This window comes from Archocentrus centrarchus, chromosome 11 (genome assembly GCF_007364275.1).
Source record: "Archocentrus centrarchus isolate MPI-CPG fArcCen1 chromosome 11, fArcCen1, whole genome shotgun sequence".
NCBI classification, from domain to species: domain Eukaryota; kingdom Metazoa; phylum Chordata; class Actinopteri; order Cichliformes; family Cichlidae; genus Archocentrus; species Archocentrus centrarchus.
In genome coordinates this window covers 31,128,763-31,200,851 of record NC_044356.1, presented here as the reverse complement: position 1 = coordinate 31,200,851, position 72,089 = coordinate 31,128,763, and the positions used below count along the sequence as shown (strand labels likewise).

The 72,089-nt window shown below is 41.7% G+C and overlaps 1 protein-coding gene across 1 annotated transcript; it reads left to right on the top strand.

The window, feature by feature from the left end:
• Positions 1–16,057: 16,057 nt before the first annotated feature.
• Positions 16,058–56,032, top strand: foxo6b (forkhead box O6 b). Its single transcript, XM_030740454.1, has 2 exons — positions 16,058–16,616; positions 51,900–56,032. Exons 1-2 carry the CDS (start codon positions 16,119–16,121, stop codon positions 53,604–53,606), a joined length of 2,205 nt encoding a protein of 734 aa, XP_030596314.1. The 5' UTR covers positions 16,058–16,118; the 3' UTR covers positions 53,607–56,032.
• Positions 56,033–72,089: the final 16,057 nt, after the last annotated feature.

Below are 72,089 nucleotides of genomic sequence, written 5' to 3'. Positions count from 1 at the left end.
AGTTCTTTGTGGTGTTGTCATCAGTTCCCCGTGCTGTGTTCTTCGGTGTTCTTCCTGTTGAGTCTGAGTTCCCAGTGTATTTAGATCCTGGCCTGCTCTGTATTGGTGTATTCAGTGTGCTACCAGCAATAAAGCTGGGACTTTTTGAGTTTAATCCTTGTCTCCAGAGTCCTGCATTAGGGACCTGCCTACCACACAGCATCACATGACACAGAAACAACTTTTAGGAAATGGTCCTTTGTAACTTGGAGTCTTCAGCTTAACATGGATGCAATGTCAACGATTTTGATCATGTTTTTGTTCTTGGATTTTTTTTTTTGCCCTTTTTTTGTCTCTATGGGCAAAAGGAACTAATCATTAAAAAGTTTTACACTGATGGTGTCTGTCTAACTCTTGACATTGTTTAGAAAAAGAGGGAAAACCATGGTTCATCGAGCTTGGAGACTGCTGTATATAGGATTCAATTCAATTCAATTTTAGTTATTTAGCTCCAAATCACAACAAACCTCAAGGTGCTGTATATTGTAAGGTAAAGTACAATAATTACAGAGAAAACCCAACAGTCAAAACGACCCCCTATGAGCAAGCATTTGGCGACAGTGGGAAGGAAAACTACCTGCCATGCAAAGCATGCCTGTCAGTGGAGGTCTGCATGAGGGCCTTCCTCCCACCAGCCATGAGGAAGCCACCCATCCATCACCGTGGCCCAGATAGCTACAACTGTCCTGGGGGGTGTGCTGCTCCCTAACCTTGCCCCTGATGTGGACCACAGAAGACCCTCTCCTCACCCCCAGCTCCAGGGCCTTACACTGTAGAGCCATTGAATGAGTCACGGAAACAATGTAGCATTCCAAAGAAGCCTGGCCTGGGAAGAAGCCTACCCCATCACTGCTCATATAGAAGACTCTCAGATGATGCACAGAGATTTTTGCAGCCATATTTTAAGTCCACACTGAGCCACACTCACAGTGTAAAATGATTTCAGTGATTTCAAATATATATTTAATTCCTAAAATGTTCCTAATGTTAGCTTGATGGCTCACTTTGCTCTCTACACTGTCTTATCAGCTTAAATATTTATATTTAATTTATAATTTGCTTTTGTACACTTGCATTATGATGCACTGAGCTGAGGTTTCAGCACTTTAAGGCTTTCTCAGAGCATTATGAAGGCTTGAGTTGTAACATATTGTGTAACCCACTAAATCATAGGAAACTTTAAAAAATATTCCTCTGTTCTGTTGACATTTAAAACCTAGAAGAAAACAAGTCTATTAACTCAGGTTGTACCATAATGGACCTGATTAATGGTTCATACCCACCTCAACCTTTTCTTCTAATTCTTGTAATTGCTTAATCTGGTGAGTGTGGTTTTGTACCAAGTCACACTGAATCAGTCAGTGCCAAATTTTAGTACCGGAGCACATTGGGGATAGAGGAAGACAGAGAGCAAGACCGGAGAGGTCACGACTCGTTGAAGACCAACAAACACACCCGGCGATGGCCGACAGCGGTGTCAGGTGTTGCAAATGCAAAGCTGTCCATGTTTGCTCTAATCTGAGCAAACAGTGGTCAAACATCAAAATACATCAAAAAGCTGAAAAGTGTGGCAGTTCACCAAAGGACCTGCAGCTAACTTGAGCATGTCTGCAGCCAGTGCAGTCGAGTAATGGATGATAAACTTTTAACGTGCTGTTTATGGAAAACCGACACGTTAAAATCAGGTAGTATGTTGGAAACCTTAGTATGTAACCATACTAAGTCTAACATTACTTTATTAACATTACATAACATTTAATATTGTATTATGAAAAAAACTAAATGAAACATTGATTATAAATATTAATGATTATTGGAGCTTTAATATTGACTTTCAACATTTACATTATACACAAATGGACCTGCATTTACACTACAGCACTTGTTGTTTTGTTATGTGTCCAGTAATAAATCTAAACATTACACGATGAACTTTAGAATGAGATTCATTATGAACTCTCCCAGACAGTGGAAATCATATTTGCAGCTGAGAATTTGATATTTTGGCATATTGAGCAAAGGACAATCAATTTCCATGTTCTCCTTCATTTTTCCCCCCTTTCTGGGCTTTTTAACCCAACTTTTGATGCCTTTATCTGCATTCTTATTCAAGCTGCGTACAGATTAACTTTGCTGCAGTTTTTTGTTTTTTTTTTGTTTAATCTGATCTTAAAAGTTATTGCATCCTTTTTTTGTTCTTTGTGTGTCTTTTTCTTGTGTGAACGTGTCACATTTGGTGTGAAATATTTGGTCAGTAGCTGATTTTTCTCATAAAAATAGGAAGAAAATGTCATGAGCCAGAAAGAAACAGCAGACACACCTGTAATAGACTGTGACAAGGCTGTGAACCGCAGGTGAAGACTGACTTCAAAGCAGCTCGATAAAGAAACTGGTATTCATGACAGTAAAATCAATGTTCTATTCCATTCTCCTTTTCTATTTTTATACCAGAATGTGGCTTTCTTAGCAAGTGCTATTGTCAGATATTTATGAAACGCTTTCGGAGCGAGAGGGCTATAATTGATATGACTGTTATTAGAATTCATCTGCGCTTGATATTTGTATTAATAAACTATAATCCATACCTCTCACTTGGCTGTGTGTGAAATGATGTGGAGGAGGATTAGCGTGTCCCTGGAGAAATCTCCCACTGAGCTTACTTTACTTTCATGTATTCACTTTTGTCTGCGTGCTGCCAGTTGTGCCATCTATAGCAAAAAAAAAAAAACCCTTGAGAGTGCTAATTAAGTTTTTTTTATTATTATTATTACATTTTTTAGCTAACTGACTTGATAGCATGTCTCCTGCCCATGCTAAATGTGTCATTTTTCCTCCCATGTTGATGAAAGTATTCTCTGAAGGTTCTGAACACCTATCTGTTCTTCCTCTCTGAATCACGTTGACTGGTGACAGCTGATGCTTTTGAAAATGGCTCAGCTCATCGTTTTGGAGCAGTATGTGTTTTATTGCTTTTTTTTTTTTTTTTTTTTTAACTTGCTGCTGCACTCAGTTATCTTAACAGCCATTAATAATTGTCCCCGCTGCATAATGAAGCGTCTCTATGCCAGACGATATCCTTCAGACAGCATTCATGGCATAAATAAATGCTCTCATGTTCCACTAGAGGGCAACATGTGTACTAGAAATCCAACACACCCCCCCTCCCTCCCTCCCTCCACCACACCGATGTGCAAAACACATCTTTCTTTACACTTTTTCCTCCCCCAATACCATGTGTCATCGACAGTGTCTTATGGGTGTGGAAATATCATTCATTTTAATGGGAAACCCTCCCTGCTGTCACTTGCTTGAGACAATAAGAGCAAATAAAGAACTAATGGCTGAAGTATAGGATTACAATGAGGCTGTGAACAAAGCACGTTACATCTTCCACCTATAGGGGTCTCTCAAGTTCTGTGCAGGTCCTGCTGTCTAGCCAGTACAGATAAATGGCACCTCGTTAATCAAATCTGCATGAGTGCACGCAGGTTGCCATGGCAATAATTATCAGAGCTGCCTAATTAACTTTCTCAATTGCTTAATGATATACGACCCTCTGAACTCCCTCTTTTTTTTCTTTTTTTTTCTCTCTCTAGTCCAAGTTGTTGTATTTTTAATCCTCTATTTTCGCTCCCCAGACTAAACCAGTAACTGCCAAAATAATGGGAATTTTAGAGAAATTAAATTGAGCACCACATCAGCCCACGCCTGCTCCCAGTTCCAGGGCTGAAAGTGACTGCTGCTGTCGAACTTCACATGCAGCATGAGCGTGCATTACCGAGCATGTAACCAGGTGTGTCTGACCTGTACAGTGTGTGACTCGCATGCTTTGTCTTCTTCTGTGACCTCTTGTGACAGCTGACTGAAGGGTTGGAGCAGCATTCCTGTTGTCCCTGATCAGCCAGGCGAAACTCTTGAGATACATCGAGACAGGGGGAATCGTACCTGGTGACACCCACCCTCCCATCCCCTGTCACAGCCGGCCTCCCTTACTGTCTGCTCCCTTCCTTTACAGCCTCCTTGTCAGCCTCTGACCTCCTCATTGAATGGAGTCAACACCAAGTTGTTCTCTGTTTGAAGTTGTTCTCTGTTCATTTTTCATTTGTGGTTTTTTTTTTTTTTTTGGTTTAAAAGTTTTGAAAGTTCTTCACTTGTACTTTTTAAAAAAATTAAGATCTGTTTAGGCGCTTTTCAGCTGTCCAATTTTTACAGTAACACATTACAAAGTAATGTATTAAATTAGCTTGTAATGCAGTTCTTCAACCTTAAAGGGGAACTCTGTCAACTTAGAATCTGGACTTTTATGAATCTCAAGAAGTGAAAGGTCAAAATCAAAGCATTAAGGCTGAGATGTCCTGCTTTTTTTTGATCTTTTATATGGGTCAAGTTCCAATAATGCTGGATCCTACATTTACTACAATGCACCTCCAAACAATCTATAATTAGACTCCTTTGCCTGACAATTATAAATGATACGCAGCTTGTAAGAATGTTAGAAAATGAATGTTTAAAAGCTTAGCCAAGATGAAGGAGGACTTGGATAGCTAGAACATCAGTAATCACCAAACGAAAATTACACTTGCATGGTACTAATAAAATCTTGTATGTGATCAAAAAGCCGCAGAAAAGAATTTTCTAGCCTATCATTTGCCAGTTTGGATGAGCTCTAACCCTCAGCCTGTGTGTGTCGTTTGGGGCCTGGCTTGTTTTGTTGTCCTCTGCCCCTGAACCCTCAGTCCATGACATTGTGCTCAAAGAGTCCCGTCCAGACTTGTGCCTCGGTTCTGGGATCAGTTGGGTCAGCAGACGCAGCGCCTGGAAGAGTTCATATGATCAACTTTCTGCAGCCACAGGAAACTTTGGCTAAATAAAGCTTTGGTTTTTTAAAAAAAAACAACAAAAACTCCAAGTCTGCCGGCGTCTGTACTGCCTGCTGTCACAGTAGATCCTTCTCCCTTTTATTTTTGCTACTAACCTAATTTCACAAAAGCCCCCCTCCATTTTTTTTCACTCAAAACCTAACCCATGGTTTAATTGTACCTGCTTTGTTCCTTTAAAGCCAGTGGAGAAAAGTGGCAGGGGAAAGATTATCTTTGTAAACACCTCTGCACTGCATCGCTGCGTATTTTTACCTCTGTGAGTGGATTTCATGGTTGAGAGTTGCATTTGAAAGGATTAACAGTAGGTGTTCAGGTAGTGTTAGCTAAAACCTCTTATGTCCGATACAGCAGAGAGAAGTCTGTCATTTGCATCTGCATGAAACCCTTTTAACCACTAAACATTGTTGAGGGGAGATTCTTTAAATATTAACTAAAAAACCGTATTTGTATTCATCAAAGGATTGTGAGCCAGGCACACCACAATGCGTGGTTTCTACGCCATTAAAAGCAGAAGAAGAAAAGAATGAGCTGTGTGCAGTATTAGACAACCGCAACGTGTACTCCCAACTAAGGAGCAAAAGCAGCTTTTTGTTTTTCAAAAATAAAGAAAAAATACTCAAAGTCCTTTTTTTTTTCTGTCTCTGTGCCTTAATGACATTGGGAGGCCACATGGTTGGCTGTGGTCCAGACCCACTGTGAGGATGCATTTTTGGATGGCTGCTGGCAGTGTATGGGCTGCGATGCCCAACCCTCTGCACCCACAGTTTCCACACACAGCAGTGAGTCCTGCTGGGAAACAACAGTTTCAGCAGCTTTATGTAACTGGGGTTAGTCGTACAGAAAAGGGGGGCTGCAGGGAGGGATTGTGAACTGATGGTGAGAAAGGGAAAAAAAAAGAAGAGGTAGCTGAACATTGAAACAAAGTTACTCAGTTTATAGCCGAACCCAGAGATTCCCAACTAGGTGCCATGGAGGCTCAACAGTATGCACTCTGCCCCCCCCCTACCTCCCTCCCTCGGGTGATTTCAGTCATTAGTCCCTTTTACTTGGCTGAACATGTGCTAATTGATGCTTGAGCTGCTATGGTCTTTTAAAATAAAAAAGCAACATGTCTTTACTGTATTTGCCTTATCAGGTCTCAGTAGACACATAGCCAAAATCAGTCTTTCAATATAAGGCTACACAAATTATTTTAGATTAGTAATGATCATATGACTAATTGCCATATTATAGTGAGAGTGCTGATCTCACAGCATTGTTGCCCAATTGTTTTTATCTTTTAGCTTTAGTTTTGGTTTTAAACCCCTCAGTTTTATCTTTTGGCTATTACATTTCAATCTGGCTGTTTTCTAGTCAGTTTTCAGGCAGATATTTTAATTATATTCACACCCCCAACCGGTCGTGGCCAATGACTGCCCCTCCCTAAGCCCGGTTCTGCCGGAGGTTTCTCTGTTAAAAAGGAGTTTTTCCTTCCCACTGCTCATGGGGGAGTTGTTTGATTGTTGGTATTTTCTCAGTTATTGTAGAGTCTTACCTTAATATAAAGTGCCTTGAGGCTTTGAACTTCTTCTTGCTTATTGAAGCTAATTCTCCATTAACAACTTTACGTTTGGCACCTGATAGTCACCGTTTTTTTTTTTCTTTGTCACTACTGATAGAAGATAAGATGAGTTCAGAATCAAATAGGTCAGAAAATGAAGAATATTGTATGAATTTTAAATCCTATGGCTTTGTTTCATTAGCATGGCTTGGAGATTGACAGTATGAAGGACTGCAGTACAATCTCTTTGGATCTGTTCTGTTTATAATAATATAACAATAATTAGAATTATTATGAATTGTTTTTGAGAGGCTAAGCATGGTTGGGATGAAACATAAAATTTTGCAGGTGTTGGCACTAGTGAAAATAGATGAGTCTGGTACCCTGGTGGTGCAGGTGGGCTCCAACACCCCCGTAAAAAAGTCCAACAGGGAGCCCACTTATGTGGTTCAGGTGGGGCAATTAGTGGGTTTACCCTACAATTTAAAGCACCTTGAGGTGACTGTTGTGATTTGGTGCTATATAAATAAAATTGAATTGCTGAATAGAGCTGCACTTTGAATCATGGAAGGTCTTGACATATTTATCTTCTTTGTGAGGTTGGCTTGAAGACATCTGTGGAACATGGCTGAGGACTCAGCTTTATGTTAAAGGAAAAACAGGTGAGCCCAAAAAAAAAAAAAAAAAAAACTCAGGTGGCAACCATCTCTGGTGTGTCCTCATTATGAGCACAGAGGAAAACATCCCAGCTTTCCTGATTGGAGCATCAGTGGCAGCTGCCAGTGTTACTCAACAGTTGAAAGCCTCAGGGTTTTCCAAGGCAGGGAGTGCCCCCCCCCCCCCCCCCCCCCCCCCCCCCCCCCCCCCCCCCCCCCCCCCCCACTGGTAAAAACATCAATAATCCTGCAGGTTGACTGGTTGGCTAAGTCATGAAAATAAAGGCGGAAGACCTGTGGAGAAGAGGCAATTAGTGTTTACTCTAAGGTGTATGGGGTCTGGAATATTTAGTGATGTAGTGCTTAAAAGGCAGGTAAATCATGTGCCCCAGTTGGCGATCAGCTTAATGCAAGTTAATGTTAACAGAAAAAGTTTTTTTTTAAAGCTTTTTATCTTTATGAACCCATTTTCTCTATTATCAGTGGTGTGTTCTATGCAGCATGGAAAAGGAAAAGGTAGACATTTAAAAAAAGAGCCATCCATCCATCCATCCATCCATCCATCCATCCATCCAATCCATCCATCCATCCATCCGTCCATCCAGCCATCCATTTCTTACACTTATCTGGGGCGGGGTCATGGGGGTAGCAGCTTAAGCAGAGAAATCTAGACCTCCCTCTCCCCAGCCACCTCCTCCAGCTTATCCAGCTGAACACCGAGGGGTTCCCAGGCTAGCTGAGAGATGTAATCTCTCCAGTGTATTCTAGGTCTGCCCCGGGGCCTCTTCCTGGTGGGGCATGCCCAGAACACTTCAGCTAACTAAACTAAGAAGGCCTGAGATACAAAACTGAAAACTCACAGGGAACCAAGAATCATATAGTCATAAACAGAACTTGAAAAGACCAAATCAGAAAACGCTGGGTCCATTACCCACAACCATGACACACCTGCTCCATACACTGTGTGAGTACTACACTGCTTTTCCCTCCTGAGTCGCCTGACAGTTTGCCAGAATAATTTTGAGGCAGTCTGAAAGTTTTTCCATGGCCTCACAGAACTCTTCCCACACCCGAGTTTTTACTTAGGCCAGAACACCACTCCGGTCCAGATCAGTCAGGCTGCAATTACACCCCTACAAGTCTCACTGTCACTGCCCACATGAGCATTGAAGTCTTCCAGTAGGATGAGTCACCAGGTGGAGCACCCTAGAGCACCCCACTCAGCGACTCCAAGAAGGGTGGGTACTCTGAATTGTCATAAGCGAAAACAACAGTGTAGGGAGCACCCTCCCCAGGTCTGGCTTTAAGGCAGGGCCCCTGTAACCTTATCCTGGCACAGACAACATGCCCCCTGGGATCACTGGGACACACCCACGATAATGGTGGCGATTCGTGGAAGGGTCTTGAAGTTCAGTAGATGCAATTCCTGTATGTCCTTCACCAGCAAGATTAGAATGAATTTAGGCTAACATGTGCACAAACACTGCAAAGGCTAACGTACCTGTGACTAAAGTTTGAAATATGCCTTGCAACAACTCCAAAGCTTTACTTGTCATGCAATGTGGAGACACAATCTAAAAACAAGGCAAGTGTGGTTTCTGTGTTTCACAACAAGTTTAAATACCTATATGACAATGTAGGTCATGTCAGTGGCTCTCAAAATAACCTGTGAGCAGGCACATGCACAGATAGACCCCAGGTGGTCTCAAGCACCTGTGTTTGTGCCTTTTATTTGATAAGCGCCTATTTTTGTTTTTTATAATTTTATATTTTAATTTTGAATTTGGTGCCCTGGTACCTCCTTTGACTTTCCTTGTTCTCACAGTCTTCGCACGCCCTTAGGAACAGCATCTGCCTCTGGTTTTATTGGTGACACTCAGGTAATGATAGCGTTTGGCCTAGCCTGCATAAGCAATGTGTGGAGTTGTAGGTGCTCCATAAAGAAGAGCTTTCTCTCTGAGTGGATTGTTGAGCGGTACAAGAAAGATGAAAGAATGTCAAAGTTTGTGCACAGGTCTGTGAGACATGAGCAGCAGCATGTTGTGTTTGTGTGTGTGTGTATGTGAGTCTGACCTGCTGAGACAGCCATAGATGGACTCAGTTTGTGCGTGATGTCTGGACTTGTTTGGATAATTTGTGCACCAGATGCTTGAAATATTACCAGCAATCATAGAGACAGTACAAGTGTAAAAATGCAAGGCAGCCTCAAGTGTCAATAACTTGGTTATCTAAATAATATTGATTTTGAATTTGCCTGTTGCAGCATAATGCCGAGAAAAGACAGGTTGTTGCCTGTTCTTGTAATGCAGAAATACTGAATGCAAAAGACCTTAATCTCCGTGGAAATGGATCATTTTGTAGAAATCTTTAGATTATTAATCTGCTGATTTTTGGTCTGATAGACATCTGCATGGGTGTATAGGTGTTGAAATCAATAAGTATTTCAGTAAGTGAAAAGTGTTCTACTGTGTGCAACTTAATTGTTTTTTACATCCTTATATGCCTGTTTTTCTTGTGGCTCAAGCACCCACCTCCTAAAGTATCTGTGCATCGTTGTGTATGTTCTTTTGAAATGAACAAATGAACAGAGTTCCTTCTGTGCAACAGAGGGAACTCTCGGTCTTCCTCTTGGTCTTCCTTTCCTGGGACGGTCCTGATGAGAGCCAGTTTCATCATAATGTTTGATGGTTTTTGCGACCGCACCTGGGGATACTTTCAACGTTCTTGAAATGTTTCATATCAAATGACCTTCATTTCTTAAAGTAATGATGGACTGTCATTTTTCTTTACTTTAGATGAGTAGTTTCTTGCCACAATATGAGCTAGAATATTACTCAAATAGGGCTATGTTTCACTGTATACCAACTCTACCTCTTCACAACACAACTAATGGTCTCAAACACATTAAGAGGGCAAGAAATTCAAGAAATAACTCTTGATGAGGTATAGCTGTTAACTGAAAGCCATTCCAGGTAACTGCCTCATAAAGCTGACTGAGAAAAAGACAAGATGTGCAAATCTGTCATGTAAGAAAGAGGTGCCTACTATGAGGAATCTAAAATGTAAAACATATTCTGGTTTGTTTAATACTTTCTTGTTTACTACGTAAATAATTCCATACTCATCCTCATTATGTTTCATAGTTTGGATGGCTTTAGTATTAATCTACAATGCATACTATTTTTAAATAATGAAAAGCCACTGAATGAGACAGTGTGTCCAGTCTTTGGACTGGTACTGTATATAAGAATCCCAGAAATGTAGCAGTATAAGGATTCGTTTGGAATTACATTTTTAGCCACCAGATTCCAACTAGTCACAAGCTTTGTCTGCTTGCCCTTTAGCAGGTCATGTGCTGCTGACAAAAGCTACAAGACTAGCGCAAAATAAGAACGTCCAAGAACAAAAACAATGAGCTGAAAGATGATGAAAAAACTGCAACACTGGGTTCTCTGTGGTTTTATCACAAGATCTCCAACACAGTGCGATCAGTCACATGTTCATCAAATCTAAAATGACTTGTAGGAATTCCCTGAATGAAGTTCAGGAGTGTTTCTGCTTCAAAAGAACAAAAGGGTCCAACGTTAAAAGCCGGGGTGAGAGTGACACAGACACACCCAAGCTTAGAATTGATTAGAGTTTTGTGGCGTTTTGAATTTAGTGTGAAACATTTTTACATTTGGTTTCACTCACTGGCACAAAACTACAGGTTAGCAATTAGCATTAGGACACAGTTGGGTTAACATGTACCCTTTTTACACACATAACAGACAGATCTTTTTCTAGGTTACCAGTGTAGTAAACATAAAGGGAGCAATACCATTTTACACTCAGAGTTGCTGTAGGTTTGCTTAACTTTAAAGTTAGAACTCTTGCACAAAATGACCAACACGCATTTTACAGCATATGCACTTTCCCCCAAACATCGGTTTTCTGTTCTAGACAAAACTAACACGGACCTACTGTTCAGTCTAACTGGGCTCAACACACATATGGACACTTGGTCCAAACTGGCTAGCATAACATTTTGATGCACTCGGCAATCTTTGGCATCATTTTTAAAAGTGCACTTTCATCTAAATTGGGATCTTTCCCTAATTTAATAAGTAGTTTTTGTGTTTACAGCTAAACAAACAGCGTGTGAAAATGAGCAGAAACTCCGCGCTCACAAAGGGGATGTAACTGCAGCCTCCCGGACAGTCTTGTGATTTACTCCAACACCACTCCTGCCTTATTATGCAGATTTTGACTCATTTCATGCATATTTCAGGGACACCAGCGGCTTTGACAAAAAAGCGGTATTTGACACCCTGGGAATGAGAATATAGTGGTATATCTACAGCAGACACCTCGTATCTGACTGTGTTGGACTGCTCCTTTAAGGAGACAGACGCCTGCCATCCCAACCTTGGAACAGAGAAATTTGGTTTGCGAGGTTATTTGCCTTTCATTACATCCCTTCAATTTGGGCATGAGTGGACTTAGAGATCAATAAGAATGGGCTGTGTGAGCAGAAGTGATAGAGACAGTCAATATGCATATCCTGAATATTGGATGGTGAGAAAACAGAAGGATAATGGATAAGATGAATCTGGCACCAAATACAGTATGCACAGTCCGTTAATTGACAAATAACTACTGGAAATGAAACCACTGACATGAAAATATGTTTTTTTGGAAGAGCTGAATGTTTACCCTCTACTTACAGTCGCTTCATATTTTTGCACAAGCTGCTACAGTATCTTTGACAAATCCCCCCCCCCCCCCGTGTGAAATCATGTAATTCTCTGTCTGCCTTCATATTGCGTTCCAGCCGTTGTGACTCATGTTTCTCATGTTTACGCTGCGGCGGTACCTCACCTAGTTGTGATGACGAAGACTTTGCCATAAGCCGCAGCAGAAACACAATATATCCACCCTGTTGGCACTGCTTCAGTGTTTTCATTCCATATGATAGGAGTCACACCACATTCCTCTTACAACTTCTGCGGCACATAAAAATCTCCACTCAAAACCGCAGAGCCATGTGTTTTGAATTTTCCCCTTTGTTCCCATTACAGGCATCTCTCTCTCCTCTCATTTTTCTTTTACTGTTTCTTTTCTCTCTCACACACAAAACACTGATCACTCGCTCTCTTTTCTGTTTATAAGTCCATTAGCGCTCATGAAGCATTCCATTTACGTGCATTGAGGTTTATGGTTGTCACTGACAACCGGCTGACGGAGAGTGGCAGCCTCTATCGGTGTTGGGGGTTTCCAAAGAAGCTTACAACACAGAGCAGCCATTGATGGGGCAGGCTTTATGGACTCAGAACCACCCAAAGGCAGTAGTGTGCGACAAAAGCAGTGAGGGGAGTTGGTTAGTCTGGTTCTTCGGCCCCTTCATAAGCTGAAATTACAACATTGTGATGTTCTAAATTTTTGTGAACCAACACGAATTTGCTCATCCCATGACTTCTCTTGCTGGATTTTAGACTGATGTATGAAGAGGAAGTTGACTCAGTCTCTGTGATGAAATTAGGTGGTTGTACCACATTCAGTGTTTTGTCAGTCCCAGCATCCACCCTCACCTTGTCCCTTCACAGACATTGAAGGGAAGAAGCTTCTTAAAGAGTGAAGTGTGAGGAAATACAGGTGTATCCTATGGCAGGTCTTTTTTTTCTCCAAGCGGTGGGTGGATAAATGCTGCTTCCTCCACACATGACCACAACTGCATGTGCGACAGTGAATTATAACAGCGCTTACATTGTGGTGTTGTGTATAACATTTAACAGATAATAAAATAATAGCTCACAGCTACATCTTGAGATGCAATATAATGCACCGACGTGTTGTATGTGATAAATATAACACATTAGAAAATATGAGGTAATTAACATGCAAAGTGTTCCAGCATCATGCAAAGCAGCAGTTAGTCAGCACACACATTCTTACATAGCTATGTGCTACAAATAATCGCTGATATTAATCAGTTTAGTTATCTGTGTGACCTCTTCTATTTTATAGGACTATATGAGAAAATCAGTCAGTGTGTGAGGTGATCCAGCTGTGTAGCTCATAGCTTAAAGCCTCTAGCACGGTGGTGCGTCTACAACGTGTAGACGTGGGTTATCTACACGTTGTAGCTGTGTACGGTCACTTTACAGTGCCAAAAAAAAATTGACAAGCCCAGAGTAATGTCCGTCTTTACGTTTGTGCTATTGTTGGTCCCGCAGACTGTGTGAAAGGTGGACGTTGCTTCTGTGTCTGAAAAGTGAAGCCAGTGTGAAGTGCCTTAAACCTGCATTCTTTGCAGGTCATGAAGGGGTGAGAGCCATGGTCCTGTGGACGTCTATGGGAAAACGGCGCTCTGCTGGGACCTTTGTGAGATTCCTCACTCATCACATCTGGTTTCAAAACACCAAGATGGTGACAGTGAAAAGGCTCATTTTGAAGCTTCAAAATGGGACACAAACCTGTGGGTGATGTCAAAAGCAGCTACATCATCTTTGTCCAGTCTGTGGCTGGTCCTTTAGATTCACCCCGACCACGGAGAAGACAGAAGTTGTAGTGACTTGAAACCAAGTGTTAAAAACAATGATACTGTCCACTGCAGCTGTGATCTGTATTGTTTGATTTTTTTTATGTTTTATACACTTCTTCCTCTTTGTGGTGAACTCCATTCCCTTTTCTGTTCAAGTTAACTTTTCAACCGTTTTCAGATACCTGCACATATTTTCCATGTTGCTGTGAGGAGACATGCTTTTGACTTTTTTGAGGATTGGATGCAAGTACATCTCTGTAGGCTCTGTATTAACTCTATTCCCACAGCCCATCGCTCTATGAAGCCAAAGACCTATGCAAATTGATGCCAAGGCAAAGCCAAAAATCCCAGTCCGAAGCAATGGAATATTTATCTTTTGTCTTTGTGTCGTCTTTCTTGCATCTTTTCTTAAATTCACACCGGGAGGAGCTAAGATGTGAGGAAGAGATGCAAATAACGGAAGCAAGGAGATATGTTGGCATAACAAAAAGTAACTAGTGTGTCACCTTTGCTATTGTAATAACAAGTGCAAAGGGATTTAATTATTGAACATAAACACGTTAACTTGGAGTTGAATCTTTTTCTGCATTATGTTCTATTAATAAAGACACACAGATACTGATCTGTGATGGGCCATTAGGGTAAGTAACATTTTCACCACACTAATCATACAGTAACAATATAGCCACAATCTTTCTCACACCCACATTTAAAAATGTAACAAATAAATGGGTTCTACAAAATCCTCCAGGATTTTTGTTAATAAAAGAATTACATTACTTATGTTTTACAAGGTAAATCCTTTTTTTTTTTCTTTTTCAGTTTTTAGTGTGTTTAAATCTCAACCAGTTCTAAGCCAATTAATTGTCTACTAAAGAAAGCTTCAGCATTTATGCCCCAGAAGTGCATCCTTGGGATTGAGGTTTTGAAACAACATGGATACTTCATTGACTGAAACTACAAAAAATAACGATGAAAAATAAATAGGGAAATATTAATTATACATATAGTTTCAATTCTAGTTATTCACTGGCTTCTGGTTTGGCCTGTTAATGACCACATGTTCTCATGGTAAACATACGTTTTGCACTTTCCTAATAAGAAGGTGGTCAGGATTTCAAACATTAACACAGTAAAGCGACGTTTCTGTGACGGCTTGTTTTAAACCGAATTGATGCACAGGCTTTGCTAATTCGATTTAACCCCCATTCCCCAAAAAGAAATCAAGAGAATTACCTTTCATATTTAATTACCCCCCCCGCCCCCCCAAAAAAAAGAAAAGAAAAAGAAAAACATTATTGAGTCTCTGGCATCCTGGTATTCCTGTTGTGTGAAAATGCGCTGCTAAAATACAAGTCTGCGAATGAATTTGTCTGTATATAAATGATTGCTTTAAAAAATAGTATTGTCGGGAATTTCAACACACACACACACACAACACACACACACACAACACACACACACACCACACACACACACACACACACACACCCTCCTCCCCCTCTGGAAAACCTGTTCTAGAGGGAGTGACTTTGATCCAGGCGGCGTCCAATTATATGGAGCAGCACTTATTCCACTTTATTCCAGGCTACAGTTGAGTGGCTTGAAGCCTTCAGAGACACGCAGACTTGTAGCATAAAGGCAGAGTAATAGACAGAGAGACGGTACCCATGTGACATGTGCACGGAAAGCTGAAGACAAAGGTAGAAATATCTACCACACCAAGTCAGGTTGCGCGGGAGAGGAGACAGAGGATGCTCCAAAACAAAACCACGAGAGGCTTCTTCTTCTTTTTTTTTTTTTCTCTCTCTCTCATCTGGAAATTCACGGCTTCATATAAATGATTCATGAGAGTTTGTTTTTATTTCTAAAGGAGTAAATAGGCTATGCTCGCAGTGAGTTTCAGCTGAAACCAGTCACCAGCCAATCAGCCAAAAAGACACTAGTAAAACTGGGATCAGAGCCTGGAGAAAAATCTGAAGTCAATTAATTTTGGGGGGGAGTTTGATAAGCATTCTTTTAACCCGCACTGGACCTCATCTGTCAAGGATCAACTGTTGCTGCGGCCGGAGCGAGAGCAGAGACATTCTCCAAGTGTGTCTGGCTTTTTTTTTTTTTTAATGGATGTTTGACCGTCACTTGGTCCTGCATGCAGCCACAGAGCCGGTGTTGTGCAATTAACATGGAAGAGAGACTGATACTGTTTTTGATGCCTCGGATACACCTTCATCTGTCCTGATGTGATGCCACATTGTTGCGCTGAGGAGAATGATAATATCCCACACAGCTGCCGGCTTTTTCGTACTGGCTGATAATCCCTGTGTGTGAAACAATACAAATAGATTTTTTTTTTTTTTTTTTTTTCCCTTTGGACAAAGAGCAGTTTTGGGCATTTTTACTCACTGGCAGACGTCAAAATTGACAGGCTTTTTTTGTTATTGTGACCTTGCCCGGTTTTGACATCTATTCAGCGGGAGATCATGCTGATGATGATGGAGAACAGCGGCATGGATGTGCATCAGGTTGATATCGATTCGGAATTTGAGCCTCACGGCCGGTCGCGGTCGTGCACCTGGCCGCTGCCGTGTCCGGAAGATTTCCCTGGGGGAGAAGAGGCGAACCGAGGTCTGGCCCTCGCGTCGGTCAAAGTGGAGCAGTACAACGTGCCCGCGTGCCGGGGCGAGAGAAAAGGCGGCGCGCCGGCGGAGATCAAGCATCCAGCCGGCGCCCCGGCCCCGGTCGTGGCCGCTCCTGCCTGCATGTCCGGGGCAGCGCTCGACGTGGCCGGCCAGCTACGCAAAGCGAAGTCCTCCCGGCGGAACGCGTGGGGAAACCTGTCGTATGCAGATCTCATCACCCGTGCCATTGAGAGCGCCCCGGAGAAGAGGCTCACCCTGTCCCAGATATATGACTGGATGGTTCGCTTTGTTCCTTATTTTAAGGATAAAGGCGACAGCAACAGTTCAGCCGGATGGAAGGTAGGCCACATGAAAGAATTTTCAGACACCACATAGTGAAGGTTTCAGTGGAGAAGCTAGCCTACACTATATTTAGCCTGAATCTGTGTCTGCAGCACACCCCCATTTCTGCATATCTGAAAGCCACATAATTGACCCTTGGTTCCAGCAATTTATGTCAGTGGCGTGTCCTCGTGTCACTCCACAGTACAGTGTGTGAGAAGGGGCAATGAGCGTGGCTGGATAAGGGTTCACTGGGTTCATTGTATTTAGGAATTCCAGCCTGTGCATATAGGAGAAGCGCACAGGGAGCCATGATTCCCCCTCATCACGGTTCCTCTTGGATAGGCGCGCTGTGACGCATTCGCGCCTGTAAGTCTGTATTTCCCTGCGATGTCGGGTCACACCGGGGACATAGTGTGCCTCCTGTCCGATTTTCGACTCCTCGACTGGAGCGTCACCCATGCCGTGAGTTGAGTAATGGGGATAAACTGTTTGGAGCCACCCCGCCCCCTGCTATCCATTGCGCGCACGCCGAATTACGCACATGCTGTGAGAAAGCGCGGCACAAGGCAAGGGGCTTAAAAGGGCAATAACAGGAGATGATGACAGTGGGTGTCACAGCAAACAGATGTAACTACAGATTATCATTCAAATTAATACGAGCTTAATCTAATAGACTGTTAGCAGTAATCTGCTTAAGTTTATCACCTATTCTGTGTTAAGACTACTGGTCTTGTTTTTAAGCTGTGTACTGCAGCTTTCCATCATACTCTTCTTTATGGTGACAAAGTTAAGCTTCATTCAGTTTCCTGCATTTCCGAACCAAAAGCCTGTTTAAATCTGACCTGCCACTTAAAACTGCACACTGCGTTCCAGCATCTGCCAATAAACCATTAAACACATTAATCAGGGGTGGACAAAGTGGACTTTAAGTTGAATATATACACAAAGAGTAGCTAAACGGGATTTTTTTATATAGAAAACATTTAAAAAAAAGTTTAATTAGAAATCTGGTTTACTTTGTCTCCACTTGTGTTTTGTGGTCTCAGTGGGAGTTTCCTCAATGGGACACAAAGGTCAGTGCCCCAGTTAATGAGGGTCTTAAAAAGTGATACACGTTGTTAACTGTAACAGAACAGGGAAGCAGCCTCAGGTACTCCCATCCTGTTACAACTGACTGCAGGTTTACAGGCACTGCACTTCAGTAGCTTTGAAAAGAAAATCTACTTATTAAACATGATGACAGTCTTAAAGATTTCATATTTCAGCTCCATAAAGAGGTGGAGGCGTCCAGCCTGTTTTCTTTTTTTTTTGTCGATATGACTTCAACTGGGAACCTACAAAAATAAAACTTGACCCATCTCACATGGTAAATGTTGTTTTAACAGTATGTACACATTGATTTTTCTGCTGGACCAGAAAATTCTGATGACATCACTGTGGCATCATCAGGATTACTTCTTTGTAAACTTTAAAGCCCCTGTTTAAAAGTGCAGTAAACATTATACAACTGTTCTTACAGGTTAGATAAATTGTCCCTATAACAAATCAGCTGACAGTCTTGTTCACAGCAGGTGGAGCAGCCGGTATGAATTTGGATGCTTTTTGTTGCCATTGTGTTTTTGCTTTACTGAGTCAACTGGGGGGTACCATCAAGCATGCAGAAGAAGGAAACAGGGTCATAGTGGAATTAATCTGTGTGACGCTGAGTTGATCTAAAATCCCATGTTATCCTATTCTTACAGTGTTTTTGGTGAGCACTTCTCTTTGTTTCTCTCACACTTTCCTTAAAGCTTCAACTCCATAGCAGCTGAAAATTGAACATCACTGATATGCAGAACAGTACTGCGATACAGCTGAATTCACTTTAAAATAAAAATTCAAAACAAGAAAAATCAACCAAACAAACAAACAAAATGGGTGTGAAGAAGGGGTTTAATTCCCCGGGTCTTGTTTTTGTCACTGACAATGCTCAGCTTGATCCCTGGCTGACCTCCATTGAAGCTTTGTGTGGAGGTTTTGATTGGCTGGTCTGGCAAGGTAGGTGATTGGTGCAGAGAGAGACTCCAAGTTCTGGGTAAAAAAAAAAAATCAAAACAACTTGATTTAATCATAATAAGTCTCATCAACAAAAGAGAGAGTGAGAGAGAGACATGCACACACATGTTGGACTGTAACAGTTGGCAGGATCTTTAATGAGAATTAAAACACAAAGTACACAATTGCTTACAAAAACACAAACATATGCATGCGCAGACATTTCAGTACAGTATGTATACACCCTCACACTGTCTTATGTTTCTGGTTAAACTGAACAGCACTGAGGGTTTAGGCTGGGGGGTGGGGTGGGGTATGGTTGGCTGGCTGGATAGATGGATGAATGGGATGAGTGGGAGGGAAATAAGATCCAGTCAAAGTCTTGCTATTAAAAGAAGTCTTTAAGAGCTGTTGTGTAATCGCGTCTGAGAGCTGCTGCTCAGTCCAGCCACTGGGTTGTGTCTCTTCATCTAGGCCAGCAGCTTCTCCTGAACCCTTCATGCTTGTTTTATGCTTGAGCGGGTGTAGCGCGAAGGCTATCTGCGGGCAGTCACGGACTGCAGAGAGTGTTTGTTGTCGATGGAGGCAGTGTACAAAGTTCACTGTGGGCCACTCTTGCTTTTGCTGTTGTTGGCCCATCAGCCAGCTGCGGAGAAGAGCCAAGTTATAACATACAAAGTGCTGAAGTGAAACTGAGTGTTAAAAACAATGAAAAGTGTCCACTGCAGCCACTCTCTGTACTTTTCATGCTGTACTTTTTAAATTTTTGACGATTTTTACGTGCTTCTTCCATTGCTGGTGAACTCTGCTTCCCTTGTCAACCAATCAGTATTCAACTGACGCATACACCATCCGCATCCAGTGACGTGCAGCTGCACGGCCGTACGTTTGCGGTGGGTGAAAACTCCATTCACTGTCCAAATTGAAACGCGTACGCAGACAGACACATTTGCAGGACCATAAATGAGGCTTTAGACAAACACTGTTGAGGTGTCACTCACTTGTTTGAGTGTGAAGTGCTAAGGCTACAGCAGCCAATCAAATTCTTTCATGCTTTCACACACTTCTTGTCTCCAATGATAGTGTATGGATCTCTTGATTGAGACAGCGCGCGCGTGTACGCACGTGCACACACACACACACACACACACACACACACACACACACACACACACACACACACACACACACACACACGCACAGTGTTACTCAAGTGTGTGTCAGCAGGGTTGCCATGATGACTATGTATGGATTTCTCTGACTGTGGCTCAGTAATTGTGGTCAAGTGTTTCAGCCATGTTTGTTATTGCATCTGAGGTGGGAGGCTGTGTTTGGCTGTATGAAGTGAGTTCAGTTCTGTAGGTGGTTTTGGTGCTGCTGGTGGTGACGGGGGAGGGGGGAATGCGCGTTCTCTCTGTCTCACACACACACACACACATACACACACACACACACACACACAATGTTCATTTCACAAGTGGCTCTGCGTGGGAATAGATGTGCTGAGCTGTGGCCTGTCTGCAGGCTGTACCGCACACAGATTCAGCAGCAGGCAGGCAGGCAGGTAGGCAGAAGCTCTCTGACTCTACCTGAAGGCTTTACGGAGAAGCATGTTAGAAGTTCATTGTGGGCGTACGCCTCTGGTAATCAGACTGCAATAAAATGCCATGCACAGAACACAAGCAGCAATACATTAAGCATTAATTCTTGTTTTTTGTTTCTCGTGAGAGATCGGTCGTGTTTTATAGTGTTTCTTTCCTTTGGTGCATTCCACACCGGAACAACTGCAGAGATTTGTTTCATTACTGAACTCATTTAAGTGGAGTCATGTTTTCTCAGAAATGTACACATGAATGCACCATTCAGGCAGTTTTTGACCAGTTTGCACTTTCAGCTACACTTTCGCACAGATGACTGTCAAAAAGGTTAAGTGTTCTTGGGTGCTTTGATGGCCACCTAAAAAGGTTCTCTGGGTATTATTCTTCATCACTGTCTCCCATCCCAAAGTAAGCTTTGCAAACAGAAGAAATAAGCTGCCCAGTCTGGACCTGGTGGTAGTTCTGGGTCAGATGTGAGACTTTCTGTTGCATAAAGCTTGGTGGACTTGGACAGACAAATATAACAGTGGGACAAATATGAAAAATCCTGGAAAAATTCCATCAAGTCTCTCATCAAATATCTGAATCCACGAGTGCCACGTATTTTACAAATTTAGGGAGCTTATGGGATCGTCCAGCTTGTGTCCCAAATTTACTATACCTGGAAAGCTGAGTGTAGTTGACGAAGGAGTTGTGTTTCCAGTTTTACGCCTCAGTATAATGCTGAGGACAGAAAATAATATATCTGAAATAAGCTCTCAGAAATCCTCAGAATTTGGAAACTGTTGCAATTTAGTTCAACACTTCTGTCATGAATTCTAAGTTTACAAAGTTCGTATCTTTCAGTCTTTAATGACATTACGAAGACATGGAATTCCCGTTTACATATGTCTTGAGTTACCTAGTTTTGTCACCAGGGACAAAGTCCCATGAGTCACATGATTTACATTAAACTAAGAATTTCTCTTTTCATATTTTGGCTTTCTTAATTTACAAACACACAGAAAAAAATATAAAAAGAAGCACTCAGAGAGTGAAAACCTCCACCAAAGCAGCTCACTCTCTGAGCAGTATGGTGTTTTAAGGCAGTGCTTATCAAACTTTTTCCGTCACGGCCTACTGACCACCTGGTGGAAAAGCGGTGGTACACATGTATGTACACAGCAGATGGTTACGGTGAGAATCTCGCTAGTTACTGTGCTAACGTACCTGCTAACATTTCCTTGTTCCGCTGTGAGAATGTTCTTCATTTGCTCCGCATGAATTCCACCCCACCCGTCATGATCCTGTGTCCCACCAGAGGTGTGCACCCCACAGTTTGAGAAACTCTGTTTTAATGCAATAATATTGTATTTTGTATATATTCAGTTTGTTTCTTTGTTCTTTTTAAATATACTTTAAGAAGTTTGTAGTGCAGTAAAAATAAGTGCTGAGTGCAGCTTTTGTTATTTGTGCTGTTGAAACCCATTTTAACATACTTGACATACTTGATTATAATTATTTTTTTATTATTTATGTGGATTCATTCTCTTTCCCTTGACAATACTTTCTTTAAGGATATAATGCATTTTTGGGTCAGTTTGGAAGAAACGCAGATGTGAAATGTAAAAGTGAGGTCAGAGGTCAAATGTGACTGGATATTTGGATGCAAGGTATAATGTGATATTCAGAATCTGCATCCAGCATCATTTCCTAAATCTTGCCAATACAAAGGAAGGCAGTAGAATTTTTAAGTGTAGTTTTAAAGATAAAAAACATTATGAAAGTTTATGACATTATGAAAGTTTGACCTTATTTGACCTTGATGGCCAGAGGTCCAAAGTAACGTGATATTTAGAATCCCGATATATCATTCCCTATAAGCCTGTATGCTGTCAATACAGACAATGGCAGTGAGAAACATAGTTTTAAACAGCTCTATATAGCATTTTTATTACTTTCACCATCAGATCAATCTATCAACCTTGAGGGAGAGGTCAGAGGTCAAATGTGAAATGATATTTTAAATCTATATATGGTATATGTTGACAATACACAGCATATTTGTAAGAATCATAGTTTCTAAGTTATAAGGCCAATAAATCATTAAGTTGACCTTGAAGACTTTGGTGGATGTGAGGCATGTTTTAATGGATTGCTAACAAGATCCCGCTCTGCACTCCTACAAAGTTTTATCAGGATTCATCCCAAACTTTTTGAGCTATCGTGTTTACAGACAGAATGAGATACATGCACGCAAATGCCACCGAAAACATGACCTCCTTAGTGGAGGTAATTCAAGACTTTAACATGATAACCTATAACAAAACTCACAATTTAATAAATTTTCCTGAAGTATTGATGATTTTTTCAGAAAATTATTATTGCTGATTTTACCCCCTAGACATGTGACAAGAAGGCAAATTAGATTATATATATATACATATATATATATATATATATATATATATTGTATATATATATATATATATATATATATATATATATATATATATATATTGTATATATATATATATATATATATATTGTATATATATATATATATATATATATATATATATATATATATATATATATATATATATATATATATATATATATACTTTCTTTTGGGTTGCATTAATTCTGTTTTCCAGATGCTGGGAAACAGGTTCCGTTAGAATAGGAATCCAAAATGATATCAACCCTAAAACAGGCAGACTTTAGCTTACGTTCTGTAGCCCCGATTATTGAGCGCAATAGTGAATCTTTACCACTAATATGTTTCTGATCTGCTTGCATGCATCACTAAGCCCTTCCTGTATTACTGGCCAGGCTGATGACCATCACCTTGTTCTGGTGAGATTCCACTTGCAGGAGATAGAGAAGGAAAATAAGATGAGAGAGAGGGAGAGAGAGAGAGAGAGAGAGAGAGAGATGGTAGGTAGGGAAGGGGGGGCAAAGAGGCATTTTGAAGAACAAGGTATTATTTGTCTTGCCAATAAAACCTTTTTTGAATTGGATTCCAGATTGAGTGGGAGAGGAAGAGAGAGGTGGAAAGAGAAAAGATAGAGTGAGTGCGTGAGTGGTGGCGATGGCCCCTGCTGCTGAGCACATTGATAGCAGCCTTAATGCCTGTGATGCTCCAGTGCCAGCACAGACAGAGGGGGATTGGTTGGAGATGGTGAAACAAGCTTAGAGGGTTCCCCGTGCCAGCCGGCCTGGCGCTAGCTCAACAGAAAGCCCTCTGCACCACTACACAGTTATTGTTATTATCACAAAGGCACAGCAGAAGGAGAGGCAGCTCTTGAGTTGGCAGGCCTGGGGCTGGGTTAACTGGGGGCGGGGAATGAGAAGAGGAATTTGGAAGGCGAGTGGGGTTGGTTGTTGAGTCTGAGACTATGGTAAAACTCATCTGATCGGTCTTGTGAATGGAGAGAAAACTGTTGGGAAGAGTTGCTGAGGGCTTGAATGGGAAGGAGGCTGCGCAGAGACAGATTTTGGTCCGAGGGGATCAGTTGCTTTGTCAGTTTCTACAAAAGGCATCTGAGTAGATATCACTTCAATCTGGAGAAGACCCGGGATGTAAACAAGGGATGCACCAGAAGTGGAGGCGGGGTGTTCACTGCTTAAAATGAGTCATAGTGGTTGGAATAGAACATTATATTCTTCCTCTCAGCCCTCATACTTCAATCATTTGGAATAAATCAGCTGGAATAAAATGTCGAGAAACACTCTTCAGACAGAAATTCCAGAGAGAAAACTGAGTCCAGACACAGAACAGTCAGTGAGGCGGGCGGATCTTGGGATTCGTGCCTGGTGGTGTGTCGTAAAATGTCGGCCTAGTACGCATTCCCTCTGTGTTGTGTACCAGACCTCAGGACTTTAAAAATGTTCTGGTTTCTGGCTCAGATGATGAGCAGAGGACTAGTTAAACAACAATCAGTCGTCTGTCCTGACTGTCAGAATGTGACTCAGGAGCATCAGCGTGTAATGCTGTTGCACTGCTAATAAGGCCTTAAAGGACTATACCAAGAGATTTTACCTACTCTACCTCACTTTCATTGTGTTGTATTTTGTAAATACGGCTATGTATCATCATCTACTGCTGGAGGTCCATGATTACTTTAATTTTCATAGAAAAAGTGCCTCAGTGAAAGTATGTAACGGTAATAAGAGTAAATCTTTCTTATAAAAAAATTACTTTGAACAAATGTCTGTTGAGTTAATATTCAGTTGAATATGTAAATGTAGCCTGATCCTTACTTAGGGAAGGAAAGTGAGGCACAGTGGATAACTAAAATATTTTCCTGATAACACATTAATAAATAACTTCTGTCACTGTACACTAAGAAAAAGCAGTTTCACTTAATAAAGTCAGCAGTCTGCTTTAGCCTGTTAGCTGTTGAACAGAAAAAGCTTCCAGATATCACAGATTGATGTTGTGATTATCCAGCCATATTATCTACACATTTAGATGTATACTGTCTAGCATTCCAGACAGCTATTAATTTCTACTTAATACCACAAGGACAGTAACTGTCTGGATTGATGACACCATGCCAAAATGGCAGGAAAACTACATTTAAGAACAAGAAAATATTACCTCAATATCTCTCATGAATTGAATCCGCGGATCCAGAGAGAGATCCAGAACTGGATCAGGTGTGAAATTTTCTTACGACCATCTAGACAATGGGCCCCATTTACTAATATGTGCTTGGAAACATTGTTAACCTGCTCAAACGATGAGTTCCCGTTTCAAAATCACCGTCAGATTTATGACAGGGTTAATTTTGTTCTTACGGCCATGTTTATGCTATTGGCTCATGTTTGCTGGAGGTGAAGTGGAGATGACGATGATTTAAGAGAGAAGGCTGCACCTCTAAGGCAAAAAAGAAGGAAAAAGTCTGACTGGAGAAACTTAAACAACCATGTCCGAGGACCAAGGAAAAGGAAACCAGAAAAAGGGGCTTGCTTTCCAAAGTGTTTCCACGGGAATGATGAAGATTTAAAAAAAATAAAATAAATGACAGTCAGGCTGAAACAACGTGGGTGCTGAATATTGTTTCCCACAATCACTGTAGCTCAAGTTAAAAAAAAAAAGAGTTTGGGATCATAGTTGATATAACAATTAAAGCCTACATCTTTCCATTTCTTTTTATTTTTACATGCAGTTAAATGATTTTTATAATTTAATGGTGTTTTGGAAATCTCTCAATGGTGACCACAGGGCAACAATTTCTTAGTATAAGGAGCAACGCCTCCTAGACGCATTAATCAATCTGGATGAAACTTACTATATAAACTGCCCAGGATAGCAGGATTATCAAGATCTATACAGCTTTTGGGAATTATTTTTATAACACTCAGATCCTTAGGAATTATAAATATATTGTGTAGTAACTGATCTCCAAACGAACCACGACGTTATGTGTACATGTTTGTTTGTAAATACATTTTGCTAAACAATTTTTTAGTGCAGTTGCACTTCGGGGTGACTAGAATGTGTTGTCATGCATGTCTGTAAATAAGTGTTCATCAAAAAGTGACGCTAATGGTGTCTGTAATGAATTATTTTGTCTTCTACAATTAATATGTAGCGTGCAAAGAAGAAGAATAAATATAGGTATTTATTATTTAATTCTTTGGAGTTTATGAACAGCCATGTGACCGTATACAGTTATATAATGAAGATAAAAAGAGTAACATGATAAATTAACATGTCTGTGTTTTATTACATAAGGGAAGTGAACAAATGCTGTTGGATTGGCTTCAAAAGGCAGTCATTTGTAAGTTGGGCTAAGCCCCTCTGCTGGTCCACCTGCATGCTTTTCTACCGATCACATAACCTTGTTGGTGGAAGTACAAACAAAACTCTACAATTTCCTTAACTTTATATTAAGGAGCTAAAACTAAAACTCACAAATACTTTAAAAATGAAAAACAGTGTGTTTTCTTAAATGTTTGATTTTCCACTTTGAGATTACCATGAAAGTTAAACATAATACAGGAAGTTACTGTACAGCCAGTCATCCTAATAACCCCCAGTCCATCAATTCACAGCAGCATCAAACTGATTACAATCCCATTGGAATCACAGAGAAAATGTTATAATGTAATCATGCATCTGAAATTGCTCTAAATTTTAATGTGATTAGTGAGAGAGTTGCCTCATAAAGTATTCACCCCCAACTTTCTGCATATTGTACTCATTATACTATGCACCAATTTTAATAAATCATTATGCACTCAGTTTATAAGAGCTTTTGATGCCTTATAATGCCTTATGAGGACCACTTCAAGTAATGTGTTGCCCTTATTTTCTTTGCAAATGGGATTAGTTTTGAGTTCTTGCACATGCTGAAATGGATTTAATAGAGGTTTGTATGGATCTGAAGATTCTGTGTGTATGTGTGTGCATCTGCTGTTGTTGTGGTGTAGCTGGGCCTGATGGGAGTCCAGGTCCAGGGGGTACAGCTCTAGTTAATAATTCAGATGAGGCTCATTATCAAGGCAGCACAGATCTCTCTCTGATTCCACCTTAATTGCAGGCAGGATGTGCCTCTCAGACACTCTCAAAGTCACTCCCCCTCCTGTCTGCAGCTACAAATGACTACCACACACTCATGCAGACCTCGTACAGACCTCCACTGGTTCTCCTCCAGACCTCACCTTCGCAGCAGGTCCCTTCACTGGGATCAGGCCTGGATCTTTGCATAATCACATGAACAGACATTTGGAGATGAGCAGATAAGTCCCACTCAGAGCTTTTGTTCTGTCACAGTATCGACTCAGAGGCCGGTCATGTGCTCCTGTTATGAGTCGCTTACATTTTTAATCAGATCTTCATGAAGGCTTTCTCCTGTTCAAGGGCTCAGCAAACTAAGATTGATGGGAGGTAATCAGTCGGAGGACAGCAGCCTTGTGATTAATGCTGCTGGAGAGTGAGACTCTCAACACCACGCCGGAGAACCTGGATCACAGCTTTTCAACCACAAATTTCCGGAAGAGCTGAAGCGTGGAGGGCGTGAAAAGCGAAAGAATTTCTGCTGTTTGACAATTGCTACCAGACGTATGGCACATTTGAATAAGAGACGGGAATTTCACAGTGATGTTACAGTTCGGTGATGAGACCAGATGTCTGAATCAATTCAGTCATACAGAACAAACTTGTAGTGCCTACGTTAGTGAAAGAATGTGGATGTGTAGATCCCTGCTGTATGGGAATTGCCAATATACGGGTGAAAATCAGTGGCCCTTAAATACATCAAGAAGGTGCTGGCTCTGCCAAAATAGGGGCATTGCTTCATGGTGAAAAATGTCCAGTATACATCCATACATCCATTTTCTTCCACTGATCCAAATAACCAAGAACATGTTCCCCCTCTTTATGCTGCACATTGATCTGATATAAGGGAACCTGTTGATTTGTTTCTGATTCAGATAATTTCCTGATTTTGAAAGCAGAAATGAAAATGAAACTGGCCTGGGCAAAAATGATGGTACCCTTAACTTAATATTTAAATGCACAAAGTCTGATTGCAGTGAGTGCCTCAAAAGGTTTTGCAACAAAATATTAAATTACCATCATTTTCGTCCAGGCCAGTTTCATTATTTTATTTTTTTAAAACAATTCTGTTGAACCGCAATTCAAAGGCAATGTCTGATTAGTTAACAGGAAAAAACAAAAATAAAACTTTATCCCACATGCAAAGAACAAATTGGGTGTCCGGTATGGATTAGGGAGCAGCAGCACCTTGTCTTGGCTTCTGCAGCAGAACCTGAGGTTTGAGGGAAACACCCCTGTTTACCAGTGTCGAAGCAGGGGGTGTTTTTAAATGAGGTTGCACAAGGGAGACCAAGAACAAGTTGGGAGGACTCATGGGAAATCAGAAATAAATGCCAAATCAAACCAACTGAAAAATGGTTGAAAATTCTAATATTTAGAATTTTGGACAGACCTCCTAAGTCCAAAACATAGCAGCACTGGAGCACAAATTTCATGCAGGACTTCTGAAAACAAGCTGGAAACCTAATAAATTATGTAACGTATGTGTTGAGTAAACAGAAGCACTCATTACCTTTCATTGTTGGACAGAAACGGTGGACTAGTCTTCAAATCCCAAGGTGTAGAACTGTGTTTATATGTCCTTGTTAATAGGTGTACTGAGAGAAATGTGTTCAAATGCAGCCTGAAATGGAAAACTTACTGTATGCAGTCTGAAAATATTGAAATCAATGCAGTGATTCAAGTGTCTGTATGTTAGCCACCTGCACCATTGCTTACAACCGCTCTTCCACATTTGGAAGCTTGCAAGAGTTAGCAGAATTATAAAAAGTGGCTTAGTTAGATTTAAATATGCCCACTATCCTCCCTAAAAACTGTCGTCACAAGTAATTTGGTCTGATTGTACAGTCAGTATCAATACATGGCATTTCAGTGATAAAATGTTACTGAATTAGTTGTCATAGAACAGCCTCATTTTTTAACAATAGATGAAAATTTAGCTATAAACTGGGCTCTGTTTACAAATGAGTCCTCTGAGGTGGGTGGGTGGGTCTGCGTGAATACCGCCACAGTGGTGTGTCTGAGACAACCATATTAAGGACATCTCTGCTCTTTAACGTCATGCAGATCCATGACTAGAAAAAACAATTGTGAGGGTTGTGAAGTCTGAGCATTTCATTCAGACTTTGGTTCAACTTGTACATATGCTGACCTCATTATTCAACACTGTGTTTAATATGCGTATCTGCCACTGGGCTTTAACAGGGGTTTAGCCGACTATATGCTAAAAATCAATTTCATTGTGACATGGTCCCTCTAAAAGCCACAAAGTAAAGAAATTGGTTTACTGATAAAACAAAGCGCCATAGCAAACAAATCAATGGGGAATAACCAGCGGCTGGGAGTCTTTTCTTGTCTGGGTTGGAAAAGAATTCCAAAATTAAAGTTGTGCCAACATCGGAGACGCAAGTTTGCTGCTGGCTCAAACATACTTCTTGAACGCAATGTGACATTTTGGACTTTATAGCAAGAGAAAGCTTGTGTTCAAGAATAGTTTTATATTGTTCTTCTTATCAAATAAAACTAAATAAACAAAATGTCCTCAGTTAAGAGAAAGAATGTCAGAAAAGTTATACAACTTCAACTCCTAACTTCCTGCTTCATCAAAAGCATTTGTAACCATCCTCTGGCATTAAAGGCAATCCATTTAGTGTTTTTTCATTTAAATATATTTTATTCTGACTAAAGCAGGTGATAGACCAGCATGGCAATTCATACAGCCATATTGCTAACATGATTAAATATAAAGTATGTGATGAATACAAATGCAAAACATATGATTGTTTTATTTTTATTACTTTATTCAAAAAACATTTTTGAGGTAGCTTCATGGCTGCAGTGGATGCGGCACCACGGAGCATAGTAAAACGCAACATTCTGTCATTTTACTGTACTATCACTCACCCATAATGATCATTGTTCTCAGTGTAGTTTAGTCATGGTGAGGTGATGTTCACCATCAATCAAGTCACATTCATTTGCAGGCAATTGAATCCATTTTCATTAAAGATGTCTGTTATTGCACTTTGATCATAGCTGATAAAAGCCTGTTGAAAATTAAAGCCATTAGTGTCTTAAGAGCAGGATCATTTGCTGTGTTTTAACGAGAATTAATTGCCCATTGTCTTTGTAAAATGTCTGTTAGTGCAGTTTCAACTGTCGGGAAGGTGTCTGTTAACAATGTCAGGCTGAGCGTAGATGCAGAAAAGAACAACATTCCTGCGCAAAGACGGGTCACTATTGAATATTCATCAGTCCAACGACATATTTGGACAAATTGCAATAAAAGCCTTTTAAACTGGCGGTGAGTGGGAATAATTTACAACCTTGTCATTTTGGAAATTATTATTGGGACATCATTAAACTGCTTTGAATCACAGTTTAGCAGAGTTTCATTATGGTATGTACAGATTGTGCAAAGTGTGTGTGTGTGTGTGTGCATGTGTGAGGTGGTGGTCCAGGAGGCAGACAGAGGTTAGCCGTGTACGACAGCCTCTCAGTGGATTTCTGTGTCAGTTTGATGAAAATAGGTCAGGTTTCTGAGCTCTGCATTTAGCATTCTGGTCATGTGATGGCTGACGCTGCACGTGATGACAGCTAGCCTCGAATGAACTCCAGACTCTTTCTGTCTCCCTGGCCCCCCCCCCGCTTCCTCTGTAACCCAGACTCTGTCCTGTCATCCTCTGTCTCTCTGCTGTGGCTTCCACTGCTTCAAACTCACGCAAAGAAATTCAAATCTGTTGGCCGTAGATTAAAACTCTGCTCTTTCAAAGAAACTGCTCTCAAATCCACAATAGGCCGTGTCTCTGAGAATTTGCTTGATTTAGATGTAGTTTTGAATATTTTTCTCTACTTTCAAAAGAAAAAAAATAGATGTTCTGCAAAGGTTTATGAGGATATTATTTGAGCCATAGCCAGCAATAACCTAGCTTAGCATAAGGTCTACAGTATATTTACTCATCACTATGTATGTTTGGCTTGATTTATTACACTCTTCCAGAGTAGGACTTCATCTCTCACTACTGCCATGCTTTAAAAATTGCTTTCTTAAAGGTAAATTTCAGCAGGTGAGTCAGTTCAGTATTTGGCTTCGTCTAAAGTTCTTTGCTGCTGCAGCAATCAGCGCTATAATTTGGAGCACTGGGTAATGAGTTCACGTAACATTATTAGCAAAGTTAAAAGACAGCTCTAAGTTAGTTCTGTTAGAGGTATAATTTGAAATACTAAAAAAAGGTAAAGGCCTTTAAACTCATGTCTTGTTGACCTGGAAAGATCAACTATAGCTATTAGCTAAAAGCTAATTGCCATTGCCATTTTGCTAATACTAGTTTTTCTCTGCTACCATCATTGCCTCAAGGTTGGAGGTGGTTGTAGGAATGTGTAAATTGCCTAAGTAGCTATAAATAATGTGAATAATTTTAGACAGCCTTTATTTTAAATTTCAACATAAAACTTTTGATCTTATTAAAGTTACCCAGACACACATTCTTTCTTAATTATCTTTAATACCATCTCAACCCAATTTCATATCTTGTAATCTAAAACATTGTCTATTGCCAAAATAACTAAGCCTTTGTAGCAAGAGGCGCCATCAGCTGGAAGACTGGGAAAATACTATTTCTATACTTAATAACCTTTTTTCCCCTCAAATAGCCAGTTTGAAGTTACTTTATTTCTGAAAGCTATGAATAACATCATGACTACAAATACTTTAGCAAGGTACAGCAGCTTCCTGAAACAGAAACATTAGCTTTCTGACAGCTAACAAGACACTGAGTGCTAAAGTAAACCTTTGACATTGTGAAAGCTAATGTTTGCCAGCTAAAGGCATTTTTAGCACTTCAGCCTTCAGCTTCATACTAGTAGGATTGATTGTTTTCCCCTCAAGTGGGCAAGTATGGTTGCGTTCAAAGGGGCAAGCATGGTTTGAGTCCATGTTCGTGTTCATGCAATCAAGAAAGAAAGTCATCACAGTATTGTGAGAGTAAGCCAGTGCTTCCATATTGTGGGTTTAAGTCTTGAACAGCCTGTCTTTTTAGTATCTCTGATATTAGCAAATGAATTAATATATGAAGAAAAGCAGATTTCATTCAAGTTATTTTATTATTAAAAGGGCCCAATGAACATTTTTACCTGGGGGCCCAGTGATAGGTTCATTCAGTTGTGGTCATACACAGCTAGCTTGGTAATGTAGCTGTGGTTTAAAAGCTGAGTACCTCCAATATGGTTAAAGGAGTATTTTTAGCACAGAAATAATAAGTTGTAATGTTTGCACAGCTGGACACATGCCCGCATAGTGTTTCTTTTCTGCAAAGGCTTATTTGCCCCCTATCTGTTTGACTCATTTTGACATTTTAGCTTGCGCCCCCCCAATTGACTGATGAACTGATTATTGGGCTTCTGAAAGTCTGACTTCATCAAATCCTTCATATTGCAAGTCATATATACCGTCTTTGATGAGTGCCACCAAAGTCGATGTGTGGATTTAATAGCAGCATTAATCTGCCTGTTTAATGGTGTTGTTGAGTGGAAGGTGGTCACTACAAGGCGCAGTGCTAAAAGATGAGTTATTGCCCCATCCGGTGAATGATAAAAGGGCAAAATGCAAAACAGTTGAGTTGGAGGCGAGTAGGGGATTAAACAAGGTTTTCCCATCCACTGTTCAGTAGAGAGTGAGGACAAATAAAGAGAACATGGTGGGAAATGCAAACATTTAGTGCCTGTGCTGTCAGAGTTTGCAGAAGGTCGGCTTGTAATATACAATTTGAATATTAAAATCAAGAGATGAACAGTTTTAACTTGCTACATTCAAAGATGATCATGATATCCATAATGTGAGCATTAATGCTACAAAGTGTCAAGATAAACTGAAAAGAAGCTCCTTCACGTCATTTCAAAACTTCAATTACGATTACTGTAATTACTACTGTCACTCGCAGTATTTGTTATTATGTCATCCGTTTCGAGGAAATTCAGGATTCACATGACACAACAGAAGAATATTTGGTCAAATTTTGGAATGGCTCATAATAGCTTGACAGAAAAACTGAGCTTTATGGATTGATTAGTAAATGCTGTCAGTTTGCACCTCCACCCCAGAGATACTGACAGATGTGATGTCAGTTTAAGCTTTGAGTAGTGGAGCTGATAGAGGGCCAGTCGGGGGGTGTCGGTGTACCGATGTGGTTGCGTGACTGAGCAATGCTCAGGCCTGCCTGTGTAATTCTTGCAAGACGGATATTGAGGACGTAACGCTGAGGCCTTCCCTCCCCTGTGCTCTCTCCTTCTCCATTTTCCTGTTCCTTCTCTTCCCCTTTTCCCTCTCTGTCTCTGCTAATGATCTGCTCCGCCTGTCGCTGCCTAGCTGACTGATGCCTACTGACAGCCCCACTCATGTGGAAATCTGCACGCCCTACTCCCCTTCTCTCTCTCTCTCACACACACACACACACACACACACACACACACACACACACACACACACACACACACACACACACACACACACACACACACACACAAAGAGTAATGAACTCCTACACATCACAATGCTGCATATCTGCTGTGCATGTGTGACACGCATGCACATGCATGCCAGCTTGCATAAGTGCTCACAGTCAGATAGATCTACATTAACTAATCAAGTCTGTTTGTTCAGTTACATGTCTGCAGATGTATATGTAGAGCAGATCACAACACACAAACAGATCACAAAGTATGTATACGTTATCCAAAGAGAGCACCCCCTCCCCATCCGTACTATAGCAGGCTTATTGAGCAGCTGACTTTACCATCCATGCATTTTTATGCAAATGATAATGAACTGAATTATACTGAATGGAAAGTGGCACATTTTCATGGAATTCCTGCAGTATTGCAAAATACTTTTTTTGCTAGCCTGAGGCAAAAAAGTTTATAAAGAAACAACGTGATAAACAATAGAGGTGGGAACAGTTTTGGTACATTAGAAACACGGTGCAGGTTTGACACGAGAAGCTTTAGTAAATGTTTTAATCTTTGTGGAAGAGTTCATGTTCAGGACTTGAGCTGCTGTTTGTAAAATGGCTTTTTAGCACAAGAGAAAATTGTCACTAAATATAATATCAAAGGTGCTCGTATTGGAGCTGAAATAGTTAGTGGATCAGAAAATGAATATAGCTTCTCAGATATGAACATTTGCAACCAGGCAGCGATTTACAAACTGCTTCCCTCAAATGCTGTTCTCAGCAATGGCTTTTTATTGACCTATACTACAACAAGTGGGGTGCACCTTGTACAAGGTCACTCAATAGGGCTAACACAAAGAGACAGACAACAATGCACACTCACAACCAATACAGAATAACCAATGAATCCACCATTCATGTCTGTGCACTGATTCAGGAAGAACATGCAGACTCCACACAGAAAGGCTCCTGCTGAGCTGCAGGTTTGAAACGGTCTGTTTTTAAGACAGCAGTATTAACTATTGCACCGCTGCGCTGCCAGTATACTATAATATCAGAAAGTACATATGTTGGTGCAGAAATAGGTAATCAGCTAGTTGCCTGAGAGAAAATGAATAAATCAGTCAATTTGTCAGTTTTGATAATTGACAAAAAAAAAAATCAGGACATTAACTTTTTGCAGCTTAATGCTTAGTTAAACAAAACGAGAAATGTGAAGACATCACGATGAATATTAATGGTAATGTTTTCATTTTATATGTTCTTTTTCTTGGGATTTACTATTAAGTAGCTAGAATAACATTATTTTTATTAACACCGTTGTAAAAATGATTCATTTTCATGACTATTTTAAAAGCACTGATTATCAAACTGAACTTAAATCATAACATGACAAGTCAAAATGACATTTAGCTTATTTTAAGGTTTTTGTGAATCATAATTTTGGTTGGGGGTGTGCTGGTGCAAAATTAATTTATCTTCTTAGTTGCCTCTTGATATAGAAAAAAAAAATCAGTTCCGCCTTTTCTTTATTTCACTCCATTTAACACACACACAAACACACACACGCACGCACACACACACAAAATAAAAAATCTTCAGCTTCAATCTGCCCAAACACCGATGTGAGTCTCAACACACTGATCAGACCTTTTTCATTAAAACCTGTTGCCAGGTGAATTCCGATATTACATGTATTTATGCACACATTAACTAACCTGAGATGAGGCAAAAACACTCCAGCGGTGCTCACAAATAAATTGTTGCCACTTCACAGATTTTGCAACACCTCCAAATTGCAACTTGTGGATGTAGCCTACTTTGTCAGTAAGATAATAACTGAATATCTTTGTGTTCTTTCATTAGTGTGTGCTCAAGCACCAACTTGGTATTCTCCTGCTGCTCTTGCTCCTAATTTCTAATTGGCCCTTACTAATAATAAACAGTCATGCATATGGAAATCTGTTCAAAATAGCTTATTTGAATCAATTCAGTATAATTCACTCCCACAGACTAACAGTGTGGCGGCGATCAACGCCGGGGCCGAGCCGATGCATACATCGCCGAGTGTTCCTCACTTGTTCATATTTGATTTTTAATAATCTAAGCGTGCTCGGCTGTCTACATCAGTGCCCTGCCAGGGGACTTTCAGTAAGGTAACGAATGAGGTCAGTAGGCAAAACTGTGTTGCAGTGCAACACCCCTGGGCTCCCCATAGTCCCAGCTTGCACACGGCCCACAGTCCCCTAGCTGATGGCTCAGACTTGCCATTGCGCTCAGCTGGGGTGGGGTGGGGGGTGGGGGTTACACAAGGCTCTGCTGGGCTCTGGCACAGATTAGAAAGGGAGACTCGGCCAGGTATTTCACTGCTATACAAAATATCTGGGCAGGAGACCAAAATGACGGAGTTACTCAGGAATAAAGAGCACACTGTAGTAGAGCAGAGGCTTTCTTTTTTTCCCCCCCAGTAAACCTCCTTCTTTTATAACAATAGTGTATAAGTCTGTAACAGCGATTTAATGATAAAATAATAAACACTTCTACATCAGCAATAAGCCATGAATACAGTTTTTAGGTGTTTTAAAAAATGCTGTTGAAGTTTCAGTTACAAATGGTGTAAAATAATTAATAGAATGTAATAAAGCGTCAGTCCAGCAGCTTTGTGGCAGTAAGTTCATCCAACAATAAACTGAGTTTTCTTCAGGAAGTATAATCCTGGGTACATCAACAGCAGCCACAGAGAGTTTTACAACCCCCCCCCCCCCCCCCAATATTGTTCTCATTGCCAGCTTCTAATTAACTTATAGCACTTCAGTAAATGTGTAATGAACTATTAACCTGGTCAAAGGGCCAAAACTTTATCATATCTGTGACCAAATAACTGCAGAGCTAATACATTCAGATCAGACTCAACAGAACTGAGTGCTAATGAGTCATTTTCATGATGTTCTAAAATAAGAAGCGGAACAAGGAAAATAAAACAAATGAAAAGTTCTGGCTTTTCATTGTGAAATGGAGTTTTGTTTTAATTGATATTTAACATTTAAACAACAGTTACATGCAGACTTCACTTTATTCTAAGCCCGAAATGTTGCAAACTTTATTGAGCAATTGTATTAAACATATCTTTAATTGATACTGATACATGAGCACTTGGGGTGGAAGACAGCATTGAGCGAAGTACTCGTCTAAAGGAAACATTCACTTCCTGAATCTTTTTCTTTGTCCTTCAAACATACATCCGACTCTAGCCGTGACTAAAAGAATGAGCGGTTACAAAAGAAAGAAAAAGAAAAAAAAAACCCACCGAAAAACCAAAATTCATTTCCATTTTGTTTTAATTAACAGGATGGTTTCAGACTTTGTTAGCTGTGGTCGGACCATTGAGAACAGGGAAGCGAAATATCAGAGAAAACGCTTAGATGTGCAGCAGGAAGAACTTCAAGCCTCTAATGAAGTTTCTCGTCTACACTTTGAAAGACTGAAAGCTCTGCTTTACTCCACCCCTCAGTTACCAACTTGACCCCCCTCCTCCCATCACTCACACATACACACATGTGCAGATACTGAAAGACACACAAAAAACACACATTGCAGCATCCCCATTAGCAATTCATGAGCAGCGTCTCATTAGACTTTAAGTTTTACCATAGGCCTCTGAAGTATATGGCTGGAGCAGTTATTAATATTTCATAGTCTCCCATGGAGGAACTAAAAACGAAGTCGACCCGCTTCCGCTACAAAGTGACTTGTGTGCCTCTTTTCTTCTTTTCTTTCCACTTTTCTTTCACCCCCTCTTTTCCCTGTTTGTTAGACTGTCTCTCTCTTCCCCTCTCCTTGCCGTTCGCTCCTCCGCCATCACTTTCTACCTTACTCGCTTCCGATTCTTCTCTGCCACACAGACCTTAACTCAAACTGACTTAATTGGGCTGTCTTTGTTCTGGGAAATGTGGGCATACCTTCCCGTTCTCCCCAGCAGAGAGAGAGAAAAGAGAAGTAGAAAGTGAAGAGGAGGTGGGGAACGACAGACGAGGGGAGGGGAAATGATGTAGGATAAACCTGGGTTGCTCTACAAATAACCTATGTGCCTTGCTCGGGTTAGGGGGGACTCCGGGGTCGGGAGTTGGGGTGGGCAGGGGTGTGACAGAAATGCGTGTGTGTGTGTGTGTGTTTGTGCGGAGACAAAGATGGGGAGTGGAGTCTCGAGGGTTCACGGGTTGTCTGTCAGACTGGCAGACAGGAGTTCTGCCCCCGAAACTAACCCATGCATGAATAAGTCAATAAAACAGTGTGTGTGTGTGTGTGTGTGTGTGTGTGTGTGGGAGGGGGGGGTGCCGGGGCCGGGGTGGGGGGTGGTGGTGAGTAAAGGGAGGGAAGAGAAGAGAATCAGATGAGGATGAGGGTGAGGAGGCTTCTGGTTTCCTAGCGTCTGTGACAAAGAGACAGACGCCACATTTACAATGAGAAACAGACACAGAGAGAGAGAGAGAGAGAGAGGAGAGGAGAGAGAGAGAGAGAGAGAGAGAGAGAGAGAGAGGAGTGCTTTGAATTGGTTGGGACAGTTACAGCATGTTTGCTTGTTGCGTGGAATTTGTTAGAAGCAGAAGTATGTGGGACTTTATTCTGTGTAAGTGGCCTCAAACTGAGACCTGAACCCAGCTGAACCCAACCAAAAACACACTTAAGATCAACTTTTTTTTTTTTGCCCTTCTTTTTCAAAGACAAATACTCAGTTTAGTTTATAATCGAAATAGTTTAGATCAGTTTATTTTGCTCATAAACAAGTGGTCAGAAATACCTGAATTTTCAAATGTGTGATTGTTGAACAAATCATTCGCACACTGTTCCTCTCACGCGGTTGAAAACTGGCTGCTAAGATTTGCTCACAGTTAACGTTCCGTATCATCTCAAAGGTTTTGGATTAAGCCCTTATCGGTATAATTATTTATTTTGAACCTGCCCTCTGTGGCATCATCAGCAGGAAAGGATCTTCCCCACACTGTGATGGACTGGTGACCTGTCCACGGTGTCCCCTGCCTCTTGATGAAAGTCAGCTGCGATATGCTCCATTTTTCTCATTCGGGAGTTTTGCATTTCTTACCTGCCTTCTGACTGCAAAATATAGTACTGCTTCCTGATAATGTATCAGATGGTGCAGTAGCACAGATACAGCAGTGCCTTTGTTCCCATACAGTTTAAAAGTTGTCGAAACAAAGTTGTCGTTTATGGTTTAATATGTATCTATGTTGCAGTAAATCTGAAAGTTTTAAAAACTGCCTTTTTATTAATCTAAGAAATGTAAACTTCTTGTTCTTTATTTTTTTTTTTTTACATTTTGTGCAGTTTTGTTGTTGCAGGTAGTTTGATGGAGTTCAGCCAGGTAGGTTTTGTGTGATCATGCTGACGAACCATAAACCCACCCAGATTTTTAAGCTTTACACAGAAAATGAGTTCTGCTACCTGATTTAAACCAAACTGAAGTCCAGTGCTCAGGTAGCAGCACTCCAGTGTGTGGAGAGTGTTCTGAGTGGTAAGGGCTTTGGGTGTTAATATATTGTAGCTCTGCAATTATAGTTCCCCTGGCACACATGTATTCCTCAAAGTGACAAACCAGTCCTAGGCAATGAACAGAATGATTTAATAAGAGCCGGCGAAGAAAGAGAAAGAAAAAAAGAAACGGGGGAGAAAAAAAGAAAAGAGATGTGCTGGAGGGAGAGGAAGGAGGGGGGAGACTGTGACACACAGAAAGAAATGGAGGATGGAAACAATTCAGTGTCCTTGAAAACCAATAAGGCTAATTTGAATTTGAGACTGAGGACTTCTTCTCTCTTCTTTCACCTCGCGTGACCTCCTCATCGCCCTTCTCCTGCACTCCCCAATCAGTTTAATCTCTCTCTGCTCATCCGTCACAGATGCTCTCCCTCTCCCTTTCCTCTATCCCTCTCATACGTCGTTCATTACAGCTCACTCTCACCAAAGCAGATTTTTTTTTCCATGATGGATGGGCTCTGTGAACACGCGTGCAAAAGCTCTGTCAGATCTTCAGCTCATGTAGTAAAAGCTGGGAGGCGGGCGGTTCACTTGGGGACGTGTGTGACATTATGAGGGGGAAACTGAAGGAGTCAAGGAGGGGGTACAAAGCATCATTTTGTTGGCTTTCTCAGTGCCTGGATCTAGTTGCGTTTTGCCAGGCAGCGACCATGTTAGCCATGGGAACACTGCTGCATGCACATGGGTACTTTCAAAATAGAGTGGGGCAGCCCCCCCCCCCAGAGTCTCCCTCCTTCTCTTCCCATCAATTTTCCCTTTGCATTATTGCAACAGTCTCTTTGGTTCTCCAACATGCCTGCTGGCTCGCAGGCATCTTTACAAGTCCTCTTTCACATCTTCACCATAACCCCCTCCAGCCTTTCTCCTCACTCCATTCTGCCCTCACTTTTTCTTCCCCGTCTCTCTTCTCTCTCTCTGTCTACGACGGTCAAGTCTCATGGGTGGAAGACAGTTGGCAGGATGCAAGCTTGCTGCCATGGAAACAGGAACCCTCCCTCTCCCTCAGGTCTCCTTAGCAACTAGTAGCTTGGCATTGTAGTAATGAGCTGGCCCAGCATGCCATGCTTGCGAAGTGTTTGTGCGTGTGTTTGTGTGTGTGCGCGTGTTGGTGTGGCTTTGTGTTTGCAAGGGTGAGATTCACGCAGTCAGAGCGCTGTGATGTCAACTGATAAAGCAGAATGACAAGTTTTGTTAAGTCTGACAATATGTTCATCTTCTTTCCCCGTGTCCCTTCAATTTCTTGCCACTAAGCAGAAATGGATAAATTTGATCTGGTTATCAATTCAGTCAACACACGTCCCACGTACTGCAGTGTGATTTTTTTTTTTTTCTCTCCCCCCCTTTTAAAATTGGCGTACTTCAGCGGAGCACATCTGACAGGAGATGTGCTCTTTCTGAAAGAAATTTGAGTTCTAAAAAGTGTGACAGTGTGAATTGGCAAAAATTGTTATCCAGGAGATAAAATATCAATCTCAAGTCTCATCTGGTGAGTTTTTTAAGCTTTCAAATTATACTTTGGAGTATTTATCATTGCTATTCAAATCTAACATTGGTATTTGAGTGTGGGCCCCAAAGCTGAGAAACAATTAAAGATGAAACTCGTGATCCAGCATGAACGGAGACGCGCCGCCCAGGCTGCACTGAAACGTGATCCACAGAGACCCGCGTGAGCGTCTCGGTTTGATAGATCTCTCTCTCTGCTGGTCATTTCCTGAATGTTAGGGTCTCCTGTAAAGATGAGTAGTGCACTGATGTGACGCTCAGGCCTGGTTCCCGACTGAACTGCATATTTCAGAGATGCGGGATGGGAGGAATGCTATATTGATGAAAACTGTGACACAACTGCCACACGAAATGCGGAGTTACTAATCATGCAAATTGAATTGCAAAATAAGCAGCGACTAAATGAATATATTGGCTGCTTGCTACTACTAAAAAGAGAAGAAACCGAAAAACCAAAATATTATTGTTTACTCATGAAAAATGTCTCCTTTTGGGTTTTTCTTAAAAAACAAACAAACATTAAATTATGATTAAAGTATGAACCCATGTAAGCGTTCCTTAAACAAAATAAAAAACAGCTTTTCACTGAGTTTCACTGTTTGGTTAGGTTTGGGTGCAAAACAAACAAACAAACAAACAAACAAGATTCTAGAAGGACAACCCAGAAACAGCAAACACGTTTTTAAAGTGGAACTACAGGCCATAATAAACTGCTTGCATGAATTACCTTGGGGCTGGAATGGAGGGCAGTCACCACGCAGCTCTTCAAGGGTAGATTCAAGGTTCATAATTCCTTCCACTGTTGAGGTGATTGTATCAGCCTTTATCAAAATGTGACCCACCATCATTTTTTGAAGTTTGCAAAGCATGGCATGCTCACTGAAAAGGCAGCGAAGTACTGTTGGGACTACAATGAATGCACCAATTCTGGTAGCTAATTTTCGTCGTGTCAAATTTGGTAATCTAGCAGATGAAAACCTTTAGAGGAGGTTCAGTGACATCATTGTTACTCAATCATTGTTATAAGGCTTATTTACTCTCTAATTCTACTTATTATATTATTATGGCAGTTAGTTTTTTTTCACCTCATCCCAGAATAATTGTGCATATTTGTGGCGTAGAGGTTAGCACTGCTGCCTCACAGTTAGAATACCATCTGGAAGGCCTGGGTTCGATTCCACCTTGGCCCAGGCCTCTCCCTCTCTCTGTGTGGAGTTTGCATGTTCTCCCCGTGCTTGCGTGGGTTTCCTCCGGGTACTCCGGTTTCCTCCCACATTCCAAAGACATGCACTTACTGGGGTTAGGTTAATTGGCTAATCTAAATTGCCCATAGGTGTGAATGAGAGCATGAATGTGAGTGTGAAAGGTTGTCTGTCCCTCTGTGTTGGCCCTGCAACAGGCTGGCGACCTGTTCAGGGTGTACCCTGCCTCTCGCCCTATGACAGCTGGGATAGGCTCCAGCCCCCCCGCGACCCTTAACAGGATGTGCAGAAGCGAATGGATGGATGTTTATTTATTGTGTATTCTGTTAACAGGTTGTATTTCACGTGTTGACTGCCGTGACACACTTTTTGTTTATCCCAGAGGTTGGGAAGTTATTGTATCTCATTTTCTGCTCATATTTCTTTCTGTGGGTACGAGCTGTGAAATCACGTATCTGACCGAATAGAAAGAACCGCTGCAAAATGGCAATTTGCCCTTATTGTCAAGCTAGCGATGTTCCCTGTTGAAGCATTAAATGTTGAAGTAGTTCGATACTTTATTCAAGCAGCAGTTTGGGAGCAAAGGTTCTTGGGCTTTGAATATTCAACAACACCTTCATTTTTTCGAAGTAATAATGAATATTCAGCACAAAGTGTTGAATACTCACGGTCACGATTAAGTGGCTTTTCAGTAGTACTTTGGATTGAATCAAACTAACCTATAATTGAAGCATAGACGTTAAAAGCTCATCACCTCTTCTTCAGGAGTTTGTTATTCAAGGCTACAGCGTTCTGTTTGGAAACTAGTTATGGCTGAAAGGCCGAAAGGCTCTTATTCTTTTAACAAAGCGGGTGGCAGGGTCTGGTATTTGTGGCCAAGTCCCTCCATCTTCATTTCTTCAAGTAAATGTAGACTTTTTTTTTTTTAATGCGTGCCTTCCAGTGTATCAGCTTTCGACTATGGATCAGTACTTGTGCCGGAGGTGTGGTGAAACCTCCAGCGTGTGGATGAATGTGACAGCTGAGTGTTGAAATGGGTGGTGCTCTCCTGAGACCTGATGGCAGGTGTGATCAGTCCTGTTTATCAGCTTCTCCTCTGGCTTCCATAGGTGTCACGATGCTGCACCTGGTGTGTGAAAGCTCTCAGGGGAGAGGAGACGACTCCTTTTAGGAGTCAAAGGTGGAGGTGACGTACTCTTGTTCCCATAGTTGAGGGGATTTTATTTATTTATTTGCGCTGACTGCATGAAATGTGCATTATAATGTTAATATTAGCTTTAATATTTCATACTCTTTACTTAGGTAACTAAAATGATTTGCCAAAATATTAGGTTTTAATAAAGAGAGACTGAAACGCAGTGAACTTCAATAAAAAAAAAGCAAAAACAAAAGGGTTAAAGGAACGTTTCATTCATAAAACAATTCCCCCAAAACACAAAAGAGCAAAAAAGGTTCTATAAATATATATATATATATATATATATATATATATATATACTACACATTTACATCTGATAATTTCCTTTTATGATACCTGAAATATTGTTGCCTTAGTGATCAGAAAGATTGCATATACTGTGCTTTATTTAAATGCAAGTAGCATGACAGTTTGGTTTTCCTCTCCCCGCTGTTTGTGATGTAAAGAAGGCCAGCAGGAAGGAAGCATCACTCATGGCCACTGTGTGTCCATCAGTCTTTAAAAAGCTGGCTGTGACCCATGGACCGGGCATCTCTGGCACGCAGGGAGGATTTTCTGATCCCCTGCCCCGCTTTCAGATGCTCGTTAATCTGCCCGCTCTATTTTTATCTGCCCTCTCCTCCCGCCCCCGGGCTCTCCGCCTTCACTCGGCTCCTTATGTCCTTCTGCAGAGGGAGAGCCTTGGCAGGCCAGCAGCTCCAATTAGAGGGCTCTTCGCTGGGAATTGGGCTCGCTGTTCGCCCCCAGTCCCTCAGGCTCTTTTCTTGTCTACCTTTTCTCAGGTTAGTCTCTTGTCTCCATGTCTGCCTTGTTTCCCAGTCTACCCTGCCCCCTACCAGACCCCTCTAGAGCTTGTGGAGCTCCACAGGGAGTAAGGGGGAGTGAAAGGCCTTCTGTCGCCTGAGGACTGGCTCCAGTCCCTCGGCTGTACTTTGAGGAGAAGCTAACTGGTGCACCTTTCAGGAGGCAGTCTCAGCACAACTGCAGGAGACACTAACTCTGATCCAATTGTCACAGCCACAGCGAGAACACCTTAAACTGCTGCTAGTAGTATAAACACTGTTATCCGTCCTCAGCGCAGAGAGAGAAGGATTCTTGTTGTTTGATGAGCTCTGCACATCACGACCCAAAGAACACGCCAGATAAGACAGAACTGTACAAATGAAGCCATTTTCAAAGCTTGTTTTGTTTTAATCGCCTGTATTAGAACTTTACTTAATAATTGTTTACCCCAGTAATGTATGTATGAAGAAGTTCTTTATGCTACTGTTAAATAATCTGCTATATGGTACCTGTCTAAAAAGCAATTTTCTGATGCACTATTCCCCCACGTTTGAATTCTAGCTAATTGGTCTGTGCTGGTTATATACAACCATGTTATTATGTTCCAAGTTACACTGCATTCCCCTGGTTTCTCTGACCTATTATTTTCCTGCAAGCCAAAAAGAAAGAATGGCATCTCTTTTCCCTTCTTAGCTCCCACCAAAACTCCACTTGCTCACACCTTCTCCAACCCCATTAATCCCTCAGCCTCCCACTTCTTTATTTCTCTTCAAAGAGACAAGCACAGCCCGTGACATCAGTCACAGGAAGTGAATCTTTAGCGTTGACTAATTTCCATCGATTGCCTCCAGACAGGCTTAGCACACAAGACCCATTCCCACACAGAGCCTGGCTGCTCTCATTTAAGTCTCCCCGCCTGCAGAAAACGCTCCACAATGAACGCAGTCAGTGCTTTTATCTTCTCCCCCACTCCTGCTTATTATCAAATAAATGCGCAGCATAGAGAGATACCCATTGACAGGACCGTGCATAATGACTCCTGGCTGTGTGAAATGGATTAATAAATAATGGTTGAGCAAGGGGAGCAAACGGCTTTGCCTAGTCCCGCTACTTTTCAACAAGGCGCGTAGAACAATCCCCACAACACTTGGCTGAATTGTGCCGGACCACATCTAATGAGGCGCCGCGTGAAATTTAAAACGCAACAGTCCGCCTGAATGTGCTGTGGAATGCATCATAAATTAGGGGTGGGCTTCTTAAAATGTGCAGCAGAAAGCGCTACATAATCCACTACATGATGTTCTACTGAATCCTCTGAAGAATCCTCTCTCCAGGAGGCTTTCTCTCCTGTCAGGACCGAGAGGTAAAAGCATCCTATAAAAATGTCCAGAAGCAGAACTCCACTGCAACCTGTTCCCCCGTCTCGCTGCCAATAGAGCTGCAGCAGAAGGCAAATCAGTTTCCTTTTTACTTTTGCGCTCTCATGTGTATACCAGCGGTTCAGAGACGCACACATCCTGCAGTTTCTGTGTGCAAACCCAATCGAAAGGCACACAGTTGAGCCTGCAAACACCAAAGGCCACCTTGTTTTTAACAAAGCATCTCCATCCATCCCCTGTCAGTGACATATTGCTTCATTAACACTGTTGGCTTTGTGTATATTGACAGCTTTTTCAAAATGGCAGAGAGTAAAAGTGCTCGTGCTGCCTGTTCTGCACCAACAGGGCTTAAAAGAGGCTATAAACCCAAACTGAGCCTGTGATAGTGAAGTGTGCTTCCACTGTACCCGTGTGCCAAAGCAATAAGTCTGTCTGAGACATGGGGTGAAAAGGTCTCAATCTCCTTAACGCTAGATTAAGGAGCAGCTTGATCAAGGCGTCTTAAGTGCTTCATTATGGAATGAGGATCAATAGCCACTAAGAAGAATTGAGCTAGGAGCTTCGGTAGGTAGAGCTGATTGAATAGAGTCTAATGACTTCTCAGAAGCCCTTTATAGCAGAGGAATGGCTCATACTGTATATCCTGCTTGTGGTATTTATGTTTGTTTTAGGCTGTTCAAGGCCTTTAAATCACACACAAAAACTCTGTTCCTCAGCTCAGGTTTCAGTAGCAAGCAGACAAACAAACACGGGCTTTTATTAGCAGGGACATGCTAACGTGCAGGGCTCTGGAGCAAAACATGTTTTCTACCAGGAGCAGTGACAACAGCAAGGCTGGGATGTGACAAATAGCACGGGGTCAATCCGGATGTATTTTGAAGACCCGTGAAAACCTGTGCTTGTTTTTCTTGGCTCCCAATAACTGCCCAACCAATTACGTCTATCAACAGCGCGCCCACCCTCAATCACCATGATCCGACCAATCCCCACCCTGTCTCTGTGGTTTCAGGGTGAAACCCAGCTGAGGAGTGCCCAGAATTAACCAGGATTAGCCTTGGATTGTTAGGGATTACTCAGGCTGGAGAGGGATTAAGTATGATTGCCAGTTTAGTGTGGGGTAGGGGGGGGGGGGGGGGGGGGGGGGGCGCGCTGTGTGTGTGAGTCTGTGCCCATCCACGTTGAGGTGAATGAGTTGTGAAATACTGTACATATGGTGGTGTTTACATGTGCAGCATGTAATGTTGTTGTCGATTCAGCTCGGCTCAATTTATGGTGCTTTTTACAAGATGCGGCAGATCCGAAGTCTCCACAGCGCACAGGGAGGAAAAAAATGAACAAAAGGCAGGAGACGGCACAAGAGAAGAAAAAGAGAAAGTAAAGAAATTACAGTAGATTGAAGATAATAATAACAATTGCAGCCAGATAATGAAATAACGGGCCCTGGGGAGCAGACTTGTAAAAGGTTTCCCTTGCTCCAACTTAGGCGCAAGACACCCAGAGTGAGGAAAGAGACACAAAACAGCTGTATATCTTACAGATGTGTTGCATCATTTTGCATCTCTTTGTAGCCACTTTGCTTCTCATTTTGGTCGCTTCTGTTTTTGCTGGTTAAATCCCCCCCAGCCCCTGATTTAGAAAGCACTGGCAACTATTTCCCCCTGCTAAGTATGCTGTCAAACTACATTAGCACTATTTTATGTTAAGATACAACAATAAGAACGACACCACAAATATAAGAAATGACCGTGGTGTAATGCTGGATCACACTGCAATGGGAAGGTGGGGAGGTAATAGCAGTCAAAGGGTGTATAGCACTCGCTGCCTGTCTCCATCGCCACTCTAGAGTGAAACTATAAAAATGATCATTAGACTTTTTTTTTTTTTAAACTTTACAAATCAAAGCTGTAAATCTGAGCGTAAATAACAGCTTCGTAAGAAAGTGTCAGCGACACCTGTTCTGATCACTTCTGAATGCAGTTCCACCAAACTTAATGCAGCTTAATGAAGCTCAACAATTCTACATCCATTTTAATCACAGTATTGCTAAGAGGCCTCTTCACTAAATGTGGCACACTGTGCAAACTAGAAATGGCAGCGGGTTGGGTTTTAACAACAGATCTCCCGTATGAAGAGTTCAACATCTGCAGAGACGTGTTTAAACATCTGTAAATTGGTTTGTCGTCTAGGTCCTGATAAGATCCCGCGCAAAGATGCATGTGCAATTATGCGGCGCTGACACACAAGGCTTTTCTCGACGCACACACATCAAGCTTCATTGAGAGAAATATTAGTGACAGAAAGGCAGCGAGAGGGAAAAAAGGGCGGAAAGGGTTACATCATTTTCGTTGCTATGCAACACAAACTGGATAATTTGCAATACATGTAATTAGTGTTAGCTAGCTCACCCAGAATGGAAAAAGGGACAAGGGGGTTGAAAATAATAATAATCAAGAAAATTAGCCATTGCTCTGTTATTGCTTTTCTGAAAGGGAGTATGTGGGCATGCAGCATCCTGCTGAAGAGCACTCGTGGTTTCTGACCATTCAAAATGCTGGGCGCAGTCCGGAGCCCAAGAAAAATGCAGGTGGAGAGTAGACAAAATAACAAGATGACACCACCCATCAGCCTGACACAGTTTCAGCATCTGATCTACTGTCCTGGACTTAAGCAGACTGCAGGATGACCCTTTTATTTTGTTTATCGTCTGCACGCTCACTTTGCAATACTGTAGTAATTGTAGCTTGATTTATTCACTATGGGATGTACTGGTCAGCCTGTTTAAATAGTTGTACAATGTCCTCTGTACAGCTGTTTTTAGTAAATGATGCTACTGTTGCATTATGGAATAAGAATTAGGACTTTTTGTTTAAAATCTTTCATTTACAAGCCTTCCAGCTTAAAGCACAACACAACATTGCCAGAGTGCAATGAAATCCAATTAAACCACAGCAGAGACTTTTCAAAATGTTAATCAAAAACGACAAAATAACCCTGATGCAAGGTCACTTACTAACACATTTCTGTCCTTTGATCTGTATCAAAGGGTCCCCTCATGTTAATGTTTTCATTTTTGAATGTTGGGTCTCCAGACTTTGACCTAAGATTTTTTTCGTTGAGCTGCTATTTCCCATGTCTAGAAGAAGTTTTTATGCTCAATAGTAACTTGGGATTTATTCTGTAATTTAATATCATAGAGAGAAATGTGAAGTACTTGCCCTGCCAGTGTCCCTGCTGATCAGTATGCTCAAACCTTCTCTGGAATTGTAGCCTGGTGTGGCATTTTTTGAGGGGGGAAAACAATAAGAAATCTGTGTACAGACAGATTTGTGTGTCCATGGACCATTAGTTAGCAACTGGACTGACTATCCCCTGAGTCAGTGAAAAAAGGAGCGTGTCTGGGTCAAACTCAGTCACTGTTTACATATAATATACAGTGAAGTTGGCTACAGTGCAGCGGATTCCCTGTAGAGGAGCCGGGTGGATGTGAGGACATATTCAGTTATTGTTCTCTCTGCAGCACTCTGTCTCTGCCTGCATTAGCAGCAAGGCAACGACTGTGAGCAGAGGGAGCAGGGTCCCCCACTTAAGAATCAGTCTTTCTGACAAGTTAATATAGATATGCTCAAGCTGGGACGAGCACAGATGTGCCACAGAAGTCTGCGAATCTGCAGGTTTTATTCTTGCCAAAGGGTACGCTGGAGGATTCCACAGGTCACTCCTCCTCTGTGGCTGACAGTGTGCTGCTAATCATCTCTGTATACAGCTGTGATTCCCATTATAACCTGCAGACTCTCCAGCATCCCTCTACAGTGATGGCACAAGTCACAGTTCTATATTGGACACATGCTGGTCTTCAAATAATTGAAGCAATTATCAAAGGATTTCTTGCTTTTTCCTTCAGGTTTCTTTTTCTGAACTTCTCCTTGTTTCTGCTTTTTAGTCATAAAAACTGATAATGTTGTCAGCAGGACAAGAGGAGTTGTCAGTGCCTTCAAACCACTGCAAAAATAAAAGTTTTTGATCTAGTGTCTCTCTGATTTAATTATATATTGGCAGATGTACATTTAGAATCAACATATTCTCACTCCCAGCTTGTCCCATAGAGACTGATGTTTGGTCAGAAGCCCTTCATGTTGCACTTTAACTCACTAAGTATCCTTTTAATTTAAGTAAATAACAGATTACTTAGATTGCAAAAATAACATAATACAATACTCTTCATAATAAAAGTATTTTGAGTGCTCTAACAGTTCTTTTTGGTAATGCTTTACCCGCCCAACTGAGACTGAAGGACTTATATTCAAGTCTCTTGGACTACCACCTAAAAAAAAAAAAAAAACTTTGTTAAAGACTACTTTACACCCATATTTTCTCAAGTCCAATCCCGAAAGTGTAAGTGACCTGCTTCAGTGCAAGAAGCTAAAGTATATGAAGTTTAAAGAACTGCTAATTTGATGATGTGTTTGGAGACGAGGGCTGACAATCAGGAATCATCATATTTAGGCTGCCACATTAACACACACGTTATATAAGCAGGAAAAGGAACAGCAGCCTGCTGTTGTGCCATAATTGTTGCGCTTGTAGTTGTACAGAAGCCCCTCCCTTCTCTACACACTCTCTCTCTCTCTCACACACACACACACACACACACACACACACACACACACACACACACACACACACACACACACACTAATCACAGCTTGGTACAGGTAGTGAGGCGTTGGGACTACTGGTGATTGAGCCTCCCTGGTGGATTGGAGCAGGAATCTGACAGACTCAGATAAAAGGCTGTTTGGAGTTGCCTGCGGCATCAAACAGCATCAGCCTCCTCCCCCCACTTCTCCTCCTTACCATCACCTCCCCTCTCTTCACTATCCCTCTTTTGGTTTACTCTGTTGCTATGGCTACGCTCAGCCGGAGCCGTCATGTTGTGGAGGAACCTGTCAGGGTGCCGCTCTCAGATCACCTGATGCGGGTCGCCTCCACTGGTGGCCTCTTTCACACGGTGTCATCGTTCAATTTGGCTTTGATTAAGTCTGCTCTCCATAGCGCGCTGCAGCGCAGGAGTGCAGTCGGTCTATTTCGTCGACAAACGTTGAGCTTGTGCAATTTTGTTGACCTGGTGTTTTGGAGAGGACACCTCTAAGCAGCATGAAAAAACATAAATACAGCTCTCCTAACCAATTTCCACATCTGTGAAGAGAGTCTAGTCAAGGCAGTGTGATTTGAGTGGAGGATAGGACAAAATTACCCGTTAGGAGTCAGGCTGTGGGGAGGGGTGGGCTCGTCTGCATGAATGAAAATAGTAGTAGGTAGGATACAAGACTGGTTTGAAACCCACTTAAAACTGAATTCTTTCTGTAAACATTTTGTGAGAAACCCATTACCTGCCATTCTGGATGCTGTGCTTTTCATAACAAATAAAGAACTATCACCTCTTTTAGTTGACTGTCCAGTTTGCAGCTGTGCAGCTCTGTATGTTCCAGAGAATTGTGGTGCATGCGTGTGTGTGTGTGTGTGTGTGTGTGTGTGTGTGTGTAGGGTTTACATATGCTGATCCTGTAGATTGCACTGAAGAGTGAAATGTGTTTAACTCAGGTTTGCACCTTAGGCTTGTTTCTGATATTTGCTTTTACATGTGAATGAATAAATGAATGAATGAATGAATGATAGAGGAGAGAGGAGAGGAGGTGGTTGAAGTTGTGTAAGGTGATGGGAGGATGGATATGAGGAGAGAGACAGAATGAGCAATGTCGTGATCTAGAGAGGCTGGGACACAGATAGGGAGATGAATGGGGCTGAGAGCAGGAAAATTGGACAGGGGACGGGGAGTGAATGAAGATAGAGAATGGCTCGAGATATCAGGAGACAGAGATTGTGAGCTATGTGCAGGTAATAAACAAGGCAGAAATAGATAGATATCTCCAGAGAGGAAAAAGAAAAGTGTGTGATTGTGGGCATTGGGGTAGACGGTTGGAGGGATTGTTGCACTCCCAAAAGACCAGAAGAGATGCAAAAAAAAAAAAGCACAAAAGCAAAGGGAAAAAAAGAGAGGGCAGAAAGGCAAAGGGAGAAAAGCTGGAAAGAGTGTGAATAATGACACAAGCAGGAGAGATTTGGATGAACATGCTGTACTTAGACTAACTTGGCCAGCTGAGATGATGTGTATCCCTGCTAAGCTCTCCTTTAGGCAGTCTTAGATCTCATCAACTCACTCCAGGTTGGCACCAGCTTCAAATGCTGCTGCAGAGTTCTGGATTAACTATACAGCCGTCACTCAAACACTTAAACGGGGGTCTGCAGAGGCTTATCACACACCCCCCCACACCCTATCCCACAGCACTCTACACCCACCCACAGTAACCACATCCATCTCCCCTTCAAAGCTACTCGCAGGAAGACTTCATCATAATGATATCTGCTGTAGTCACCTACAGTCACGTTAATTGTGCCATGATTTTTAAAAGAGGTTAAATGAGCATGTCCCTCCCTCCCTCACTCTACCCCCCCATTTACTTCCACTGTATCTTATTCCAGACCTCTCCACGAGTGCTTCTTTTTTCATTCTGGTGCTCTTCCATAGCTTCTCATGCCAAATCACGCCTCCCCCTTCCCTCCCCTCCCTCCCTCGTCTTCTCTGGCTGGATCTTAGGCTTTCATATTTGGAGGCCCTGCAATCGATATGGGCTGTCTGGGATTGGGTTGCCTTGTGTGATTCATTTCTGTAACCTTGGTGATGGTTTGATGTAGAGGCTGCACCCATGTCCATATTATGACTCAGTGAGCGCGTGTGGAGAGGAGAGGCAGGTCAAGGGAGATATCGATTGGTCCTTCACTTTCCCTGCCCTTTTTGCTCTCCCCTCCATCTGCTTTTTCTTTATCCATCTTTTTTCTTACTTGCACTGCTGCCTTGATAGTTTAGTCATAATTTGAAATGACTTTGTTTTCTCAAGAAATGCTTATTTAACCCTAAATGTTCCCTTGAGTGTTAACATTCACCCATTTTCTTCTCTCTCTCTCTTCCTTTTTCCTGTTTTTCTTTCTTGTTGCAGAATTCTATCAGACACAATCTGTCCCTGCACAGTCGCTTCATCCGGGTGCAAAATGAAGGGACGGGGAAGAGTTCCTGGTGGATGCTCAACCCAGAAGGTGGGAAGATGGGAAAGGGCCCCAGGCGACGTGCATCTATAGACAATGGCACCCGCTATCTAAAGACCAAGGGCCGCATCAGCCGGAAGAGAACAGGGGCCATGGGACTTGGACGGGGACAAGGTCAGGGAGCTGGACCAGCAATGCAAGGCTCCCCAGAGCATGGCAGTCCAGCAGCAAAAGGAGGCGTGGGCATAGGTGGAGAGGAGTATGACTCTTGGACAGACCTCCATTCCCGCACCTCATCTTCTGGTTCCACGCTGAGTGGCTGCCTGTCCCCAATCCTAGCTGAGGCGGAGGCTGATGAACCAGAGGAGGGTGGACTTTCTAGTTCAGCTTCGCCACGAATATACCCAAGCCCCACTAGCACCCGTTCCCCAGCCTTGGGCACTGGGGGCCACTGCCCCACTGTGGAGTTGCCTCAGCTGACTGACCTTACCGGGGCTATCAGTCTAGATGAGAGTGGCTACCCCCAGCCACCACAAATTAAATGCAATGGTTATCCCTACGTGCCTGGACCCAAGGCAGAGGGCTCCTACTGTGGGCTAATGTATGGACAGCCTTCTATGGGTATGTTACGGCACCACACTCCCATGGAGACCATCCAGGAGAACAAGCCAGTCAGCTTCCAGCGCCCAGTGAGGGGATACTCAGAGAACAATGCCCTGCAGAGTCTACTTACTGGAGGTCCTTCATATTGCAACAAAGACACAGTGCTGAGCCAGGGACGGGAAACACACACATTAATGACACAAGGAACCAATGGCGTTCACAGCCAACACAGCCACAATCAGAATCGCAGCCACAATCATAACCAGAACCACAACCAAGAGCATACTCGCAATCCAAGTCTACACAATGACCATGACCAGAACACAACTCATCATCAGAACCACAATCAGGGTCACAAACACCAAGCCAGCCTTGACTACGGTCACAAGCCCCACCCGTCTCATGACTATGGTTCAAGTCATGAGCACAATCACAGTAACAAAGTAAATCCCAGCCATGATCACAATCCTCACTCCACTCAGAGTCACATGCACAACCACAACCCCCACAACTCTCATAACCCTATGCACAGCGGGCCTCACCATCAGGCTCTGTCTCCAAGAGTGAGCACTGACATCCTGCAGCCCTACAGTCTCAAGACTTCTAACCACTATGGACCCCGTCCCCATCTCCCAACATCCCCTTCTCTGCCACCTAATCCTGCCGGCATCATGGATGTTCCCCAGGACCCCTGCCGCCTGGCATCCGCACCTCACCCCCGCCACCAGCCTTACCCCGGAGCTCACCATCAGGGTATGACCGACTCCTGGCACGGGTTCTACCACAACAATCACCAGTCAGGGAATGCTGGTTACCAGGGGCAACAGCACAACTCCCAGAGTAGAATGGCTTCTGACTTGGAGATGGAGAACGTCCCTAATAGTCTGGACTGTGATGTGGACTCTATCCTGCTCAATGATTTTATGGACACAGAGAACATGGACTTCAACTTTGATGGTTCTCTGTCCCAGGGAGTTGGCATGGGGATGGGCATGAGTTTAGGGGCTTTTGCTTGCCCTGCACCTTCACACAGCAACCAGAGCTGGGTGCCAGGGTGAACTCACACCCAGGGGTATGTATAGACACATGACCAGAAAGCTCATCCACTGGGCTAGGCTGCTGTTGGGCTGTACCCTTGGACTGACTGACTGACTGTGATTCTGTTTCTCTGAGACAATATGTATTGTCATTTTGTTTTCTGGGGGCTCCCTACACTCCAATGTTGTGCTCTCTCTCTTTCTTCTGCCCTGTTTAAAAAGCCTTGTGTCTCCATATTGAACCTGCCCCCAATGAGCCCAGTGCAAAAGCAACACCCCCATGCCCTTCAGTTTTATTTTGTTGTGTTTTTATGCGCTCAATCTCATCCTGCCTGTCCCTAAGCTCTCAAGCACTTTACATCCATCTTTTCATTCAGTTGCAGTAACACAAAAACCAGGCAAAGTCACGTTGTGTGTTGGCTTAAGTTTAATGTATGCAATCCACTTTACAGTATTATCTCCTCCTACAAAGGAGGTGTTGTTCTTGACTTGAGAACATGATCAAACAGCTGCATAAATATCTTCAGTGTAGAGGTGCTCTCAAATTGGGGGTTAAAAGTCAGGGGGGATGCTTTGAAGTTTAAAGAAAAAAGGTCTTCAGAAGAAGAGGGAATTTGCAGGTAAAGAGATGGAGGTATAGGAAAGAAGGGATCTCCAGGGTCAGTGCGACTCCTCTTCTTCCTTGTGGACAGTGGTGTTTCCTTTTGGGTTCATCACAGGCATCCATTAGTCAACCCTCAGCACTGTTCCATTGAAATGCAGCGTCCCTTCTTTAATCTCCAAAGTAATGCCAGAGTGATGCATCACTATTGCAAATCTAATGCGCCATGCTGTAGTTTTTCAACCTCCCCCCTCTGTCTTCAACTCCGGACACACCGGCTTAATGTGTTTTGGTGAAAGTGATGATTAAACTCACTCTGCACTAAATGGGGGAGGGATTGAAATGGGTGATGTTTGGGAGGTGGGGGTGGGGTGGTGTTGAGGGGCGATGATAGGAGAGGAGAAATGCAAATATTCCCTCTGTGTCTCTTCCTCTCCATTTTGTGGATTTATGTAGCTTTCCGCATAATGAAATAAGCAACGATCACGGCCTGCTGTACATCCTGAGGGGCTCTCTGATTGGCCTGTGCCTCATTGCCTCAGTGTGGCACCTTCACCGCCTGACCCCAGAACAGCTTACCGAGCAACTGTGGTCAGGCCGGCATGTTGATGGAGTTGCTGTCGTCAGACCCCAGGCAACCTTGTCTAATTCACCAACACCCAGGTTCAAGCCCACTATGTGCTTTTACTCCTGTGAATTGTTCACTGATGAACACCGTCAGCAGATTACTATTTGGTGCTATCTCCTCTTTCCAGGCTCCCTCCTATCGCGCCGCCCCATCCCGAGGTTACTCGGAGGGTAAACAAGAGTAATTAACCGCCAAACAAGATGGATGATTTATGCAAGTGTGTGTATTCACTCATTGGCACAAAGTCATAATTCTCTCCACCCCCCACAAAGCACAAGCAGGGCAAATTTTGAGAGGTGGTACCCAGCAACAAGGTAAAGCGGCTGGCAAGTGCTGTGCTTACAGTGTCCTTCAAGTCCTTCAAGAATCCTCTTTACAGGCGCTCCCGCCCCATCCTGGCCAAAGCTTTACTTTGCTGTCGTCTTTTCTTGTGCTTGTTCTGTGATTGTGCAGTTGTCTGTCCTGTTTCAGTACAACGTGGATAGGAGCTTTTGTGTGCATTTTATTTTCTTCGTTCGCAGTGGGAAAACAGGCAAAGGGTTGAAATTGCTAGCCCTTGTTCCGGCACCTGTCCTCTTCAAGGTAGAGAGAATAGGGACAAGAGAGGGAAGGAAGGTAGACAGATACAGAGAGATACTGAGAGGGAGGAAAAGAGCTGAATGAGTAGGCAGGATCTGTGAGACCGTTAGAGATTTTCCAGCTCGGTAGCTTTCCCTAGAATGGGCTGTTTCAATCAGGCCAAATGTCAAGTGCTACTCAGCCAGCTCCAGTGAGCTTTGACCAGAAAGCCACTTCTCCCTCGTGATCAAGGACAATGACGGGTATTTCCATACACATTTCTTTTGATTTTTTCATTTCTTTTCATGAGTTAAGATAGCCCATTGTTTTAATTCAACTGTAATTTGTTCTCTGGCCTGTGTGCAATTGTGTCAAGCTTCTTGTGGGTGTGCGAGTGTGTATCACAGTGATGTACAAGAACTGATTAAGGGAATATTATTGAGAAATAACTTGCCCTGGTATTGTCTATGCCTGGCTGAGTGCAGCATATAATATATACAGTTTATATTTATTGGTTAGGGAGCTGGGTCTATGGAGGACCAGACCCCTCACTTCTTTGTCTTCTTGATGACAAAGAAGCAGAATGCTATTTCAGTTTGACAACATTTCATTATGTACATAATCTATATTGAGAAAATTGTATTATAATTTTTTTGCAAATATCAATTTCTTTTCTAAAATAATGTATCTGCTCTTCTGGTGACTGTAAAATAAAAAAAAAACAAAAACAAATACAAACCTTGGTGTTGTTTGTGTCTTGTGTGATTTGATTAAACCTGCAGTTTTACACCTTTAGTTCCAGTATGTTTTCACACTTTTGTAAGTTAATATCGGTTAAGTATGAAGTCATATAGGCTGAAGGGTAACTCACCGACTGGAGGTTTTTGGTGATGGCAGGAGTACTCAAAGGGAAATCAAATTCCAATAATTAACAGCATTCTGTGAATACTAATAATGGTCATGTCAATAATAACAGTGTTTGGATTATCAAGCTGGGAATCAATGAATAATTATGGAAAGATGAGGGACAGAAATAAGTAATGCTCTAAGTAATGCAGAGTTTTGGGGTATTACTGAAATATTTTTAATGAAATGAATGACCTGAAAAAGTAAGCAGTTGAAACAAACAACAGATCACACTTTAAACTTGTTTTGACTCTGACTGATCAGCAGTGACCATAGATGGTGTCAAATCTTGCTGTAGCCACAGCCCATTGGTTTTGGACTCCTCATTTTAAAGTTACAGCTTTAGCATCTTGGTGTGGAAGGGAGTTTGAATTTATCAGCTAACGCTAGCTTAGCTTAACTTGGTTAGCAAGCTCCCTTCAAAAACTGTGCAGACACAGATGTCTGCTAATGATTAGTGCTAAGTAACCGACTAATAAATCATTCACCTGAATGCCTGGAAGCTGATTGACAACCTAGTTATAAACACTCTTTGTCCAGGTGTCAGGTATCTGGTGTAACTAAGCTAGCAGACCAGAGTTTGTTTAACCCTTACATACTGTTCGGGTCAAATTTGAGCTGTTTTGACATTTGACAGCAGTAAAGAATACCATAAATGTCATTCATTTAGTCTGAAATTTGATGACTTTTCCAAAAGTGACCCATAATACACATATATGAGAATATTCAAAAATTTTATACTGTTGTACAGGTGCTGAAATTTTTGTGCATTGATGCTGTTCCAAGTCAAATTTGATCTCTAGTTACTGAGAACCATGGTCGTTTGTCACAAATCACTTCCAGTGATGTGTATACATATATATATATATATATATATATATATATATATATATATATATATATATATATATATATATATATATATATATATATATATATTAGGGGTGGGACTCGATTAAAAAAATTAATCAAATTAATTACAAGCTTTGTAATTAATTAATCGAAATTAATCGCATTTTAATCGCATTTCAATATTTGACATGAGAAATATTAATTTAAGTTTGGTTGATGAATGAATCAATATACATAAGCTTAAACTTCAAAATTTTGTTTATTTTCCCACCAGTCTACTACACAGACCAATGAAGGGTGGAAGTGCTCCTGTAATAAGCAAACTCCTGAAATTAAAGTTAAGCATTGTAACTGGATAGTTTTATTCAACATTAATGTCTCACTTAATATAGTTGGAAATTAATCATTCTCTCAGCTGTATTCCTTGATGTTGAAATGTGTCATGCTTGTTTTAACAGCTTATTTTGAATAAAATAATTAAAATTAAACCACAAAAAGGAGAAAAAGTTCGTTCTCCGTTTAACCAGCTGCTTTTACACAGCTGGGCTTCACACTCACGGTTGCTAGGCGACATGAGCTACAGGTGAGGACAGGTGATGCTGATATGAAGGCTAGCCGCTCACGTCCTCCCTTTGCGGTCTTCGTGGGCTCTGAAGGACGTGGGTCGGGTCCGTCGCAGGATGCGGCTCCTGAATTTGGACATTGTGCGTCGATATAATCTGTATGCTGGGAACTCGTGCACTGAGAAACGTTCCACGGTGCAAAATGCGTTAAAAATTTTAATTCTTTAATTTCCCTGTAATTAATTAATCGAAATTAACGTGTTAAAGTCCCAGCCCTAAATATATATATATATTGAGAGAGAGAGAGAGAGAGAGAGAGAGAGAGAGAGAGAGGTCACATAGAGGTCAGCGGGTGTCTTGACAGGCTTGAGATCTGAAATATGGTGCCATGGTGGTGGTGGTTAGCACTATTGCCTCAGAACAAGGAGGTTCCTGCTTTTCTCCAGGTACTCTGGCTTCCTCCCTCAGTCTAAAGACATATATGTTAGATCCATTGGTCATTCTAAACTGTCCAAGGAAATGAGGTAGAATAACTGTATAGTTAAAGTTTGATGAAGCTCTTTGAATAGTCAACAAGACTAGAAAAGTGCTATATAAATGCAAGTACATTATGTGCCTATCTGATGGTACTGTTGCTTTGCAGCTGCAAACACAGATACCCACAATGTAAGATAATCTAAAGCTAAAATAATTAGAAGCCATTTATTCTGAGCTGAGTCATAAGATTATAACAGCACCTGTAGTGCCATTTCAGTGAATGTGGGAAATACATGTAAATTCTACCTACTTTGAATGCACTGACTAAGTTGCAGTAAGCAAGTCTTTTGCTATAACTGTTAATATAGAACTATTATGTATAATTATAAATGGTAGTTATGTTAGTTATGAGGATTTTTGATTTAATGATTGTAACAGTAAAACACTATGAAAACATCCCATTACACATAAAACTATATTAAATTATCAAATGTAAAAGTACTTATTGTGGAAAAATGTTCTCCATCAACATTACATAGCTCAATATTACAGCTGTAGATATTTAATGTTGAGTTCAGTTTTGTCATGTCATATTCACATCATAATAAAATAATATTAATTGATTAATTGAGATAGAGTATCCATCCACGTTAAGGTGCAGATCAGTCACTTTCTGGAGCAATGGCTTTGGAGCCATTACCAAGTGTCCAGTTTTGATGTATTCCAAGCAACTGACAAGGGACAAAGGAGGGAACTGACTGGAGGGTTTCATGCTGATATATACCTGTGTATCATCAGCATAGCAGTGGTCTAAACCCATGGTAGTAGATGATATGACTAATTAGGAGCATGTAAATGATGTAAAGAAGAGTTCCCAGCACAGATCCTCGAGGGACTCCTTGGTTGGAAACTGGGCAATAATTACCAAAATCATCAGGATCCAGACTAGTTTTTTTGAGAATAGGGGAGACTGCAGCTGTTTGTGAACTGAGGGTAACAGGCCGGTTTCTAAGGATTTATTGATGATGTCAACCATGATAGGACAGAAGGTAGGTAGAAAAGATCTGACCAAGTTTGTTGGCATGGGATCCAGAGGACAGGTGGAGGCCTTAGCTTTGATGGCCAGCTCAGTAACTTGAAGCCTGTCCAGTGGAGAGAGGGAGGACAAAGTATATGGAGGCAGCAATGGAGTGAGCAGGAAATCCTCCTGAAGATGAGTGGGATGAGTGTGAGTGTGGGAGTGAGTTTGTTTTTGACAGTAGTTGTTGGTGGATTGAATCCACTTTGGCCAAGAACTTGGAGCAAAGGACAGGGCCTTCAGAGTGGTGTGGGGCTTTGACAGGTCAAAGTAACCCGTTTATGTTGAAAAGAGTACTCTGTGGTGGTTTTTTGGTTGAGGGTAGGATAGTATTATGTTTTAGCTATCAACAGAGCTGCTTTGTAAGCAGTCACATGATCTTTATAGGCATCATGGCTAACAGTGAGACCAGATCTTTTATAGAGCCTCTCCAGAGGCTCCTCCCCTAGTTCACCCCTGGTTCACCAGGGCAGGATAAAGATAGGAAACAATCCAGAATTTTAGAGTGGCCACAGAGTCAAGGCACTGAGACAACACAATGTGCCACAAGGCTGTCCACTGTGTGGTAGGAAGGGTCAAAGGTCAAGCGTATCCCATTGATGTTGACTAAGTCTGACATATTAACAAATGGTATGTGATGGTACGCTTGACACTCTGTTCCTGTCTTCCTGCCCAGGCAGAGAAAAGCATGGTGTGGTGATTGGAGTTATACCAGCAGAAAACATTAAATCCAGAGTGTGACCTTTGGCATGAGTGGGGTCTTTAACATCCTAAATGATGCTGAAGTAGTCTAAAAGTGACATAAATTCTGCAGGAAAGGGGCAGTTGTGAGACTCACTATGCATACTGAAATCCAGGAGTGTGGAAGCAGCCAAGGGACAAACAAAGGTACAGTAAGCTGCTCAGACAGTTCAGAGATGAAGACAGAGACTTTTGGGGGGGCAGTAAACCTGAACCATCTGCAGCTGCATAGACCCATCCAATATAAAAACCACACTTTCAAAAGAGCTGATAGAGGGTACTGATAGCTCTTTGACCACAATGTCAGCATGATGTATAACAGGCCCACCACCACATTCAGAAGAGTATACACATGGCCTGGTGGTGTGGTCTGGTTGAGTGTAAGTAAGTGGAGAGTGGTGCTTCTGAATGCAGGAACATCCCTGACACCTCCTCTAGCTCTCCAGTAAGACCTTAAATATAAGGGGCACCTACAGCCCATTGTTCAGTCTCTTTTCATTCTGGTTGCAGATGGCAGTGGTGGTTGCAGATATGTGAAAAATTGATTTAGGGTGTAGATTAACTGACTCAAACCTTTCAAAAAGTTAAACTTTTGTCTCATCAGTCCACAGAAAATTTTACCAAAGGTCTTGGGGATCATCAGGATGTTTTTTGTCAAATGTGAGATGAGCCTTTGTGTTCTTTTTGGTCAGCAGTGGTTTTCACCTTGGAGCTCTCCCATGGATGCCATTTATGCCAAGTCTCTTTCTTATTGCTAAATCATGAACACTGACCTTAACTGAGACGAGTGAGGCCTGCAGTTGTATAGATGTTGTTCTAGGTTCTTTTGTGACCTCCTGAATGAGTCGTCTATGTGCTCTTGGAGTAATTTTGGTAGGCCGGCCATTCCTGGGAAAGTTTACCACTGTTCCAAGTTTTCTCCAGTTGTGGTTCACTGTGGTTCACTGGATTCCCAAAGCCTTAGAAATGGTTTTGTAACCCTTTCCAAGCTGATGGATGTCAATGACTTTGCTTCTCGGCTGCTTCTTTTGATTTGTGGCATGATGTGTTGTTTATTTTTGAGATTTTTTTTTTGCTACTTCACTTTGTCAGACAGGCTCTATTTTACTTTTATTTATTTATTATTTAACAGGACTGGCAGGAATCAGGCCTCATAATAAAGTTGCAGTTGCAATTGTATTGTGAAAGAAAAATGGAGAAAATATTAACGTCCTCACAGCATGCATGTGTTTCTGAGAGCGAGCCTCATGGAGACTTTAACCCAGCAGTATATCACCCCAGACCTCGCTTTTGTGACTGAGTGTGCATTTGTGCATGACTCCCTCTGTGCATGTGTGTACATGTTTCTCTGTGCGTGTGTGTGTGTGTGTGTGTGTGTGTGTGTGTGTGTGTGTGTGTGTGTGTCTAGTCTAGGGCCTGTGTGATAAGGCTCGTTAGCAACCCGATGCCGTGCCACAGCTGTCTGTCCCAGTGGAAGCTTCCTCGTTGAGAGACTGACTGCATCTGCATCGCCATACTGTGCAACACACACACACGTACACAGGACTGTGTCCAGGCGTGAGCCTGCAGAGAAAAATGCAAAGCAATACATAGTTAGTGGCAACTCACCTGACAAGATGGCTGATCCCTGTACACCTGGGAAGATGGTGGCACCAGGCACTGCACACATGCACACATGGGCATACAGACACACACAAACGCACATGCACACGCACACACACACGCGCGCACACACACACACACACACACACACACACACACACACACACACACACACACACACACACACACACACACACACACACACAAACAGTCAGATGCCAATAACCACTCTCCATCATCTCCAGCTCATGCGGTTCTATAAAATATGCCTTTCTCACTGCTAGTTAGCTCATCTGGTAGAGAGAGGAAGGTTAGTGTGAGACAGAATGCATAATAAGGACGCGCTCCTGCTGCACTCCATGCAAATGTGAAACCTGATGTGTCAGAGCCTTGATGGATCTGTTCTGACAGACACGGTGACAGCCTGGTGACAGCAACTTAAAAACCTACACTCCTCCCTCTCCCTCTCTCCATCCTCATATATATTTACAACCAGAGCATCCTAATGCACCCCCCCCCCCCCCCCGCCCCCAATCTCCCAGTTTCCTTTGCAGCTAGTTTAGAAACGTCTCCATATTTCACAGGATATGGAATTTTGTGATCTGACAAAGGTTGTAGGCTGATATGCAAGCTCTGTACTAGTGTTTGATATCGGCATAAACTGTATGGTGCTGTATAATGTGCAGAGAGTGTCACTAAAAATTACTGAGAGACTAAAATTCTTCGCTGAACCTTGAGAAACTACTCTGACTACTAATCAGTCTGCTTTGGAAATTATCATGCAGTTCAGTGATTTAGTTTTCCAAATCAACTGTAAATAAATTATGATAAAAATTGTGTTTTATTATAATTACACTACAGTCTGTCAAAAGATTCATTAATTATATATAAAAAAGCAGTTATAACCCAATTTAGTTTTGTTTCATGAGAAAATTGTAATTATTCCCAAATGTAAATAAAATTATAAATATCGCCCAACATCAAAAGAGCACACCCTCGTCAGGCTGCACGATGGCTCTACGTACACAGCAGATGGTGGAGAGTTTCACTAGTCTCTAATGTTTCCTTGTTCTGCTATGAGAATTTGTCCGACACTCAAAGTTTATTCCGCATGACTTTTCTTTGTTCGCACCCCACCTGTCATGATCCTGCACCCCACCTATGGGGAGTGGCCCGTAGTTTGAGAAACACTGCTCTAGGAGAACTACACAGGGCTGTAGAAGGTCCTTAATCCCTCAGCAGGACTCGTATCTGCTCCTTTGTGCCAGGAGGAACAGGATGAGCACTGCCAGAGCCCTACAAAATGACCTCCAGCAGGTCACTGGTGTGAATGTCTCTGAAAACCAATCAGAAACAGACTTCATGAGGGTGGCCTGAGGGCCCAACATCCTCTAGTGGTCCCTGTGCTCACTGTCCGATCAGCATTTGCCATAGAATACTAGAACTGGCAGGTCCACCACTGGGGCCCTGCGCTTTTCACAGAAGACTGTTAAGTCATCAGTTTCTATGCCACATGTCAGGACAGGATCCAGAGTGTGGTTAAAGTGGTGGGTGGGTGCATTTACATTTTGAGAGACGCCATCCTAATCCAATCATAGATTAAATGCAGTGTTGAGGCTGCTGTTTTCTGCATCTATATGGATGTTAAAATAACCCACTATAATTATTTTATTTGAACTGAGCACTAAATCAGATAAAAAAAGTCTGAGAAATCAGACAGAAACTCTGAGTAAGGACCAGGTGGACGATAGATAATAACAAATAAAACAGGTTTTTGAATTTTCCAATCAGGGTGGACAAGACTAAGAATTAGTCTGGTTAATTAATAAGCAGGAGTGGAAGATTGCTGCTACTCCTCCTCCTTGGCATGTGCTTCAAGGATTCTAATTCAGGGGTGTCGATTCATTTAACAGTGATTTAGAAGAGAGAGACCTAATGGTTAATAATCCACATTTAACTATTTATTCTTTGGAGGAAGCTATATTGTTATTTCTTTGAATTTTTATAGGCTACAATATAAAGCACCTTGAGGTGACAGCTGTTGTGAATTGGCACTATATAAATAAATTTGAATTGAAGTGAACATTTGGGTACTTGTGTAATTTAGCTGTAATTGTGAACACGCCTATACAAAAGTATGCAATTTGAGATACAGTACTTTTTTGTTTCTATAAGGCAGAATAAATCAATATATTGATCAGTTATTAAGTCATTTACTAACAGGGACATATGAGAGAAACCTAATGTTTAATAATCCACATGTAACTGTTTTACTCTTTGTTGTAGTTGAGGATGCTATATTATTATTCTTTTTTATTTTTATGCTGAAGTTGTTTTTTGCTGGTTTTTGGTTTGTTTTTTGGTGGTCTGGGAGCAGACACCATCTCTGTAGGGATGATGTTTTGGGGGAGATGGCAGGATAGCCATGTTTGGGGGAGTTTAATAAATTCAGCCAGATTTCTAGAGATGCAAGCTGCTCCACCCAAAGTGGAGCACCCTCGAAGACATTTGACTATGGTTGCTGGTGTTGCTAGCTTCATGTTTCTCAAAACAGAGACGCCAATAACCAGAGTTTGTTACTCAGCGGGTGTGTCACAGAGTGGGGAAAAATGGTTAAAGATGTGAACGTTTGGTCGTGTACTGGGGACTTCTGCCTCCAAAGCTACAAACAAGCTATGTTTGTTACAAGTATTGTTGTTGCTAAAGGAGGCCGAATCTGGCACACAGAGCAGGAAAGTGCAGGACAGGAGAGGAAGCCATGCTGCTAGTGAGTCAGTTAAGAACTAAGCTAAAAGCTACTCCAAGCCAGTGAATTCCTAAAAACACACTAAGTGAATAATGTGGATATAATTTGCAAGTGATTCAGCAGGTGAAGATTACACTCTGAAATATGTTGTCATCTAGATTAATTGAGCTACTGTACATAGATTAAACAGCTAACAGATACAGCAAAACACCGCTGTGCTCTGGAACAGGAACCGGAAGTGATATGGTACCGCAATGAGAACCAACACCAAGTGACAGCACCACCAAAATGTATACTGGTGGTCAGCAGAGGATATACTGTACAATAATGTGACATGATACATTCTCAATGGCCCCCTGACCTCATGCAGCTCCCAGAGAGCCACTGGGAAGAGCTGATGGGTCTTCCTGCTGGTTAGTGTGTTGCAATGTGCTCACTGTTGTGGTTTATTACAGCACAGCTTCCCCAGGGATTCGGCTGATGGCCAACATCAAAGCTGTGCCTGGCATATTAGAACAGCGAGAATGTGGGTGGAGGTCATCTCCAATGAATTCTGCCTCATATATGGGACAAACGCCTACAGCGCGTTGCAAAAATGCTCATTATCAATTCATGGAGCCACTGAACACTCCCCGTCTCTCTTCAAATTCTCTTTTTTCCTCATCTTTAAAGAGAACTGAGGTTTTTTTTTTTCTTTTTTGAGCATGAATTTCGACAATTCAAACTTCCGCTCAATGACAAGCTATGAGTCCCACACTGGAAAAAGGTCCCATGTGTTTGAAGCATCTAGGCTGCTCCATCTTTTTGATCAGCAGCTCGACTGTGCATTCTGCAGATCAGAAAGTGGATCAGAGGCTCCCTAGGGACTGCCATTTACGCCTGCCACCAGCAGAGGATAGAGAACGTAATTAAGAGTTTGTTAAGATGCCCAAATTCCTTCTCATTTCCACCCACCTCCCTCTATCTGCCTCCCATCCCTCCTCCTCCCGCTCCCAGTAGCTCTGATCTTGCCACAGATTAAACCTCTCATTCCCTGAGAAGACAGAGCCATGGAAGGGAGCTGCATCTCCAGCCACACAGGCTGATTATCTTAAAGAGTAATTAGTGAGTGTGACAATCCCAGAGACGGAGCACTGTATCGACATGATGGAGATGGATTATTCTGACTGGGGTGTACACGGGCCCCTCTGGAAGGCACAAGAAAGAAGAGTGCATGTGTGTTAATTGTCAGTGTCACTCATTCTTTGTGTCTTTATGTGCTTGTTAGTAATTACTGTTCATGTATGTTTATGTATCAGTGTCAGTCAGCAGGCAACTTCAAACCACTGCAAGGCAATAATTATCCCCTGAATAATATGCAGCTTGGGCTTAGTACACACTGTAAGATTTGATACAGAATGCTAATTGATGTTGAAGTTGATTGTTACTTATGTGGGGGAGGTAGAAAACTTGAAAACTGACTTTTTTCATTCATAGAAATGTGTTTGGGTCAGTGAGTATGAGAATATAATTCATATTTTATTAACATTGCTGATGGTATCTACTGGGAAATAAAGGTAATAAATAGGACACACATGCAGGTAAAGTGGGCTTAAACATACTCTCTGCCCAAAGTATTCACTCGCCTGTCTTCACGTGCAGATGAACTGGAGTTCATATATGAGGCTCACAGTCTCCGCTCTAATTCACACCAAACTCACTCATCCATGTCTTTATGGTCCTTGCTTTGTGCACTGGTTTGCAGTCATGTTGGAACAGGAAGGGGCCATCCCCAAACTGTTCCCACAAAGTTGGGAGCATGAAATTATCCAAAATGTCTTGGTATGCTGAAGCATTAAGAGTTCCTTTTACTGGAACTAAGGGGCAGAGCCCAGCTCCTGAAAAACAACCCCACACCATAATCCCCCCCTCCACCAAACTTTAGACAATGCAGTCAGACTAGTACTGTTCTCCTGGCAACCGCCAAACCCAGACTGATCCAACAGATTGCCAGATGGAGAAGTGTGATTCGTCACTCCAGAGAACACGTCTCCACTGCTCTAGAGTCCAGTGGTGGCGTGCTTTACATCACTGCATTAATGGCTTCACATTGTGCTTGGTGATGTAAGGCTTAGATGCAGCTGCTCGGCCATGGAAGCTCTTTATGCACTGTTCTTGAGCTAATCTGAAGATCACATGAAGTTTGGAGGTCTGTAATGACTGACTCTGCAGAAAGTTGGCAACCTTTGCACACTATTCGCCTCAGCATCCACTGACCCTTCTCTGTCATTTCACGTGGCCTACCAATTCATGACTGAGTTGCTGTCATTCCCAATTGCTTCCACACTGTTATAATGCAACTAACAGTTGACTGTAGGATATTTGGTAATGAGGAAATTTCATGACTGGACTTGTTGCACAGGTGGCATCCTATCTCAGCACAACACTGGAATTCACTGAGCTGCTGAGAGCGACCCATTCTTTCACAAATGTTTGTAGAAGCAGTCTGCATGTCTAGGTGCTGGAAGAAAGAACAAAATGACCATTTATTATCATTTTGTTCTTTCTTCCAGTCATCTTACTCAAATATTTAAAATAACACAGTTTCCTAATTTGAGGAGGCATAATAGAAATAAGTGTTTAAAGAGCTACTAGAAGTAAATTTTGTGATACTAGTACCCATCTTGAAATTAGTGGTTAGATTTTCAGACCAGCTAACACCCATTACCTTGTAACAAGTGTAAAAAAAAATGTACTAGACTTACCACAGCATATTGTACTGGTTTCCTCTTGCAATACATTATTGATACCCTGGTGACAAATACTGACATTTTTTGTTAAAACTACAAATCCTCTAAACAGTTTCACCAGTTTGACTTACCAGAGTCATTACTTCATACCTTCTGGTGGTAGTAAATGGTGGATACTTACCCAAAGGTTATGTGGTTGTGGTTGGAAAATGCATCAATCGAACAATGAAATAAAAAAGGAACAGATTTAATGGTAGTGAGATGATTTTCTTGCAAAAGTTGTGGCAAAATCTGATTGTTTTAAGTGAAAGGTTGTAATTGCAATCATAAATTCTTCCTCACTCCAGTTATTTCCAGCCTGCCTCTCTCCTTCTATTCACCAGATGCTCTTGAACTTTCACCTACCTCCCCTGCAGTAACCTCTGATCTGTGGATTAACTCCACCTACCTGCACACCTGCTCCACAATCCCTCATTATCTCCTACATATACCAGCCCTCTTTCCCCAGTCATTTGCTGGGTCATTTGTGTTGTGCATGTTGTAGATGTTCCTGTCATCATCATCATCATCATCATCATCATCAAAAGTGAGCGTGGAAACCAGCACGAGTGAGCGAGCCAGTCTTTCCAAGGTTTCTCAGAAAAGTGTAATATGGTGTATAAAATTACTTATAAATTGTGACACCTCATAATGACTCACAGTTCTCAAATTTCTTCCCAGCTCATGCTTGACATTTGACATTTTTACATTTTCAATTTAGTGGGATGTAAAACGAGGAAAACTGCAAGGTGCTCAAAATATGTGGTTTGATAGACAGTTTTTTTGTAGGCATTAATAATAATAATATTAATGCATGCACAAATGTATACATAATGCATATTCCAAGTCATGCTGCTTCTTTCTTTTTTGATTCACCCATATATTACTATTTTAATAATATAATTTTAGATTAGACCTTTTCAAATTAGTTTTTACCTTTTGTTAATCAATGTTTTATTTATATTCTACTCTGTTATTATTATGAGCTAATTAAGGTATATGTTTTATGGTTATTGTGTTTAACTTGTTCCTGTTCCAGTATAATTAAATAAAATTATGGTATAAGGCAGGAAAGATTTATTTATTTTTTGTGATTCTGGCAGTGGTGCTGAAACAGATGTTGTACTAGAAGGTTCATCACCATACTGTATTTCCATATGTGGCCCAGGTCAAACTGAATTAAAATACCAACAGCAATGACAAAGGCAAATTACCTTGGTAAGTAACTTTGATATATTCCACAACTGGTAGTTCAAAATTCAGGCTCTAGTTGGTGTTTGGTATGTCCAGAATGACATGTTTGACGTGTAATTACAGCGGCAGTGTAAAAGATGGATATAGCATACATGACTGAAAAGTGAAGCCAACCAGGTTAGTGCCTTTAAACCTACTTTCTCTTTAAAGGCTACCAGGGGGTAATAGCTGTGGTTTAAAAAAAAAAAGATGGCTGGTCCTGTAGATGTCTATGGCAAAGTGACCCTCTGCTGAGACCTCTATAAACCACTTTGCTGTGGTCTCAGTTGCTCATTTTGGGTCATACTGTATAAAACAAGGAACCTAAAGAGCTTGGAAAAGGCAACTGCACTTCTTTAAATATAAAAAAAACCCAAACATTTCACCTCTTATCCAAGAGGCTTCTTTACTGAAGAGAAGTAAAGAAGCCTCTTTACTTCACTTAATTTTTTTTTAAAAAGAAGTCCTGTCGCCCTTTTCAGGCTCTTGAGAGTACCATGACCTGGATAGCTGGAAATCTACACAGACAAAACATCGAGCCCATTTTGTAAATTTTCATCATCCTAAATGCCAAAAAGAAGGATTATCCAGGATATGCTCATTGATGAATGACTTGTGATTGACAAGTCAAGTAGCAAATGGGCATGCAGTGTCACAGTCAGGTCACACCCACTGCTGTCACATCCGGGAAAAGCTCGACAGTGAAAAATGCTCATCTTGAAACTTCAAAATGGGACTTCACAAACCAGTGGGTGGCTTCATAGTAACTACATCCAACTGTCCACGACCATTTCGCAACCATTTTGCAACACATGCTTGGTGGGATCTGTTGCAGCTGTACTTTCTAGAACCAATTAGCAAATGCTAACACGTGTAGATGGGAACCATACATGTCAACGCCATCACAATGGGCACAACTTCTCAAAATTTTCAGCCGAGATCTGATGAAGGCTCAACCCAGACTGATAATTTTTTCTAGCATTTTATACTCAAGGAGCACCAAGTAAGTATATTTTCATGATCTGTAACTCTTAGTGCGGCTCTGTTTCTAGCCACGCTCTACTGCTGGATGTTTTCTTGTTGAGTTTATGTTGAGATGCTCAAACAAACAGGAGAGAAAACAGATCAATGAACACTATATCAGATGATGGAAAGGCTCTGAGAGAGAGAGGAGTGTTGGTGGAGTTAAGATCAAACTGGGCAAACATAAATGACATTATAATCACTCACAAACTGCCATAAAAGCGTAGTTCACTCAGGATCCAATTTCATGTTGCTAATTCACCTCAAGCTCTGAGCCTAGTCAGAGAACAGTACCTCTACATGACATCAAGACTATAAATCACAATAGGTCATTTAAAGGTAATTTATTATCTAATTTATTACATTTAAGGTATGTGATTGAAAAAGCGGAAAAGATAGAACTTATTTTGTAATACCAAACAAATTATAACCCATAGACAGACAGTAATACCAACATGTCACTTATCAGTGGAACTGTATTGGTTGGAATGAATGAAATGAGAAAGGAAAAAAAGAAAAAAAAAATCCTTGAATTTGTTTTTTTTATTTATTTTTTTTTTCAAATGTTGACCAAATTTGGTCCCCCTCAATGTCGACTCCATCTGTACCAACTTGCATCACACCATGTAATTGTATAGAAATGACATGCTGCTTATGGCACAGATATTAAGATATTATGCATTTTCCAGTTTACATGTGACATTGTTTTAATGTTACGTGGCACCCAAAGTGGTTGAGGACATTATGTCATTAAGCAGAAATATATGATAAATATATGAGAATGAGAACAGCAAAGAATAACTTGACTAAAATTACCAAAGTAAATGAAGTCATACACTTTATATATATACACCAATCAAGCATAGCATTATGATCACTGAGTGGTGAAATGGATCACCACTCACCCACTATCTCTTCATCATTGCACCTGTTCGTGGGTGGGATATTTTAGAGAGCATTTTATCTTCAAGGTTGATGTGTTAGAAGCAGGAAAAACTGGCAAATATAAGGATTTGAGCAAGTTTGGCAAGGGCCAAATTGTGATGGCTAGGTGACGAGTCAGAGCATCTCCAAAAATACAGCTCTTGTGGGGTGCTCCTGCGGTGGTCAGCATCTAACAACAGTGGTGAACCAGTGACAGGGTCATGGGTAGCCAAGGCTCATTGATGCAAGTGGGGAGCAAAGGCTGGCCCATGTGGTCTGATCCTGCAGATGAGCCTTGCAAGCCAGCGAAGGCAGTCGGACAACACAGAGTGAACACCATTCCCACAGACACAGCGGTCAGGGAAGCAGAAGAACATCATATCAAGAAGGCCCTGAGTAAATGCGATTATCCCAGCTGGACATTTGTTGAAGCTGGGCAGGCACCTAAAGAATGCTCCAGGTTATCCAGAAGAGAAGGAGGACAACGGCTGCCTGAGTGAAAACACACTACACCAAAAATTGGTCCACCCCAAGGACTGGGTCCCACAGCACAAACAGTGTAATTTAGTGTAGGCAGTTATGTGCCAATATGATTGCTCTGAATTATACACTGGGGAAACCAAGCAACCTCTGGCTGTGCAGATGGTACAACACAGAAGAGCTACCTCATCAGGCCAAGACTCTGTAGTCTATTTACACCTACAGGCCAGTAGTCACTCTTTCAATGATGTGGATGTACACATAACCGGGGAGTCAAAGCCAAAAACGTTACATCCAAATGAACAGAATCAGCTTTCCCTGTCTGGATAATTGAGCATGCATCAAGACCTTCTATGCATAGTTTGCACCTTAAGTTGTTTCTCCAGTTCACTGTGGTCATTTTGTATGACAAGTTTCTAGGATTAGGGTCATTTCTTTTATTTGGATGCCACTTATCATTAATTAGCAAGTATGTGTCTGTGCAGTGCAGATACAATTCATACAGTTTATAGATGCAGCTTGCTTGATCACTTTGCATTCCATCCTATCATCTAAACATGGTCAGTTCTGGCTCAAATAAACCAACATGGTGGCAAATTTGTACAGTCAGGATTTATTTATTCACCTGAAAAATTAAAACAAACTGTAAAGTTATGTAGCTGCAGCTTGTTATCAGTGTGTTATTAACTTTTGTGCCAACTCACCTTCTGACTGATATAAGAGAACTCCCTCTAGACCCTGAAATTTATCCAGTTGATTCAGCTGTAATCTATAGTCCACATTTTGTTTGAGCGCACACAGGAAAGCTTTACTCACTGGCCATTACAGAGTAATGATTGCAGTGACCAATAACTCTTTCAGTGTATTATGTGAAAGAGTTGTATTAGGTTCATAGGGATACATCTTCATATAATGATAGACTTTATATACATTATGTATGATCTTTGGGAAATAAAAGCAAATGTTAGACCTAAAAAAAACAAAAAGATCACACTGACTATCAATCTTCACTGGCAAATAATGTGGAGAAACAACACCAGTGATGAAGATTAAAGAATAATTGTTTATACCTTTTATCATGTATGTCCTTGTTTGTGTAAAGAAAACTCAAGTTTGCATCAGCCATAAAGCAAACATGCCAAAAAAATTGTTGATTCCTCTTCATGCCACCATAATTCAAGCTCTGAACCTGCTGTATCAGACTGAGCTTGAAAGGCAGGAGGAGTGTTAGATTGGATGGCAGGTAGATTGCATCTATCACAGAGGCATCATCTTCCCCAGAAGACTCTGCCTCCAGACTCTGCTCTCTTATTTTTTTTTTTTG

Coding starts and splice junctions, on each gene's coding strand:
- foxo6b (XM_030740454.1), top strand. CDS start 16,119: ATGCTGATGATGATGGAGAACAGCGGCATGGATGTGCATCAGGTTGAT. Junction 16,617..51,899: donor ACAGTTCAGCCGGATGGAAG/GTAGGCCACATG, acceptor TTCTTGTTGCAG/AATTCTATCAGACACAATCT.